This window comes from Rhinatrema bivittatum, chromosome 2, assembly GCF_901001135.1.
Source record: "Rhinatrema bivittatum chromosome 2, aRhiBiv1.1, whole genome shotgun sequence".
Lineage (NCBI taxonomy): Eukaryota > Metazoa > Chordata > Amphibia > Gymnophiona > Rhinatrematidae > Rhinatrema > Rhinatrema bivittatum.
The window spans coordinates 184,965,405-185,037,493 of NC_042616.1; positions in this window are offsets into that span (position 1 = coordinate 184,965,405).

Genomic DNA, 72,089 nt, shown 5'->3' on the forward strand with positions numbered 1-72,089 from the left:
GAGGATTTAGGGATGTTGGTGGTCGGTTTTTTCTTTATGGATAGTTCGGTTTCTATCATCGAGTGATCTGACCAGGGGATGGGGGTACAGGAAGGAAGAGAAGTGGGCGAGATTGGATAATTTGTGAATATTAAGTCTAGCGTGTGTCCTGCTTTGTGCATGGGTTTGTTAATAATTTGTTTGAAGCCCATGGCCAGGAAGGAAGAGAGGAGGGCTTCGCAGTTGGCGGAGGGAGATGGGGAGTCAACATGAATGTTGAAGTCTCCTAGCAGGATCGCTGGTGAGTTGGTATTGATATGTTTAGCTACAAGTTCTATGAGAGGCGATGGGTCAGAGTCTAGGCGCCCAGGCGGGGCGTAGATGAGACAGATTTGGAGCTGGGTGGATTTGAATAGTCCGATTTCAAGTTTGGTCGAAGTTTTAATTGCGTGCTGGGCTTTTTTGCGGCTAGCAGTAATCCTCCCCCTCTTGTTTTAGTTTTGGGGATAGAGAAAAAGTCATATAGTTGTGACAGTAATTGGTTGATTAGGGGTGTATCCATGTTTTTCAACCATGTTTCAGTGATAGCACACAGGTCCGGTTGGGTGCCCAGTAGGTAGTCATTGAGCAAGTGAGATTTTTTAGACAGGGATTGGGAGTTGAGGAGGGTTAGAGTGATTAAAGATAGGCCTAGGAATTGGGTTAGAGGGGAAATCATGATGGGGATCAGAGATCTCTTAGAACGTTGTAGCTTGAATAAGGGTGAATTAACTCTGTTGAGGGATGAGTGTGGGATAATAGGGATAGGGAAGGTTTGTATCATGTTGATTGTTGTAAGAGTTGGGATGATAGTTAGAGCCAGCGGGGGGTTGGTTGGGGGAAGGTAGAGGTGAGAGGATGGACTACCGATGATATGAAGTTGGGGCAGGCAGGAATGGATGCTGGAGTGGCTGGAATGGATGCTGGGGTTGCTGGACAAGAGCTGGATAGGCTGGATGATTGCTGGAGTGGCTGGAATGAGAGCTGGAGAGGCTGGACGAGAGCTGGAGAGGCTGGATGAATGCTGGAGTGGCTGGAATGAGAGCTGGAGAGTCTGGAATGAATGCTGGAGTGGCTGGAATGAGAGCTGGAGATGCTGGATGAGAGCTGGAGAGGCTGGATGAATGCTGGAGTGGCTGGAATGAGAGCTGGAGAGGCTGGACGAGAGATGGAGAGGCTGGATGAATGCTGGAGTGGCTGGAATGAGAGCTGGAGAGGCTGGAATGAATGCTGGAGTGGCTGGAATGAGAGCTGGAGAGGCTAGAATGAATGCTGGAGTGGCTGGAATGAGAGCTGGAGATGCTGGATGAGAGCTGGAGAGGCTGGATGAATGCTGGAGTGGCTGGAATGAGAGCTGGAGATGCTGGATGAGAGCTGGAGAGGCTGGATGAATGCTGGAGAGGCTGGAATGAGAGCTGGAGAGGCTGGACGAGAGCTGGAGAGGCTGGATGAATGCTGGAGTGGCTGGAATGAGAGCTGGAGATGCTGGATGAGAGCTGGAGAGGCTGGATGAATGCTGGAGTGGCTGGAATGAGAGCTGGAGATGCTGGATGAGAGCTGGAGAGGCTGGATGAATGCTGGAGTGGCTGGAATGAGAGCTGGAGAGGCTGAATGAGAGCTGGAGAGGCTGGACGAGAGCTGGAGAGGCTGGATGAATTCTGGAGTGGCTGGACGAGAGCTGGAGAGGCTGGATGAATGCTGGAGTGGCTGGAATGAGAGCTGGAGATGCTGGATGAGAGCTGGAGAGGCTGGATGAATGCTGTAGTGGCTGGAATGAGAGCTGGAGAGGCTGGACGAGAGCTGGAGAGGCTGGATGAATGCTGGAGTGGCTGGAATGAGAGCTGGAGAGGCTGGAATGAATGCTGGAGTGGCAGAATGCAAGCTGGAGATGCTGGACGAGAGCTGGAGAGGCTGGATGAATGCTGGAGTGGCTGGAATGAGAGCTGGAGAGGCTGGAATGAATGCTGGAGTGGCTGGAATGAGAGCTAGAGAGGCTGGATGAGAGCTGGAGAGGCTGGATGAATGCTGGAGTGGCTGGAATGAGAGCTGGAGATGCTGGATGAATGCTGGAGTGGCTGGAATGAGAGCTGGAGATGCTGGACGAGAGCTGGAGAGGCTGGATGAATGCTGGAGTGGCTGGAATGAGAGCTGGAGAGGCTGGAGTGGATGCTGGAGTGGCTGGAATGAGAGCTGGAGAGGCTGGACGAGAGCTGGAGAGGCTGGATGAATGCTGGAATGGCTGGAATGGATGCTGGAATGGCTGGGCAAGTGTTTGAGGAGAGCTGTTGAAGGAGCGCTTAGGTTAAGAGTGGGTGGAATACCGGTCAAAGTTAGCGTGGGTGGCTTCTGCTTCAAAGATCTGGTGCGCACTAAGGGGCAGGGTTTCTATTATAGCATTGGAAAGCTCATACCGCTGCAATCCCCGGGGAACATTGTCTGAGCAGTTGCACTAATAAATTTCAGGTTACACAAGTTATGGCAAAGAAGAGAATAGACATATTTTTCTAGCCCATGTAACACTCTCAGCAAAAGGTCCATCTTATTTAACAGTACCAGTACTGTTGACCTACATTGCAGGATATATGTGTACATCACACTTGCTTTAAAGAGTCAAAAAGGGTGGAGAGAGGGAGAAAAAAATTCTGTATCTTGCTGCCGCATTGCCTGGTCCTCAAAGAGGTATACGATTTGAAGTTAGTAGCATATAATTAGGTGTTTTTTGTGTTTCAACTGTGCTACTTGCTACCTTCTAGGAGAGCACCCTAGTCCTTGTGTTTGAGGGCATAGATGTCCAATTAACATTTGACCTTTCTGGTATTTTCATGGTCTTGTAGACTAGTGTCATATCTCCCCTCAGTGTTTCCGAGCTAGGCCCTGGATCTTTGGATTTTATTAGTAGGAGAGCCATTCCATTTTGGTCTACCTTCTCTATGCCTTCGCCAGTGTAACTATATGTCTTCTGAAATGCAGTGATCAAAACTGCATACGGAGCTCAGAGTTTGTCTTGACATGGAGCGAGGCAGATGCATTGTGGTATTCCCCTCTATGTTCACCATTTCCTTCCTGGTGATCCTTAGCATCCTGTTTGCTTCTGATCGCCATGGTTCTGAGGGCCAATGGTTGTAATGTGTTGACCTTTATGGTGCCTAGATCTTTTCCAGGGTGTTAACTCCTAGTTTGGAACTTGATGTTGTTTGACTACAGCGAGGGTTGTTTATCTTGGCATGCATCGGTTTGCACTTATACAAATTGGATTTTCATTTCCTGTGGATGCCCAGTCTTCCATATTATTCCTGTTTGCTGTTCTAGGTGCATTGATCAGCCTACAGTTCATACCCTGTGAGTCATCCTTTGCTCTTCATTTAGCAGGTCATTTATGACAGCCAGGGATTCATCACCTTCAATGATTTCCCCTTAGTGGGTGGCACATATGTCCCTTGGCTTTAGGGGTCTAAAAATGTGGGCAGCTTTGGTTCTGAAAGTTAATTATTGTATCTGGGACATTGTTTCTTTAGGTGCCCATAGAATTCATTTTTATGGTGCCCAGATGGGAACGTATGAGTATGCAATTGATTGATGGCAGTGTCTCCTGCTAGCCAATGCCCTGATCAATATTCCTTTGGAGTCCTTATGATATAATTTACAAACATAACATTACCTGCTTGGCAATGCTTACTTAAGCAGCCCCCCCCCCCCCCCCACCACCACCACCAGAATGACCTTGAATGGGCAGGAGATCTGCAAGAAAAGGTTCCCACAGTGGATCCAGCATTGGCTCGACAGTGGCTTTGCTTCTTTTGACAGCGCAATTAGGCCATATTGTTAGAGCTGCCCAGTTATGTTGCTGCACCCAGATACCATTTTTGTCTGTTTCAGCATTACTTTGGTGGTGGGGTTCCTATTGCAGCACCATGGGAGAGAGCACATTTCATGTTCTTGGCTTGGAGCAAGATCTTTCGCCATCTAAGCTGTGGTTAGGAATATTCTTACATATTATCATTTTAGTCCATTTTCCTCTGAAATATCCCCCCCTTTTGCTTTAACATCCTCTATAATGCATTTCATTATGTTCAGACAATATTGGGTTTGATCCCATGCTGCTGGATTTCTTTTATTGTTTTAGCTTTTCCCACATTGGGTGGCTCCATGATTCCTATGGCAATCCCATTTATCTTCACAGGACTGCAAAATGCCACCCCACTGCAACTATATTTACAGGTTAGCAATCTGCATTTCCTTGAACAATTATTGCTTATTGTCTTGGTTTCCAAATTAGCGTTCAATCATTATTGGACTACTGGGTTGGATAGCTCAGGGGCTGCACCGTTCTTCTTGCTCATGAGTGGTGCTACAGCTACAGACCTTGGTTGCCAGACATGGCAGTACTTAATGTTCATCTAGGAGTATTCCTGGATGGTGGAGCATTGATGCTATCTTCGGGTTAATCACCTTGTTCTGGCAGGTGAGTGGTAGTGTGAATTGTGCACACCCCTGTTCTACTCATTAATATAGGTATGTGGTAGAGGTCACCAAAAAGCCACCATGTAATATGATGAGCACATAATATCCCTGAAGTTACTGATAGAATGGCAAGTCCTCATGGCATTTCCAACATTGCCTTTATGACACCTATTATTTCCTTACTGCAAGGTCTGCAGACCCTGATATAATTTGAGCAGACATTTTCTTGTCAGTTTGGGCATTTCATACCTTCTTACCCTCTTTATTTATGTTAATTTACATTTCTTATGGCAAGGACTCCAGACCGAGCACTAACCAAGCTCTAGGCAATTTAGCACTATCCATCTATGAGATTAGAGGACCCCCGGCAGTTGGGGTCATTCAGGATTACCATATTCCCATTTGTTTAGTACTGCATACAGTGCATCGCATGGCTCGACAGGCACATGAAAAAAAGTGGAGGATGGTCTCGTAATGCAGGAAGCAACAAAACTAGGGTGAGACCAATCATTGTATAAAAAGATCTTCATTAAGCCCAAAATTCAATAAAATACTCTTGCCCAACTTTGACCGAGTTTTACCTGAATTAAAGGCTGGGCTAGTTTTACCTGAATTAAAGGCTAGTTGTATAGAATATTTTTGCAACCAGTCACCACACATGGTTTAATCACTCTATGGTAAGGGCGATTATGTGCAACCAACCATGCTTCAGTACAATATAAAATGTCTGATCCTTTTGGTACTTACACTTGTCCCGGGGCTTTCATAAATAAAATTTAAGTATTGTGTCCTATATATATCACTTTTAAAAGATGAGTGCTCTTGACCAAGCATGACATAGTTGGGCAAGAGTATTTTATTCAATTTTTTTGCTTAATAAAAGACCTTTTTATACAATGATTGGTCTCACCCTAGTTTTGTTGCTTTTGACAGGCACATGGCAATATTCAGAAAATCCAGAATGGAGGCAATCACATATGTTGGTGACAATATTGTCAGGTATTCTCTTGTGGAGTTTAGAAGGATGGTGCTATCTCTGGAGCAGTATGCATTTCAGGTAAGATATTGCACAAAAGCATCAAGAGTTGTTAGAGTCTATGCGGTATCAGTGGGTTGTAAGTTATGGTGTGGATGACAATTTGCAATATCCTCCTGTGGATTCTGGAGGGATCATGCTATCTCCAGAGTAGTAGGCATTTCAGGTAAGATATTGAAAAAGAGCATTAAGAGATGTTAAAGCACTAGGCAGCATAAATAGTTGTAAGATATGGCCACAGCTGGGTTGGTGGGGCACCCTGAGCCAGTGAGGTGTCACTACCATGGGCTAGTAGTGGGGGTTGACCATAACCCGGAGTGCACGCGGCTTGTGCAATTCTTGAAGGCTAGTGGGCTAGAGAATACCAAGGAGCAAGGACTTCCTGCTGCTATGTTGCATCGGTAGGTGACAGCGAGATGAGTTGACTGTCAAGTCTTCGGCTTTGACAGCGGGAATTGGCCTGCGCATCTCCCAAAAATTGAGTTGGCATGCTTAATGAATGACACCGGCTCTTTTTCGGAGCAAGACTTCAGTGCACTACTAGAACTTAATCGGTAATCAGGATTAAATGCTTGATAACCTGAGGGGCAAGGCTTCGACGGCCCTATGTCCCCCAGTGGTGCTACATTGCTGTAGCAAGATACTACAGAGCCCTTGTGAAACTGGAACATGGTTTCGATGGTCCTGCATCCACAATGGTGCTACACTGCAGTAGCAAGATCCTATGGAGCATTTAGAGAACTGAAATTCAGCAAGTGAGGGTGTGGTCATCCCTGGGGATTAAGAATATTTTAGTAATCAATGTTTTGTAAATTGAATTAATGTTAAGAATTGTTTTGTAATAAAACAGTAGTATTCTTTGACCTAGGCTGCGGCATATCCATCCAATAAAGATCTTCTTTTGAATAATGAACTGACAGTGGTTTCTTGCAAATATGAGAGCAGGTGCAAGGGTGGGAGTTAATTATAGATAGGCAAGATGAGGCAGTTGCACTTGAAACGGTTGTACTCTTTTGGAGTTCTGCCTCCCAAAAGCATAATACAGTACTTTTTTACATTGAAACTTAGCTGTCAAGCCGGTGCCATCTTTAAAAATGGTGCGGGCCATCCAGTGCTCCTACCATGTGACAGGGGCCGGCCAATGGCACGGATACCCTGTCACATGGTAAGGGCAAAGGGCCATCGGCGCCATTTAATTAGTGGCAGCCGACGGCCCAGGAGTGGGAGATCGCTCCCGGGACCCCCACTGGACCACCATGTACCTGTAAAATGTTTTTGGGGGGGTTGGGAGGGTGGGGGAAGCAAAGGGATTAGTTTTAAAGAGTCGGGGTGGGTTATGGGGTTATTTTTGTGTGCCGATTTTCCCGCCCTCCCCCAAAATGATAAGAGAACCCCCACGATCAATATCGTGGGGTTTTCCTATTGTTTCGGGGGAGCCCCCGATTTCTGACGATTTTGAAAATATCGACGATTCACATCCCTACTGCAGACCTCAATATGTATATCTTAGATGTGGTGCGGCCCTCTCACCTTTCTAAGCAACTCCCAGGCTCCAGCTCTCCGTCGCTTGCGGCAGTGGGCCGCCGGCTCCGATCTCGGGCTCCCATCAGTGTGTCCAGCCCTGCTCCATTTCCTGGGACTTCTAGCCAGGATGCCTCCATCCGTCGGGCCTCTCTGCAGGGATCGCGGAAAGACGCCGCAAGCAGCGCCACACCCCTCCCTAGGCGCGCGCACCCATCAGTAAACCTTTTAAACGGCCCACAGTGGGAACCTGGCTGCAGACCCGGATGCTGATGTCAGATCCTTCAATGTATAAATACTCAGGCCTCGCACTGAAGTGTTGCCTTTGCAACAGGTCTCCTTGGTTCCCTGTTTGGTTCTGAGTACTCGTTGCCTCCGGGCTTCCTTGATCCGTGTTCCAGTTTGTCTCCACATTCCTGATTCCTCGTTTGTCTCATCTGTCCTTTGATTGACCTCCTGGTGCCAACCTCTGCTATGTCCAACCTTGTCTGCCTTTCTCCAAGCCTGACCTCTGCTACGTCCGACCTTGCCTGCCTTCTCCGTGCCCTGACCATTGCTATGGATGACCACCCTATAGACTTCTTTTGTGTCCAGAATTCTATGTTGCTTGCTATACCTTCCCATTGCCGTCAGCTCTCATTTGAGTTCGACAGTGATGCCTCTGTCCCTATCCTCTGGACTTGGACTCCTAAGGCTCCGGCCTTTCTTTGCTCAAGTACCTTCAGTCAATCCTCGTTCCATGGTGCTTCGGTTCCTGTATTGGGACCAGTATAGGATTGAACTACGCCACCTGCTGGCTGCTGTCTCTGGGCTGAACTATCTGCCTTTGTCGACCAATCTTGAGGCCCACCTAAGTCCTGCTCCGGCACCCAAAGGCTCAACTCGAGGGGAAGGAGGGCTGGTATAGGTGAAGCTCCAGTGGCCTCTAGCTTCATCCCACTCCACCTGCTGTTGGTGGGGACTCATATGCCCTTGCTGCGGGTTGCGTCGACCCCACCTCAGTCCAAGAATCCACCCCCAGTGCAACACTAGAAGAGAGGAAAGATGGGGAGATATGATACATAAAAAAATAACACACATAGGCTCTAACACAGACACAAACACACAGGGGTAGATTTTAAAAGGTTGCACTCAGGCGTACATGTGCGCACACTACCCGGCGCGTACACATGTTCGCACGATTTTATAACATGCGCTCACCTGGGGCTGAAGTAAGTGGTTGCGCATGCCAGCTGACTGCTGGCGCGCGATCCCAAGCACAGTGGCAAATGGGCAAATGACTGCCCAAACCCCACCCCTTCCCTGCCCATTTTTGCAAGCCCCGGGACTTATACTCGTCCCGGGGCTTTATGCGCATCGCCGGGCCTTTTTAAAATATGCCCGGCGCGCGTCACCTTTTTAAAATCCAGCCCAGAGGTTCTCATATAGACACACAGAGATGCTCTCACACAGACACATACCTAAGAACATAAGGACATAAGAACATGCCATACTGGGTCAGACCAAGGGTCCATAAAGCCCAGCATCCTGTTTCCAACAGTGGCCAATACAGGCCATAAGAACCTGGCAAATACCCCAAAACTAAGTCTATTCCATGTTATTGTTGCTAGAAGTAGCAGTGGCTATTTTCTAAGTCAACTTAATAAATAGCAGGTAATGGACTTCTCCTCCAAGAACTTATTCAATCCTTTTTTAAACACAGCTACATTAACTGCACTAACCACAACCTCTGGCAACAAATTCCAGTGTTTAATTGTGCGTTGAGTGAAAAAGAACTTTCTCCAATTAGTTTTAAATGTGCCACATCTAACTTCATAGAGTGCCCCCTAGTCATTCTATTATCTGAAAGAGTAAATAACCGATTCACATCTACCCGTTCTAGACCTCTCATGATTTTAAACACCTCTATCAAATCCCCCCCTCAGCCGTCTTTTCTCCAAGCTGAATAGTCCTAACCTCTTTAGTCTTTCCTCATAGGGGAGCTGTTCCATTCCCTCTATCATTTTGGTCGCCCTTCTCTGTACTTTCTCCATTGCAACTATATCTTTTTTGAGATGCGACGACCAGAATAGTACACAGTATTCAAGGTGTGGTCTCACCATGGAGTGATACAGAAGTATTATGACATTTTCCGTTTTATTCACCATTCCCTTTCTAATAATTCCCAACATTCTGTTTGCTTTTTAGACTGCCGCAGCACACTGAACAGACGATTTCAATGTGTTATCCATCATGACGCTCTGATCTCTTTCTTGGGTGGTAGCTCCTAATATGGAACCCAACATTGTGTAACTATAGCATGGGTTATTTTTCCCTATATGCATCACCTTGCACTTATCCACATTAAATTTCATTTGCCATTTGGATGTCCAATTTTCCAGTCTCAGAAGGTCCTCCTGTAATTCATCACAATCTGCTTGTGATTTAACTACTCTGAACAATTTTGTATCATCTGCAAATTGATTACCTCACTCGTCATATTTCTTTCCAGATCATTTATAAATATATTGAAAAGTAAGGGTCCCAATACAGATCCCTGAGGCACTCCACAGCCCACTCCCTTCCACTGAGAATATTGCCCATTTAATCCTACTCTCTGTTTCCTGTCTTTTAGCCAGTTTGCAATCCACAAAAGGACATTGCCACCTATCCCATGACTCTTTACTTTTCCTAGAAGCCTTTAATGAGGAACTTTGTCAAACGCCTTCTGAAAATCCAAATATACCACATCTACCAGTTCACCTTTATCCACATGTTTATTAACTCCTTCAAAAAAGTGAAGCAGATTTGTGAGGCAAGACTTGCCTTGGGTAAAGCCTTGCTGACTTTGTTCCATTAAACCATGTCTTTCTGTATGTAATGATTTTGCTATTTTAGAACACTTTCCACTATTTTTCCTGGCACTGAAGTCAGGCTAACCAGTCTGTAGTTTCCCGGATCACCCCTGGAGCCCTTTTTAAATACTGGGGTTACAAGCTTATACATATAGGGGCTCCTACTGTCATCAGGCCATGGTGGGATGTGCTCCACCACGGTACAATGACCTTCCTGCTTGGGGGGAGGAGCAGAAGTTGTGAGCACATGTATGCGGGCACACAAAAATAAAAATATAGGCCTCTCCTTCAGCCGCCGGCAGCCACTCTCCTTCTTCAGATGCCGACGCCTATGGCCTCTCTCCTTCCTCACTGCCGGCGGGTTAAGCTCTGCCAGTGGTCTCCTTCTTCAGCTGCCGGTGGCCTTTCTCTTTCTTCAGCAGCCGATGGCCTCTCTCCTTCTTCAGCCACCAGCGGCCTCTCTCCTTTCTCGGCACTGCAGTGGCAGAGCCAGTACTGATTTTTTGGGTGGGCACAAGTTTAACATGGGCGGGCTATAAGCATGCAGGTCTGATACCTACTAGTGTATTCTTATTTATAAATAATGCCATATACCGCACCCTACAATGGCTTTCTAAGTAGTTTGCAACAGCCATTATGCCTCATGAGAGAAACTTAAAAACGTTTTACCTCAAGTATTTCAAGCACTTACCAGAATTAAAAATTCCTTATTAATCTGTATTTTATATTTATTGCAGTTTATAAATGAACAAGTATATCATGTAAAAGTCAAAGAAAACAAACAAACAGATCCAATCAATTATGTAATAAAACAAAAATGTGGTTCTTTAATGAATCCACTTTGCAGAAAGTCAGAAATCATCATAACTACAATAAAATATCATTAATCAGAATAGATGCAGAGCAGAGCTAGGACAATTCATATTACAGCTAACATGAAAAAAAAAATTCAAATTCTGGTGTCTCCTCAGCAAAATATATCCCTCCACTGCTATTTTGTGAAGTAACACAAACTCCTACAAAGAAGGAAAACATCTAGAACCTTGCCATATAATCACAGCACTGACTCTTAGGATTCAAATAACAGCAACCTTATGAAAAAGCAGCAATGCAAACACTATGCCAGGCCTTAGAACATTAATATATTACCTACTGAAATAACAGATCAAACTGGACTACTACAGAGAAACTACACACAAGCAGAAATACAAACACACACACAGGCAAAACAGAGACTGACTCTTACCTAATTTATACATAAGAGATTACAAATTAGAAACAGAAACATGCAGACAAAACCAAAACAGAAAGCCTGAGAAACTAGTCTCTGAACAGGGGAATAAGAAGAAAGAGCAAAATACAAAAATATAAGTAATGCACATTCCCAAAAATGGCATATTCAAATTGCTAAATCTCAAAATATATACAAGCTCACATTCTCTACACACATACACACAAGTTCTCACTATACATGCTCTATCATACAGACACACACAAGCTCTCACTCTCTGACCCCCTCCCAGGTTCCCATTCTTATGCACACACAGATGCATACCCAGGCTCCAATTCTCACCCACATACACAAATCCAAGCTCCTATTCTAACCCCCCCCCCCCCTACTCACACACACAGGCACCGATTCTCACCCATGTATACACAATCTAGCTCCCATTCTCACCCACTTAAACACATTCAAGCTTCCATTCTCACTCACACATACACATATTCAAGCTTCCATTGTCACCCATATACATACATTCAAACTCCCATTCTCACCCACACACACACAGGGCCTTTTCATTAGGCACAGCCAAATTCCTACTTCTGTCGCCATGGGGATGGGATCCCGCGACCGCCTTACAGCTTCGACCGTCCTCTTCGCCATCATGGGGATGGGATCCCGCAATGACCTTGCTTTCTCTGAGGCCCTTTCTGTTCGACATTGTGGGGTGGGATCCTGTGATGGCATTGCCCCAACTGGCCTCTTCTTCAGCCACCAGCAAACTTTCTCCTTCAGCTGCCAGTGATCTCCTTCTTCAGCCACTGGTGGGTTGAGCTCCGCCAGCGGCCTGCAGCCTCTTCTGCTGCCACCGGCCTGCTGCCCCCCTCCCGGGTGTGCCACCCCATGCAAATGCACGGTATGTACACCCGATCATGCCTGGTCTGTCTTCACCAACATATCCAGCCTACTGTGCTCTCAATGGTTGGGTATGGCCTCCCCACACAGTGCTTTTCATTGGCATATTTGGATGGCTCTATCGTTACTTGAAGGGTCTGGGTCACTCTGTCTCAATTTATATAGCACCCTCCACATATAAAAGAAAAATAAAACTTCCTCTGAAGGTCAGATCAAGCTGAGTCCTGCTGTGTCCCCAACATCTTTCAAAAAATGGAAAAGCATGGGTGGTCACTAAAACCAGCTCAGCAGGCTGGGTATGAATTGGGTATCCCTGACCTACAGCATTCCATAGGAATGAAATTGAGCATAATATACGGACCACATGGTCCTTATCTGTCACTTTTCTTTCTTTGAATTAAGACATTTTGGCATCTCTTGCTTTTAATTTCCATTACTTTCAAAAGTATGTGAAAGCAGTTTCTATTAGGCTGTAATGACAGCTTTTGTAATAGAACTGTAGCTTGTCTGAGTATTCAGTCATCAGATATCTGTAAGTTTCCTAAATACTAAACATTCATTTTGTCGGACTCTTTGATAATACACTTTTATTGAAAACGGTCACGTGCTCTGCATTTCCAGTTGCTATTAGAAACTATTAAAATATTATTTTAATTCATATTGTTTCTTTTATGTATCTGTGTAAATCAATTTACATCTTTGCTTTATATCTATTTTCAGTGTTCTGGCAGGCAGCTTCACTAAGTTAAAGGCTGCTGAATATGAAGTGTGATTGGCCATTTGTAACTAGGAGTTTTCTAATTATGTATGTCCTTCAATCTTTCATCTGTTGATAAGCTCCAACTGCTTTTGGAAACGTTAAAATGCCTTCATGAATTAATGAGGCAGAAACCCATACCAAAGCAATGGTAACTGCAGATATTTAAATGCAATTTACAAAGGACACACATTTTTGCATTTATAGAATCCAAATGAGAAATGAGAACTGTGATATTGATGGAGTTTTAAGTTTATAGGAACACATGTACCAATGAGTAACTAAATAACCACTTTACCAGACAATAATTTGCAGTAACATCTTTATTTTTAACATTTTTCTTCTCAAGTCATTTACCCATGGGCATCAGGAACACTGTCCCTATTTTCTTTTACTAGTTGTCTGAGGAATGTTCCCTGAAGGGAATGAGGGCAGCAACCAGAATGCTTCAGTTAACTTCCAACAGATTCAGATCTCTCATCAGGACCATCTCTCAAATGCATGCTATTTTTTGGATAGCTAAATTCTCATTATAATCTTTTCCAAGTGCTGGAAGTAGGTAGCACAGAATAATTCAACTTCCAGCACTATGTTCATCCTGAAGGGAAAATTCCTTTCATATTCTTAATTTTGTTATTTATTTTATTTAACCTTTCCTTTTAAGGTTATTATTCAAAAAGGATTTTGTCCATATGGGAAAAATAATATCTTCTCCTATCCTACCCAAGCTGGTTCTTGCAAACAGAACGTTCCAAAGCCATCCATCAAGCTAGGAGAGAGCATAGTACAAAATTTCACCTTTTTGACACTTTCCTCACTCCAAATGACATCAAATATTCACCAAGGTGTACTGTGCTGTTCGTACGTCTCATTTTACATGCAAAACTGACCCCTAACCCTAAACCAACATCTCACCTTGACCTATTAGATGGCCCTTCCAGAGAGAAATAAATAGGTACACACAGTGAGGCCTTCCCCAGAGGCTCTCTCTCGCTCTATTCCACTCCTCTCCTCTCCTCTACCCCCTCTCCAACCCCAAGCCCAGAATTGGCCAAAATGCAATTCCAAAAATGTATCACAAATTTCATTATGGTGATTTCGGGCATATTGCACAGCTTATTGCCAGGAAAAAAGGTGTAATAATTTCCTGCCTTAAAACTATGTGATAGCATTCATTAAATATTAGATAAATTTATATAGTAACATAGTAATGACAGCAGAAAAGGTCCATATGGTTCATCCAGTTTCGACCCCCATGTTTCTCTCAATAGGAATAACAGCTTCTCTGTGTAGTTACTCCTAAGCCTAATGATAAGGATAATAATATTAACAATCATTCAAAACTAAGGAACTGCAAACCCATAAATTACTGCTAGCAACATTTTTACTGGGTGAGGAACCTTCTTGATAATTCAGACTACGCTGCTTGATGTTCTTTGCTAAGGGACTTGGACATAGAAGATGTCTTATGCTTTTTCTCTTATGTCTTCTTGATAACTCAGACAATGCTGCTTGACATTCTTTGCTTTGGCATTCGGCCCTAGAAGCAGTCCTGTGCTTTTTTCCTTAGGTCTGCATGTCAGAACCCCAGACCGTAAAAGACAGGGCCCATGTTGTCTGTTGTCATATCCAGCCCCTTTCCCCACCACCCCCCACCCGCCTCCATCAAAGTGGGGAGTGATGTTTCAGTTGCAACAGATATCTGAAAGTCTGTATCATAACTTTCCTGCATCTCCTCTCTTCCAAGGAATACATATTTAGATCCTTCAGCCTCTCCTCATATGTCTTCTGATATGGCCCCCACTCTTTTTTGGTCACCTTTCTCTGGATTTCCTTCATCCAGTCTCTATCCTTTATGAGATACGGGCTCCAGAACTGAACACAGTACTCCAGGTGAGGCCTCACCAAGAACCTGTACAAGTACATTATTACCTCCTTTTTCCTGCTTATTATTCCTCTCTCGATGCAGCTCATTATAATATTCATCTGGCTTTAGATATTGACTTGTTACATTGCTATGCCGCCTTCAGATTAGCAGACAGTATTACCTCAAGGACTCTCTCTCTCTTGGTCAATGCACATCAGTTTTTTACTTCCCATCATATACAGCTCTTTTAGATTACCACACCCCAGATGCATGACACTGCACTTCTTGGCATTAAATTACATCTGCCAAATCTTTGACCACTCTTCAAGCTTTCTTAAATCACTTTCTATTTTCTCTACTCTTTCATGCATGTCCATTCTGTTTCAGATCTTAGTATTATCTGTAAATAGATAAACTTTACCTTCTATCCCTTCCTCAATGTCACTCACAAAGATATTAAATAGAAATGGTCCCAAATTCTTTCCCTGTGGCACTCCGCTTAACATGGTTCGCTCTTCAGAGTAAGTTCCATGTACCATTGCATGCTGTCTTCTATCAGTCAACCAGTTTGTAATCCATGCCACCACCTTGGTGCTCACTGCGAATTTTCTGATTTTATTCTCAAGTCTCCTATGCAGGACTTTAACAAAAGCTTTGCTAAAATCGAAGTAGATCACATTGAGTGCTTTCTTGATCCAATTCTCTAATCACCAGAATAAAAAAAAATCAATGAGGTTAGTCTGATAGGACCTTCCCATGGTGAATCCATGCTGGCTCAGATCCAGCAAGCCACATGATTGTAGATAGTTCATTATCCTTTCCTTCAGCAGATTCTCCATTACTTTTCCTACCTCCGAGGTAAGGCTAACCGGCCTGTAGTTTCTAGCCTCCTCTCTGCTTCCACCATTGTGAAGAAGGACCACAACCAAACTTCTCCAATATCATGGCACCATTCCCATTTCCAGGGATCTATTCAATAGGTTTTTCAGCAGACAACCAGCATATTTCTGATTCCCTCAGTATCCTGGGTTGTTTCTCATCTCACCACATGGTCTTGTCCACTTACATTTTACTTAGCTCGTCCTATATATTGTCTTCTGTAAATGGAGTTTTGTCTACCCTGTCTCCATCTACGGTGTTGTCAACCAGCAATGGTCCTTCTCAAAGGTCTTCTTTTGTGAACACCAAACTATCAGGGTCATTCATCAAAATGCGTTATGGTATTAATGCCATAACGCATGCAATAATATGATTATTACATGGCGTGAATGCAAATTATTTGAAGGGGTGGGGTTGGGGAGGGTTTTGGGCAGGATAAATTAAAATGAGAGGCAATATTGCACCGTGCAATAGCATGCATTATACTATTTCACATTTTTAACACTATAAATAACTACACCTTTTTTTCTGGCTTTAAGCTGTGCAATATGCCTATAACAAAATAGCTGTAACACAATTTGCATTAGACTGCAAATTGAATGAGAGAAAGAGAGAGAGACTTCATAATTTTCAACTATTTATATGCCTATAGGAGATCCAGCTAACAGCTCGAGGTGAGATGTTGATGGAAGTTTAGGGTTTAGGGGCAAATTTTCCGAGGAGAGTGAGATATACAAACTGCACAGTTCATCTCAGTGAAGATTTGATGTCATTTGGAGTGAGGAAAGTCTCATAAAGATGAGATTTCTACTATGTTATCTCACCCTAGTTTTATAGTAACCTGTTAAAAAGTCCATCAAGATAACATTAAAACTTGGCCCATAATTTGTTATAGTTATTGTAACTTATGTCTCAGATTGTTGTACAGATTCATTTCAAATAGGAGAGGGACCAGATAGAAATAGCTTTAGGACTGAATTTTCAAAAGCATATGTGCATCAAACACAGGCTTTTTGAAAATTATCCTGGGGGTTGTATGTGTAAAAGTATAGGAAAAACCAATTTCATGCATGTTTTTATGTGCACTTGAAAGAGGTATTCTCAGGGGCAGAGTTTGGTAGGAATAACCATTTATGTGTGTACTTAATAAAATAAAAAATACAAGCATAAATGTACTCATAAAAATGTACACCTGATCCCATTCAGGCATTAATGTGCATAAATATGTCACACAAGTATTTGCATGTACCTGCTAATTTTAAAGCATACTTGAGCATTTAAGTCAGCTTTGAAAATTATGGATGAAATCTAAGGGGTAGATTTTCAAACCGCGCAATTTGGCGTACTTTTGCTGGCGCATCAGGCGCAAGCAAAAGTACGTGGGATTTTAGTAGATACGCGCGTAGCCGCTAAAATCCTGGATCGGCGCGCGCAAGGCTATCAATTCCGTATAGCCGGCGCGCGCCGAGCCGCGCAACCTACCCCCATTCCCTCCGAGGCCGCTCCGAAATCGGAGCGGCCTCAGAGGGAACTTTCTTTTGCCCTCCCCTCACCTTCCCCTCCCTTCCCCTACCTAACCCACCCGCCCGGCCCTGTCTAAACCCCCCCCCCCTTACCTTTGTCGGGGGATTTACGCCTCCCGGAGGGAGACGTAAATCCCCGCGTGCCAGCGGGCCGCTAGCGCGCCGGGACGCGACCTGGGGGCGGGTCCGGAGGGTGCGGCCATGCCCCTGGACCGCCCTGGGCCATAGCCACGCCCCCGGGCTCGCCCCTGGAACGCTCCCGACACGCCCCGAAAACGCCGTGCGGTTCGGGCCTGCCCCCCGACACGCCCCCTTCAGAAAACCCCGGGACTTACGCGAGTCCCGGGGCTCTGCGCGCGCCGGTAGGCCTATGTAAAATAGGCTCACCAGCGCGCAGGCCCTGCTCGCCTAAATCCGCCCGGATTTGGGCGGATTTAGGCGAGCAGGGCTCTTAAAATCCGCCCCTAAGTGTACAAAGTACACGCAGACTTCACCCTAAACGCTATGGGGCAGATCTTAAAACCTGTGCGCGGGTGTAGATTTGTTCGCGCAACCTGGCGCAAACAAATCTATGCCCATTTTATAACATGCGCACGCAGCTGCGCGCATGTTATAAAATCCAGGGATGGCGCGCGGAAGGGGATGCACAATTGTTCAACTTGCACGCCAAGCTGTGCAGCCTTCCTCCATTCTCTCTGCCTCCTCCCACCTTCCCCTCCCTTCCCCTACCTAACCCGCCCCCAAGCCCTACCTAAATCCCACCTTACCTTTGTTGGAGAAGTTGCGCCTGCCTCCTGGCAGGCATAGCTTACGCGCAGCAGCCGATGACTGTCCCACGATCCCGGGCACAGTGGCAAATGGCTGCTGTGCCTGGAGGCTGTGGCCACATCCCTGCCCCACCCTCGGACCGCCCAGGGTCACCCCCGCCCTGCCCCTTTTTGCAAGCCCCGGGACATACACGCATGCCGGGGCTTGCGCACGCCACCAAGCCTATGCAAGATAGGCTCGGCAAACACAGGGGCAGGTGTTCGGGGTTATGCGCTTATGTTACGCATGTAACCCTTTGAAAATCTGCCCCTATATTATTAAATTGAGTTCCCTATATACAAATGCTTAGAGCAAATGCTTGCTGGCAAAGACAGACCTGACATAATTGCACATTCATAAAATTAATAATTATTATGTAGATTCTCTGTCAAATCTCTACTAACTTTCCTGGAGCTGTGCTAAAGTTTGCATACTTTATTTGATTTGGGCTTGATTCACTCTTGCTCAAGACTTATAAACAATGATGGTCAAAAATGATTTGTTATGTTAGTCAAAAAAAATACTCATATCCTATATTGAAAAAAAAGAAATATTGCCAAAGGCCTGGAATTTCTTAAAGAAGTCAGATAAATCTGATTTATTCAGGGTTTTAGACAGACTCTTGCATCTTGTTCATTATTTTCTGTTTCTATGATCTCTGGCATATATTAAATTATCTAGCTCATTACAAAATGCATGAGTCTAATTAACACTTATTTTGCTGACAGAAAAACATTTGTAATGCCATCATAACATACTGACATGGTGTCTAGGTCTCCTACACATCTGAAACACAGAAATATGAAAATCAGTAACCCCAGAACCATTCTGAACCTCTGAAATGACCTGTGTAGTACTGCCATTACACTGCCATTTCATTTCATTATGTTTTCTGTTCTTTCATGGACCACCTGCAGCTGTCAGAACTAGGAAGCTAGCTAGTGCTTTGCTAAGATAAGAAACAGAGAATGACCTTCATTATTGATGTATTTTAGCTTGGCAAAGTTTCCAGAGTTTGTGTCTTAATTAGCACCAAACTCTAGATAAATGATCATGCCGTTTGACTTTTACAGATAGGAGAGACATATGCCTATTGCATTTAGTATTTCACATATTTAGTCATTAGGAATTTTAGATGCTCAATGCCTATGTTATTTTGACATATCTTTACTTACATATTAGTTAGTAATCTGTAATCAGGTGCTCTTCTGTCAATTAGATAGATTGATGAAGCAATATCAAAGCACCCAGGTAGCTTGACAAAGCACATCTGATGTAAAGATCAAAGTACCTTTTATAGCTAAATACTCATGATCATGTAACCTGACTTATACATGTCTCAGAGATAGTTTAACTTGACTTATATTGAAATAGAATTAGTACAAGGCATAAATGGTAACAAGAAAAATAGTATATATACAGTGAAGTCCAGATTGCGAGGCTGATGTTCTATCCAGAGTATGGTATGCCCAAGACCCTGGCAGACTTAACTCATATTTGGTAAGAAACCATTTTGATTTTTCCTGTATCTATTATATAACTTGATCAATGAAATACTTTCCTCATGTAAAATAAAAATCATATTCTTGTTTTAAGAATATATCTGAGTAACTGAGTGGCTCTGATCTCATAAATAATTAACTGAGCTCAAAATGATACATCAACTCTAAGGAGCACTGATGTGTTAAACTTATGTGACATGGAGTTCTAAGGAAAAGAGGGTAATCTTTAAGGAACCCCTTACTAATGTCATTCTTACTTAGATTTTCCTAACAGAGCAGACCCGAGACAATACAAAGCATTAAGAACTGTAATTATAGAAACCAAATATCACCAACAATCCCCAAATCATATATATTTTTTTTAAATTACAATTTGTGTGAGAAATTTAGGGTTCTCATATGTTGTTATTTCTACCCAGTGAATGCTGGCAGATTGAAAGTGATTAGCCATAGTGGAAGTATACTTTTCTCTTACTTTCTTTAGACTGCTAATATGCATTTGTATATTCTATCTTTCAGAGTGACCAAGATCCAGCCAATATACTGCTCCTTTTCTGGGGTAGGAGCTGGTCACCCTCCCTCCTTATTATGTCTGGGTAGAGTTAATCCCTGACTCAGGTCAACCCTGACAGGCTGATCCAGTTATGATTTTGCATATTTTATCTATGAAAATCTAATCATGACTTTCCTAGAGAAATTGAAATTACAAGCTGAAAGATACAATAGGGCAAAATCATAACTGAATTAGACTAACAGATTTGATGTGAGTTAAGTGGCAAACCTACCAGGGCAATTCCAGACATAAAGTATCCAAATGATGTGGCAGAGGACACTGTAGGATGGTATTATGAGAACTGATTTCTGTGGTGGGTAGTCTTTCCCCAATCTCTGAGCTTTTGTCTTTGCATGCCTCCTGTTCTCTTGCATACTTCCTTTTGTGTGTGGCTTCAACTTTCATATGCACTCTTTGTCTCTGTTTTGTATGTGAGTGTACTACAATTCAGTCTCATATGCACTGCGTGATAGTTGCTAATGTATCTATCTTTTATGCTTTGTTACTTTTTTTTTTTGGGGGGGGGAGGGGGATTCTGTTTGATCAGGCATGGCCTCCATAATGGAATATTATTGGCCTCATATATATGTTATTGATTTTGACTATAAAATCTCTAAGCATCAGTTGTTTTGGTGGGTTCATTTTTCAGTTTGTGTTTTTTGTTTTTTTTTTTACTGTAATTAGGTTCATTTACCAAAAAGAAAAAAAGATTAAATGTCAAAAATATTCCAAACCTAAAACAAATAAATCCAAATCAGTTAAAAAAACAAAACAAAAAACCAATAACAGGCCACTCATGGCCCTGGAAATCCCCACCCACCCAGCAAAACATGAACTTGGGGCCTATGTGACTCACTCCCAGCTAAAATAAACTAATTTGCCCCAACCAAAGTCTGCTGGGGTGCAGCCCCGAACCTGTCTGGGGAAGGTCCCAGGCTAGCCTGGAGCCAGCTCATGGTCTGCACAGGACTTCACCCCCCCCCCCCCCCCCCATTTCAATGTAATAGGGCCAGGAAGGTCTTACCCCAACACCCACATACCCCTTTCAGAATCCTGAGTGAGAAAGAACTGGAGCAATGCCCACTTTATTCTGCCCATGTTCCAGACCTTTAATAATGGTACTGTATATCTGAAAGAAAGTGCTGAAGTGATGTCACGTCAACACCTTCTTTCAATGTGCATGATACTATTATGATGCTCGCCATAATGGAAAAAGGATTCCAAGGAGATGACACTTTGCTGCCATCCTCCAGGTGAATGGTGCAGGTTTTAAAGAAATAGAATCTGTGCAGGAGTGAATGGGCATAGATGTTATTCTTTTTTCACTAAAGATCTTGGAAGAAGATAAGTGGGGTTCAGGATGGGAGCTCCCCAATCCCAGCACATTGAAACAGGGGGTACTTGATCGTGCTGCAATTAGACCCTTGCCTCATCCAGGGCAGGCTCCAAGCTGGCCACGGGCAGGCCCTGCACAATCCCCAACCAGTCCCTAGGATAGTCTTGGCCAGACCAGATCACTGGTTGTTTTTAAACCCCTTATGCGTACCAAAGCTGGGGGATATGCGAGTGACTCGGCCCAGGCACGTGCCATGCAGATTTTTAAAAAAACCGCGTGCATGCATACATATCTCCTGGTCCATGCATAACATTTTTTTTTTTTCACAAAAATGGGCAGTGGCATGGACGTGATCTGGACAGGACATGGGTGGGCCAGATCTGCACCATGATTTGGGTACTTGCACCTAGATTGGCCACTATTGGAAACAGGTTGATGGGCTGGATGGACCCTTGGTCTGACCCAATATGGCAACTTCTTATGCTCTTATTTAAGTGCACAAGTGTACTCCAGGGTCCCCTACTGAGTAACTTTACTTCGGCTATGGACAGTGTGTAAGTCATAGAAACATATAGAAACATAGAAACATAGAAATGACGGCAGAAGAAGACCAAATGGCCCATCCAGTCTGCCCAGCAAGCTTCCCTCATTTTTTCTCTCATACTTATCTGTTTCTCTTAGCTCTTGGTTCTAATTCCCTTCCACCCCCGCCATTAATGTAGAGAGCGGTGATGGAGCTGCATCCAAGTGAAATATCTAGCTTGATTAGTTAGAGGTAGTAGGGGTAGTAACCGCCGCAATAAGCAAGCTACACCCATGCTTATTTGTTTTTACCCAGATTATGTTATACAGCCCTTATTGGTTGTTTATCTTCTCCCCTGCCGTTGTAGCAGGGAGCTATGCTGGATATGCGTGATGTATCAGTTTTTTTCTTCTCCCCTGCCGTTGAAGCAGAGAGCTATGCTGGATATGCATCGAAAGTGAAGTATCAGGCACATTTGGTTTGGGGTAGTAACCGCCGTAACAAGCCAGCTACTCCCCGCTTTGTGAGTGTGAATCCTTTTTTCTTCTCCCCTGCCGTTGAAGTTATGCTGGATATGCGTGAAGTATCAGTTTTTCTTTTCCCCTGCCGTTGAAGCAGAGAGCTATGCTGGATATGCATCGAAAGTGAAGTATCAGGCACATTTGGTTTGGGGTAGTAACTGCCGTAATAAGCCAGCTACTCCCCGCTTTGTGAGTGTGAATCCTTTTTTCTTCTCCCCTGCCGTTGAAGTTATGCTGGATATGCGTGAAGTATCAGTTTTTCTTCTCCCCTGCCGTTTAAGCAGAGAGCTCTGCTGGATGTGTGAAGTAACAGTTTTTCTTCTCCCCTGCTGTTGAAGCAGAGAACTATGCTGGATATGCATTGAAAGTGAAGTATAAGAATGGAGTGATCAAGCTAGTTGAAAGGCATCAGGAATAGAGGAAGGTGGAGGTAGTAATTTGGATATTTGGTTTGGGGTAGTAACCGCCGTAACAAGCCAGCTACTCCCGTCTTTGTGAGTGCAAATCCTTTTTTCCACATTTCCTCTTGCTGTTGAAGCTTAGAGTGATGTTGGAGTCACAGTAACCATGTGTATGTTTATTGAATAAGGGTATTGTCTCCAGGCAGTAGCCATCATTCTGGTGAGTCACCTACTCTTCATTGGCGGCCTCTTGACTTTATGGATCCACAGTGTTTATCCCACGCCCCTTTGAAGTCCTTCACAGTTCTGGTCTTCACCACTTCCTCCGGAAGGGCATTCCAGGCATCCACCACCCTCTCCGTGAAGAAATACTTCCTGACATTGGTTCTGAATCTTCCTCCCTGGAGCTTCAAATCATGACCCCTGGTTCTGCTGATTTTTTTCTTATGGTAAAGGTTTGTCGTTGCCTTTGGATCATTAAAACCTTTCAAGTATCTGAAAGTCTGTATCATATCACCTCTGCTCCTCCTTTCCTCCAGGGTGTACATATTTAGATTCTTCAATCTCTCCTCGTACGTCATGCGATGAAGATCCTCCACCTTCCTGGTTGCCCTTCTCTGTACCGCTTCCATCTTGTCTTTGTCTTTTTGTAGATACGGTCTCCAGAACTGAACACAGTACTCCAGGTGAGGCCTCACCAAGGACCTGTACAAGGGAATAATCACTTCCCTTTTCTTACTCGATATTCCTCTCTCTATGCAGCCCAGCATTCTTCTGGCTTTTGCTATCGCCTTGTCGCATTGTTTCGCAGACTTCATATCATTAGACACTATCACCCCAAGGTCCCTCTCCTGCTCTGTGCACGTCAGCCTTTCCCCCCCCATCGAATACAGTTCATTCGGATTTCCGCTCCCCATATGCATGACTTTGCACTTCTTGGCATTGAATCTCAGCTGCCATATCTTCGACCACTCTTCCAGTTTCCTTAGATCCCGTCTCATTCTCTCCACTCCTTCCGGCGTGTCCACTCTGTTGCAGATCTTAGTGTCATCCACAAAAAGACAAACCTTACCTTCTATCCCGTCTGCAATGTCGCTCACAAAGATATTGAACAGGACCGGTCCCAACACCAATCCTTGCGGTACACCACTTAAAACCGCTCTCTCTTCAGAGAAGGTTCCGTTTACCATCACACATTGTCTTCTGTCCGTCAACCAATTTGCAATCCAGGTCACCACCTTGTCATGTAACAAAAAATAGTAGGCTAGTCAGCGGGGTTGAAAGGGTTGGGGCTAATAGGGTAAAAGGGAGGCAAGTTAGCTAGGGGGTTTAGGAAGTCCTCTCCTTTACTGGGGTGAACTGGGAATGAACTGGGGAAACAGGTATTCCTGCTGGTGTGCATATCCACTAAAATTCCCCCCACTTATATGCTTGAGTTGCCATTTACACACAAATGTGTGCATCAATATAAAATCATGCACACATGTACGTGTGTATAGACAATTTTCTAACATGCACGCATATGTTATCAATTCGCGCATCCATGGGGGTCTAAAATTTACTTCTTGGTATTTTGGCCCAGGAGTGTGGGTTGAAAGGACTTGAGGAGGCATAGCCATGTAAGCCTAGGTCCCCAGATTTACATTATGCTGGTAAGGAGGGGGTTTCCAGGGTCATTGAAGGCCCATTTAAAAAAAAATGCATGAGTACGAAAATACCCACATTTTTCAGGTATTTTCAGAGGAAATAATTTTGATTTGGAATGAAATGAAAATGTCCTAATTTTTTCATTCTTTTCATAAAAATAGAGATGTGAATTGGGTGTTGGAATGGCACGAGCCATTCATTGCTCCTACCATGTGATAGGGGCTGGCCAATGGTACTGATAGCCCCTGTCACATGGTAAGGGCAAAGGGCCATTGTGCCAATTTGATTAGTGGCAGCTGACGGGCTGAGAGCGGGAGATCGCTCCCGGGACCCCCACTGGACCACCAGGTACTTTAGGAAAGTTTGGGGGGGGGGGGTCAGGAGGTGGAGGATTGTAAATAGTTAGATCTAAAAGGTCGGGGTGGGTTCTGTGTGCCCTTTCTTACCCCCCTCAAACAATAAGAAAACCACACAAAAAGTTTGTGGGGGTTTCCTATTGTTTTCGGGGACCCCCGATACTTGACGGATTAGAAAATATCATACGATATTTTCATACGTCAAAAAAACGATGCACATTCCTACATAAAAATGCACATCTCTATCTAAGAGAGTTATTTATCAAATTGCATAAGGGAATTATCATGTGCTATAGGGCCCTATTGCCCACAATAACACATGCGATAAATACTAGGGATGTGAATCGTTTTTTGACGATTTAAAAAAATCGTCCGATATTTTTTAAATCGTCTAAAATCGATACAGTGCGCAATACAATAGAAATTTTCACGATTTATCGTGAAAAATCGTTACTCCCGTTAGTGGATACTAACGGGAGTAACGATTTTTCACGATATTTGGGGGGAGGGCGGGAAAACCGGCACACCAAAACAACCCCTAAACGCACCCCGACCCTATACAACTAATCCCTTACCTTCCCCCACCCCCGAACCCCCCCAAAACATTTTACAAGTACCTGGTGGTCCAGTGGGGGCGTGGGGACGATCTCCCGCTCTCAGGCCATTGGCGCCATTTTGGCTGCCACTCAAAAATAGCGCCGATGGCCCGATTAAAAAAAACCCCATCCGACCCTTTAAAGATGACCCCTTAGCTTCTCCCACCCTCCCGATCCCCCCAAAACATTTTTAAATTACCTGGTGGTCTAGTGGTGGTCCCGGGAGGCCATCTTTAAAGATGACCGGCGCCTTCATAAAGATGGCCGCCGCCATCTTTAAAGATGATGCCAGCCATCCAGTGCTCCTTCCATGTGACAGGGGGCCGGCCAATGGCACAGATACCCTGTCACATGGTAAGGGCAAAGGGCCATCGGAGCCATCTTTATGAGTGGCAGCCGACGGCCCGAGAACAGGAGATCGCTCCCGGGACCACCACTAGACCACCAGGTAATTTAAAAATGTTTTGGGGCGATCGGGAGGGTGGGAGAAGCTAAAGGGTCATCTTTAAAGGGTCAGGTGGGTTTTTTTTAATCGGGCCATCGGCGCCATTTTTGAGTGGCAGTCAAAATGGCGCCGATGGCTTGAGAGCGGGAGATCGGTCCCCACGCCCCCACTGGACCACCAGGTACTCGTAAAAAGTTTTGGGGGGTTCGGGGGGGTGGTGGAAGGTAAGGGGTCAATTTTAAATGGTCGGGCCTCACTAAAAAAAAAATTAACGATATGAATCGGAACCGATTCCGATTCACATCTCCAGAGATCAGATTTTTTTCTCCCTCCAGCCGAACCCGATCGTCTTAAGACGATCGGGCACACGATTCACATCTCTAATAAATACTGCATCACTAATGCACAGGAATGCAGGTTTTAACACCAGAAATAACTACACCTTTTTCCTGTGCATTGTGCCTGCGTTAGCTGAAAACGTTTTTATCACAAATTGCAGTTTGGAAGAGAGAGAGAGAGAGAGAAAGAAAGCCTCTGTGGAGGCTAATTTATATTTGAACTTTTTATGCCACTGAAAGAGGGGGCACTAGTAACTCGGAGTGAGGTTTGTGGTTTGAGTTGGGTTTTGGGGGCAGTTTTACATGCATTGTCAAACGAACAGCACAGTTACCATCAGTGAAAATTTAATGTGATTTGGAGTGATGAAAGGTGAAAGAAGAGTAGATTTGTACCATGACCTCTCTACCTAGAATTATTCACTGATGGTAACTATGCTGTTTGTATGTATGACTGTGCATATGAAACTGCCCCCCAAAATCCAACACCCCCACAAACCTCACTCTGAATTACTAGTGCGTCTTACAGTGGTTATAAATAGTTAACTTTTTTGTGAGTCTCTCTCTCTCTCTCTCTCTCTCTCTCTCTCTCTCTCTCTCTCTCTCTCTCTCTCTCTCTCTTCTCTCTCTCCTCTCTCTCTCTCTCTCTCTCTCTCTCTCTCTCTCTCTCTCTCTCTCTCTCTCTATATATATATATATATATATATATATATATATATATATATATATATATATATATATATCAATTCTAGCAGCAGCCCAAAATGACAATTGAAATAAAAGCCTGTCCAGTCAGTAATGCAGTGTGTGATGGACTTTTCAGCTTGCGATGTGCAAATAATGCACACTGTGGTAAAATACCTATGCAATGCAGTACCAGGAAAATTAGCCTAACCATGCCCCGTTTTTTAATCGCAGGTGCTATTTCTGCTACATACATAGCAAAATGATGAATCTAGGTAAGAGATACCTAGATTTTTAAGGGTATATTTTCAATAAGATACATATATGACTGATCTTTTTTGGAGCCAAAATAGGAAGCAGTGTCATCGCATCCAAATTTAATGAGAATTTTAACTACAATGAAAAAATGTTAATATCCCCCTGATGTATATCTTTGACATTGAAACATGGACTCATGTCAGGGTTATAATGATCCCAAACTCTAACAACCCCACAACTATTAAATATATATAGGAGGGAAGGTGGAGGTTTCATATATTAACTCAAGCATGCCCTAATGCCCTTGGTTGCTTATTGTTTGTCAAACAATTTATAATCATCAATGCACCACCTACCTGCCCTTTATTTTTTGTGCACTATGGGCTGGATTTTAAAACGGTCTTACACGCACTGGGCCTATTTTAAAAAGGTCCGGTGACGCACGTAAAGCCCCGGGACATGCGTAAGTCCTGCTGCTTGCCTAAAGGGTTGGGGCGGGGGCAGGGCATGGGCAGTCCAGGGTGGGGCATGGGCGGGGTCAGCGGCTCCTGGCATAGCAGCCATTTGCGGCTGTGCCGAGGATCGCGCGCCAGCAGTTGGCCAGCATGTACAACTTGTGCCTGCCCAGAGGCAGGCACAAAAGGTAAGATAGCAATTTTTTTTGAGGGGGGAGTTTAGAGTAGGGTTGGGGGAGAAAGGTTAGGGGAAGGGATGGGAAGGTTAGGTTAGCGGGAAGGGAGGGAACAGAGGAAAGCAGTGTGGCTCGGCATGCGCAAGGTGCACAATTGTGCACCCCCTTGCGCGCGTTGATCCCGGATTTAATAACCTGCACGCGCAAGTTTGACAAACAATAAGCAACCAAGGTCATTGGGGCTTGCTTGAGTTAATATATGAAACCTCCACCTTCCCTCCTATATATATTTAATAGTTTTGGGGTTGTTAGAGTTTGGCGACTTGGGTAAAAGTTTGACCCTACTAATAGCAGTGATTATATTGGAAGGGTTACAATGATGGCAAATGGGGCTATATAAATGAATACCTCAAGACAAGTAACAATTTTATGTGCAATAAAGAAAAAAAACAAAGAAAATATACAAATAGGACTGGACCTATGATTATAGATAAGTCTAAGAAAGCACATGCATGCTGGTAGAGCCTATTATGTGGTCTAAAATATAAGGGATATCTCTTGTTAGAGATTACTTTGTCAGAGATAATATTGGTTGAAAAAGCTGTATTATATCTCACTAACCTGAGGCTTACTTGTGTACATACATATCCATTGGATTTCTGACATCTTGTATAATCTAACTTTAAGTTATCCATGTAGATGGCTTTTGAATATGGACCTCAATATAATCACAAAAAAACATAAAAACAAGATATACTTATGCACCTACAGACATTGTTGCTAGTTTTCAAAGGAAACATATCCTGTGAAAGTTGTCTCAATGTGGATATAAAGTGGCAATATACTTTGCATATGGGCAGCAGAATGAGGGCAAAACATGCATGTCTTTGAAAATTCAATTTTTATGCCTTCTTCAACCCAAATAAAGTCTTGGAAACACTTCTTTTTAATTTGTCTAAAAATACACATGTTGTGAAAACATGTGTTTACTTTTAGCTGCTCTGAGAGAGAGAAATCTCACCCTTAGAAATCTAGACAGGAAATTGCTTAGCCAGCAAAATCCCTTTGTTGTGAGCAATGAGGAATGGCCTCACGCATTGGGATCGGCCAGGTACCTCCTAGTAACCTGGATTAGCCATTGTCAGAAACAAAATGCTAAACTGCATGGATTTTTGGTCTGATCCACCTTAGCAAATTTTAAGTTCTTTTGATCTTAATTGCCCTCAATAAATACAGGAGACTGAGCAGCTGCTAGCAGTGTGTTCTGCCAGTACATAACTTTTAGTGGAAACAGCTAAGACACTTCCGTGGGATATGAAAAAGGAAATGCAATTAAAATTTAACACAGTTTTAGTTAACACATTAATGATCAAGTTTGTCAGAATTACTGTTAATACTGATTCCCTTATTTTTATTTTCCAGCATTTCTACATGACCTATGATAGTATGCTTGCCCAGATGTGTTCTAATTAGCCATACCGAACAGTTTCCAATTTCATGAAGCTAATGCTGTCTATCCGGCTCTTCACTGGCCATCATGTATCATTGTTCATCGAATGACAGCAGTCAGGTTATTAAAGGTGTAAGTATTAAATTAACAACAGTCGTAAGCATTGTAGCTGTACTTCATATCTCAGCGGAGTCAATGAAGTGGATGACACTGAATCCATGCTGATGTGCTGCAATGACAGATGGGCGTCATTTAACACAATACATCAGTGGGCAACCCACGTACTACAGCTGTCCTCCACTAAATGAATTAGATCAGGGTAATTAATCTAAGGCAGCAAGTATTTAAAAAGTGGGCCCTATGCAGAATAAGAAAGTAATAACATCTCATCTTCCTTCTACAAAAGAAAAGATTCTAGATACCCATTATAGCTTAAAACGTAAGATATTTTAATTCATTTAAAAAAATGAATTCAGCTTTAAGAAAAGGAATAAATATACCATTGTTTTTTATTTTTCATGGCCATGGTGGATAGTAGTTTTTGTGTAATGAAACTCAGCTGATTGTGCTGTACATTTAATAGTGTCATGCTCATAAATTTTATTTCATCTCATACTGAAGTGTACTGTGTTGTAGAATCATTGCTGCATAATCTTCAGAATGAACCTATCAAAAAAAAAAGCAACACTTTGGAACATGTATAAGCAAATATAAAATGTTAAATCTAAGGTGATTATATTTGAAATTTTCTAGCATTGAACTTATATTTTTCTATGATTTGCAATGGAATAAGATGATTATTACAGAATATTTTGTTGTTAAAATTAAACATACTTTATGAGGGTAATTTCCAAAGCTATGTACATGTGTAAAATATGTTTATACATGTAAACGACTTGTTATTAAACTGCCCTGGCCTTGTACACATAAAAATATGCATGTAACCTGATATGCATATTTATTTATTTTTGTTTGATTTATTTTACATTTTTGTGCAGAAAAGAGAGAAGTTCCTTGGGGCAGACCTGAGACAGAATTTGGATTTAAGCTGGTACTTAGATATTAGAAAGTATACATGTAAATTCACACATACAAGATATGCCTTGCCAAGACAGGTGTTTTTGTTCATGCTATTTTGCATAATTTTCAAAGTGAATTTATGTGCTTTCAACCTAGCTGATGTTACCCAAGTAGAGAGTCCACATTTTGTTTATACTATCTGGCATATCTAATGTGTTGCAGATCTTAGTATTATTTACAAAAATACAAATAGTTTCTACTAACTCCTAAGAACATAAGAACATAAGAAAATGCCATACTGGGTCAGACCAAGGGTCCATCAAGCCCAGCATCCTGTTTCCAACAGTGGCCAATCCAGGCCATAAGAACCTGGCAAGTACCCAAAAACTAAGTCTATTCCATGTAACCATTGCTAATGGCAATGGCTATTCTCTAAGTGAACTTAATAGCAGGTAATGGACTTCTCCTCCAAGAACTTATCCAATCCTTTTTTAAACACAGCTATACTAACTGTATTAACCACATCCTCTGGCAACAAATTCCAGAGTTTAATTGTGCGTTGAGTAAAAAAGAACTTTTTCCGATTAGTTTTAAATGTGCCCCATGCTAACTTCATGGAGTGCCCCCTAGTCTTTCTACTATCCGAAAGAGTAAATAACCAATTCACATCTACCCGTTCTAGACCTCTCATGATTTTAAACACCTCTATCATATCCCCCCTCAGTCGTCTCTTCTCCAAGCTGAAAAGTCCTAACCTCTTTAGTCTTTCCTCATAGGGGAGCTGTTCCATTCCCCTTATCATTTTGGTAGCCCTTCTCTGTTCCTTCTCTATTGCAATTATATCTTTTTTGAGATGCGGCGACCAGAATTGTACACAGTATTCAAGGTGCGGTCTCACCATGGAGCGATACAGAGGCATTATGACATTTTCCGTTTTATTCACCATTCCTTTTCTAATAATTCCCAACATTCTGTTTGCTTTTTTGACTGCCGCAGCACACTGTACTGACGATTTCAATGTGTTATCCACTATGACACCTAGATCTCTTTCTTGGGTTGTAGCACCTAATATGGAACCCAACATTGTGTAATTATAGCATGGGTTATTTTTCCCTATATGCATCACCTTGCACTTATCCACATTAAATTTCATCTGCCATTTGGATGCCCAATTTTCCAGTCTCACAAGGTCTTCCTGCAATTTATCCCAATCTGCTTGTGATTTAACTACTCTGAACAATTTTGTGTCATCTGCAAATTTGATTATCTCACTTGTCGTATTTCTTTCCAGATCATTTATAAATATATTGAACAGTAAGGGTCCCAATACAGATCCCTGAGGCACTCCACTGTCCACTCCCTTCCACTGAGAAAATTGCCCATTTAATCCTACTCTCTGTTTCCTGTCTTTTAGCCAGTTTGCAATCCATGAAAGGACATCGCCATCTATCCCATGACTTTTTTACTTTTCCTCTGCTATTTTCAGTTAGGAAAATATTAAACCTAATCAGTCACAGGACTCCACCGATAACTTCTCTTTCTTTAGCATCAAATCTTTCTTATTCTGTTACCTACTACTAAACCAGTTTCTAACCTTGGGGCCCACCCTACAACCACTAAATTTATTTGTGAGATTCCTATGTGTGACAGTGTCACGAGCTTTACTAAAATCCAAATATAACACTTCTGGTGCTTGCTCCTGGTCTGTTTCTTTGGTCACACATGAACATCCATGTTTTATATAGTTCCTACAAAAGACATTCATCTGAGTATTCTCTCCCCCCCCCCCCCCCCCCCCCACCCATGAGCTCATGGTTCCAGTCTCATGTGCCAGACAGCCTGAAGGATAATTTTTCCTTGTTTGTGCAGGAGTTTCCTAGCTCCTTCTTCCCAATATCTGGGGATGAAAGAATAGAAACTTTTAAAACTGTTTTGGGGCTACATATACCACCACATACAGTTCTAGTCTTTAATTAGCTGGGCTGAAGCTGTCATTCAGTCACTGATTGACTGGGCCAAGCCTATTACTCAGCTGCTGATTGGCTGGGTTAGAGTATTGGCCAATTTTTCTCCCTAGAGAATCCAAAGATTTATTGCACTGTTTATAGTCTGAAAGTAAGAAACAGAAAAAAAGGACAGTGTGGTTGCCCAATTTGGCACAACTCAGGTTGTAAATCCTATAGCAAAGGATATTCAATTCTACTTATCACAGACTGCCTTTAAAAATCTCATATACCATAATTAACAGCAGGTATCTTATATCTAGGTTCTCTCTCTCTCTCTCTCAGTAGTTGTGGATAGGAATTACAACAATTGTGGCACTTATCATTAAGATGTTTTCATACTATGTGGTAATACCTGTGCTAAGACAGTGCACTTTGCAATAAATAAGCTATTACCATAAAACATGCCCCTCTTCATATTGCAGGTGATAGTTTGATGAATCTAGCCCTGAGTTGGCTTCCTGTTCCACACTGAATTCTCCCTTACGGTGCATTTGTACTGTATAGAGAACCTTCTTGATTCTCCGATTGCGTTCGCGAGAGGACAACTTCCCCCGTCCCACTTCTATGGGTTCTTCCATGGGGCCCCGGGGGGGTTTCAGACACACCCTTGGATGGAGGTGAGGACCTTCTCACCACCTTAACTGTCGGAAGGCGAAACCTTATTCGGCGATCCACTCGGTTCGCCAACTCTATTACCGCATCAAGGTTGTCATGGAGTTCTCTCGCGGCTAGCTCATTCTGAAGGCGTGAGGCTAGCACTACCAGTAAATTCCATGCAGGCAGTCTTCCCTCCAATTCAGTTCTGCGGCCAGGGTGCGGAATTCGATTGCATACTCGGCCACCGTCCGAGTGCCCTGTCGCAGACGGAGCAGTTCCGAAACTGCCGTGGTTTTGCGAGTGGGTTCGTCGAACATCTGTCAGAAGGCAGACAGGAACTGACTCAAGTTCCTGAAAACAGGATCCCCTCTCTCAAACAGATGAGAGGCCCAAATCAGGGGCTTCCCGTCAAGCAAGGACATAATATAGCTGGTTTTGACCAGGTCGCTGGGGAACTGTGCCGGAAGCAAAGCAAAACAGCCTGGCACTGGCTGAGGAATCTTCGACACAACTTCGCATCTCCGGTGTATCGGGAGGGAGCCGGGATTTGGGTTGGAGTTACAAGCCCCAGGTCACCTCTGGAGATCTGGGTGGTGTGCGGCTGAGTAGCGCAGGCTCCTTGAGCCCCAGGCAGAGATGGCAGTGTAGGATTCATAGGCCCTAGTGCCTCAAGGCGTTGGGTTAGACTCTGCATGGAGGAAACCAGGGCGGCCGGGGTTTTCTGCTGCTCCGCCAGGCGCTGGGCCATTCCCAGAATGGCCTGGCGGACGGATGCCTCTGCCGGGTCCATGGACTTGTCAATCTGTTATGCTCAGACTTGTGGACCCTTGGCCGATGGAGGATGGTATACCTTTCGGGGGGTCCATAGGTTCTCTCGTCGGGTGGCGAGGCAGAGCAGGCGACAGGACCAGCTGACCCTTGGCACTGGAGAATGAGGCAAGCGTGGAGGCAATGAAGACACGGGATGAGACGCTTTGTCTTCACCACTGGAAATCTGTGGTCCCCCCAGGAGGAGCCCGTAGGGACCCAGACCGCTGGGACTTAGGTGGACCTTTGAGAGGTCAGGTGACGGTGCAAGGGCTGACTGGAGCTTCACCCTGGAAGCCCGCAGTCTCCCCGGGAGGAGCCCGTAGGGACCTGGGCTGCTGGGACTTAAGCCGGCCCTTGGAGACGGTAGTCTTGAAGGAGTCCTAGGTCAGGTGACAGAGAGTCGTCGCTCACCAGTCCGAAGTCGTACGCCAGAGAATCACCACTTGCCAATCTGAAGTCAGGAACCAGAGAATCACCGTAAGCCAATCCGAAGTCAGGAACCAGAGAATCCCCGAAGGCCAATCCGAAGTCAGGAACCAGGAACGTCAAGATGGAACAGGAACAAGATCCAAGGCTTAAAGACTCACCGAAGCAAGCAGACTGGACAGCGCTGGTGGACGTTGCCAAGTCACTGCATGAGCAGAGGAAGCTGCCTTTTATACTTCCTCTGCTCTGCCTGATAGAGAACAGGTGAAGCCATTTAAAGGGATTAGGTCCCTTTAAATCAGTGGAGGAGGCGCGGCCTGTCGCCTAAGGATGTCAGCTACCATCTTGAATCTCCCCCGCGGAGGGGAGATGCCGCTAGATGCAGTGAGGGGGGAAGCAGGACGGCTTCCCCTGCAGCGAGCAGGATTGGAGGCCGTGCGTGCGCGGCGGCCCGAATCGGAGCCCTCCCCCAGGGCTCCTGTGGCGAGAGAGCACCACGAATCAGGTAGGGCGCCGCAGTCGTGGAGCGCCATGGCCACGGGACACAACATGGGGGAGTTGTGCACTCATTTCCCCTCTCCTTTCCCCCACTTCCCACTGCCCTTCTCCTTCCCTCCACTCTTTGCCCCTCTCTTTCTCATTCTTCCACTTCCCTCCTCTACCAGCCCCTTCTTCTCCCTTTCCCTCTCCCTCTCCCTCCCCCTCCCCCTTCCCCTCCCACTGACCCATCCCCTCTCCTTCCCACTGCTTCCACTTTCACTCTCCCATTGCTTCCCTCCCTCCCCCTTTCACTGTCTCCCCTCCCCACGCTCTCACTACTTCCCCCTTTTACTCTCCTGCACCTACTCTAGCCTGCGCCTTTCCTAGTCTCCTCCCACCCGGGCTCTGCCATCATCATCATCATCATCATCATCGATTGCTGGAGCCTGGGAACATCCAGCAGCCATTCTGCTGCCTGCAGTGTTTCTCATTCTGTGCTGCACTGGTGGGACCCGAGAAACCTCATCAGCTCTTGTTCTGTCTGTCAGTCTTTTTTCTTTGTTGTTGTTGTTGTTGCCCTTTCCTTTTGCTGAGGTAGCTGGGAAATGCCCACCAGCTGTTATGCTGCCTGTGCAGCTGCTTTCCTTTGACTGGGGGAGTCCAGGAACCCCACCAGCTTTTCCTTTGCCTGCACACTGCCACTACTGTCATTGGCCCTGAGTTTTAGTTTCGGAGTTACTTCCTCACTACCTGCAGCCCCTCTCTCTGCTCTAATTGAGGTCATTGCATTGGGCATGCGCAGACACGACACAATGATTACCCAGAACCCTAGTAATCTTAGAATACGAAGAGATAATTAATATGAAAACTACCTTTAATAAGTTTTGATGCATAGAATCATTAAAATCATACAATCATGCTAATGAAAATAACAGCTCATTTTTATTTCATTTTATTTTGAACCCTCACTGCTGTGGTGATAAACCCCCCCCCCACACAAAACTCTAGGTCTGAGTCATGGTCCCTCCTCTTGCCCAACAAACCCATTTAAGTAAAGGCACTCTGGCCCACAGGACCTTCCTGACCTCCCACCAACCCCAGCAATTATTCCCTCACAGGTCCATGGGTCTTCATAGGGCAAGAGCCTTCCACAGTTGCAACTGACCAGTTGCTCTGCCTTTTTAAAATGGCTGCTGGTTAAATCAAGATCACTTCCATTATGCTGTATTGACTGGGTGAGGACTGGTTCACAACACTGCTGAGTCTACCACTGTGGGGTCCTGCAGTAGAGTGACAAAGATAGTGAAAGAAGTGGGTAGCCCACGGAGAAGCTCCTGTCACTCTAGCAAGCGGGCCGATACAGTACAGTGAGCTCCGGTGGAGCGCACTGTTAGCCTGGGTTTGGTCACGTGTTTTTGACGCGCTAGCTTTACCCCTTATACAGTAAGGGGTAATAGTGCATCGAAAACGTGCGGCCAACCCCCCCGAAACTAATAGCGCCCGCAACTTGCAAATGCATGTTGATGAGCCTATTAGTTATTCCTGCAAGATCCAGAAAGCAAAATGTGCAGCGAAGCCGCACATTTTAATTTCAAAAATTAACGCCTGCCCAAAGGCTGGCGTTAATTTCTACGGGGAAGTGTACAGAAAAGCAGAAAAAACTGTTTTTCTGTAAACCCTCCAACTTAATATCATAGAGATATTGTCGGAGGCCCCAAAAATTTTTAAAAAATAAATAAATAATTTAAAATCGGCCTGCGGGTCGGAAGATGGACGCTCAATTATGCCGGCGTCCGTTTTATGAACCCATGGCTGTCAGCGGGTTTGAGAACCGAAGCCGGCAAAATTGAGCGTCGGCTGTCAAACCCGCTGACAGCTGCAGCTCCTGTCAAAAAGGAGGCGCTAGGGATGCGCTAGTGTCCCTAGTGCCTCTTTTTACCACAGGCCCTAATTTTATAGGCCACCCTCCTGAATCACGTGCCCAAGAGAGTGGCCTGTGCGCGTGCTGGGAGAACTGGCATTCGACGGCTCTCCCTCGCGTTTTTCTGTATCGGCCTGAAGGTGAGGGAAAAATGCCAATATCACTAGTGCCACATTAAAACTGGTCTGGGATGGAAACCAAACCCAAGTCCAGAGGTTCCAGCATCAAGGAAAATAAAGTGTAACACTTTTTCAGCATGAACAATTCTGAGGGTAGGCTTAAGCTGGTTCAAGGACATCCACTCGAGTTGCGGTGAATGAGTGACAGTCAGCCATTGGTAACAGAAAAAAAAAAAGAAGCTGCTATGAGAAGTGGCTGCAGCCCTGGGATAGTTTAAAATTGAGAATTTTTAAAGAAATTAATTAAAATGTCATAGAGAAATGACAGAAAGCAGAGAGTATGGAGCTGTCAGTGGTCCTGAATTAGATTTTAAATGAATGAATGGGAATGAGTCTGAATAAAAAAAAAATAATTTGTAAAATAAAATTAAAAGTAATCTCCCTTTTTGAGGCTAAATTCATCTGGAGGTAAGGGTTGAAAGAGATATTGAGTGAAAATTAGGTTTTAAAAATAAGAATATAAGAACATAAGAAATTGCCATACTGGGTCAGACCAAGGGTACATCAAGTCCAGCATCCTGTTTCCAAGAGAGGCCAAACCAGGCCACAAGAACCTGGTAATTACTAGGGATGTGAATCGTTTTAGGACGATTAAAATTATCGTCCGATAATTTTAATATCGTCTTAAACCGTTATGGAACACAATACAATACAGATTCTAACGATTTATCGTTATAAATCGTTAGAATCGTGAGCCGGCACACTAAAACCCCCTAAAAACCCACCCCCGACCCTTTAAATTAAATCCCCCACCCTCCCGAACCCCCCCCCCCCAATAACTTAAATAACCTGCGGGTCCAGCGGCGGTCCGGAACGGCAGCGGTCCGGAACGGGCTCCTGCTCCTGAATCTTGTCGTCTTCAGCCGGCGCCATTTTCCAAAATGGCGCCGAAAAATGGCGGCGGCCATAGACGAAAAAGATTGGACGGCAGGAGGTCCTTCCGGACACCCGCTGGACTTTTGGCAAGTCTCGTGGGGGTCAGGAGGCCCCCCACAAGCTGGCCAAAAGTTCCTGGAGGTCCAGCGGGGGTCAGGGAGCGATTTCCCGCCGCGAATCGTTTTCGTACGGAAAATGCGCCGGCAGGAGATCGACTGCAGGAGGTCGTTCAGCGAGGGTTCCGGCGCCTCGCTGAACGACCTCCTGCAGTCGATCTCCTGCCGGCGCCATTTTCCGTACGAAAACGATTCGCGGCGGGAAATCGCTCCCTGACCCCCGCTGGACCTCAAAGGAACTTTTGGCCAGCTTGTGGGGGGCCTCCTGACCCCCACGAGACTTGCCAAAAGTCCAGCGGGGGTCCGGAAGGACCTCCTGCCGTCCAATCTTTTTCGTCTATGGCCGCCGCCATTTTTTGGCGCCATTTTGGAAAATGGCGCCGGCTGAAGACGACAAGATTCAGGAGCAGGAGCCCGTTCCGGACCGCCGCTGGACCCGCAGGTTATTTAAGTTATTTGGGGGGGGGGTTCGGGAGGGTGGGGGATTTAATTTAAAGGGTCGGGGGTGGGTTTTAGGGGGTTTTAATGTGCCGGTTTTTCGATTTTTCGATTTTTAACGATTTTTAACGATTTTTCACGATATTTTACCCCCCCAAACGGCAACAATATGATTCCCTCCCCCTCCCAGCCGAAATCGATCGTTAAGACGATCGAGGACACGATTCACATCCCTAGTAATTACCCAAACACTAAGAAGATCCCATGCTACTGATGCTATTAATAGCAGTAGCTATTCCCTAACAGGTCTATCCTGTAAAGTGCGGCCGCGTTTACCCTGCTCCTAAGCCGCTTTTTACTCCGGCCCCGTTAGCCCTTCCTGCGATCCCGAATCCCCCTTAACCTACTCCTACCGCGGCCTAAATTCCCCGGGCAACCCCTTCCGCCCGCGGCATGTATATTGCATGCAAACGAGCGAATTAGCTCGATATTGCATGCAAACGAGCGAATTAGCTATTCCCTAGCATCCCGTAACCCGCGCCCCGACTATCGCTATCTTTCCCTGCCGTTTTGTTGCGCGTTTAACCTGCAAACTTACCGCCTACCCTGACCCAGGCGGTAGAGGCATGGGTAAGGGTAGGTGGAAAGCTTTCCCCCAGCCCCCGCTCACCTGCCCCCGCCGCGATCATGGGTGCCGGTCTCCGTGGCAGCCCCAGTTCTCTCCCCTGCTCCCGAAGCCAAAAAAAAAAAAGCGAAAAAAACGTTGCAGCCCCCCTCCGATGTCCGGACTGGGGCTGCCACGGAGACTGCAACGGCAAAGCAAAAAAAACGGCGAAGCAAAAAAAAACCAAAAGCAATTTTGGTTTTTTTTCCCAAAACCGACTTTTCGCTTTTTTTTTGCTTCACCGCTGTCAGTGTCCCCCCTCCTCTCGGAGCAGGGCGCGAAAAGCAGCCTTGCTCCGGGAGGAGGGGGGACACTGACAGCGGCGAAGCAAAAAAAAACAAAAGCAATTTTGGTTTTTTTTTTTCAAAAGCGACAATTTTGTTTTTTTTCCAAAAGCGACTTACTTTTGGGATCTGTCAAGATCCCAAAAGTAAGTCGCTTTTGGACGCCTGCCAACTTACTTTTCTGAAGCCATCAGCAGGAACACATTGCAATCATAGCTCCTCCCGAAGAAGATGGCCGCCTGCACGGGGAAAGCGTGCAATTGGCCGCTGAAGACGTGACATCACGATGTTTGGCGTCACGGGATGTGACGCCACGTCTTGAGCGGCCAATTGTACGCTTCCCCCCGTGCAGGCGGCCATCTTTGTCTTCGTCGGGAGGAGCTACGATCGCAATGTGTTCCTGCTGATGGCTTCAGAAAAGTAAGTTGGCAGGCGTCCAAAAGCGACTTACTTTTGGGATCTTGACAGATCCCAAAAGTAAGTCGCTTTTAGAAAAAAAACAAAATTGTCGCTTTTGAAAAAAAAACCCCAAAATTGCTTTTGGTTTTTTTTTCTTCGCCGTTGTGCTTCGCCGTTGCAGCTCCATGGCAGCCCCAGTCCTGACATCGGAGGGGGCTGCAACGTTTTTTTCGCTTTTTTTTTTGGCTTCGGGAGCAGGGGAGAGGACTGGGGCTGCCACGGAGACCGGCACCCATGATCGCGGCCGGGGCTTTTTTCGTTTTATTTTTTTTGGCTTCGCCGATGTCAGTGTCTATTCTACCCTCCTCCCGGAGCAAGGCTGCTTTTCGCGCTCTGCTCCGGGAGGAGGGGAGAACAGACACTGACATCGGCGAAGCAACTTCCTGGTATCTGTCATTTCAAATGACATTTGAAATGACAGATACCAGCATGGCGTGAAGCCTTAGGCCCGCGCACCCAGGATACTGTATAGGCGCTCTATCCAGTAAAATGGGTTGCGCGGGCCTAACGCTTCACGGGCACTTATTAGCCACGGCTTACATTTGCATGAAATTAGAGTTCAGGATCGAGCGGTAGGTGAGCTGCACTGTGCGGGCGGTAACCGCGGGTGCCGTAGGCACTAACGAAGCTCTTCCTACCGCTCGGTACTGGATAGGCCTGTCAGTAAACTTGATTAATAGCCGTTAATGGTCTTCTCCTTCAAGAACTTATCCAAACCTTTTTTGAACCCAGCTACACTAACTGCACCAACCACATCCTCTGGCAACAAATTCCAGAGCTTTATTGTGTGTTCAGTGAAAAAGAATTTTCTCCGATTAGTCTTAAATGTGCTACTTGCTAACTTCATGGAATGCCCCCTAGTCCTTCTATTGTTCGAAAGTGTAAATAACCGAGTCACATCTACTCATTCAAGACCTCTCATGATCTTAAAGACCTCTATCATATTCCCCCTCAGCTGTCTCTTCTCCAAGCTTAACAGCCCTATCCTCTTCAGCCTTTCCTCATAGGGGAGCTGTTCTATCCCGTTTATCATTTTGGTTACCCTTCTCTGAACCTTCTCCATCGCAACTATATCTTTTTTGAGATGCAGCGACCAGGGAGCAATCTCCCGCTCTCGGGCCGTCGGCTGCCACTAATCAAAATGGCACCGATGGCCTTTGCCCTTACCATGTTAGGCTGTCACATGTCACATGTTAGGCTGTCACCATGTTAGGCTGTCACATGGTAAGGGCAAAGGCCATCGGCGCCATTTTGATTAGTGGCAGCTGACAGCCCAAGAGCGGGAGATTGCTCCCGGGACCCCCACTGGACCACCAGGTGCCTATAAAATGTTTTTGGGGGGGTTGGGAGGGTGGGGAAGCAAAGGGATTAGTTTTAAAGGGTTGGGGTGGGTTTTTTGTTTATCGGCTCGGGCGCAGCCAATAAACAAAACCGTGATCAGGCCCGATGAAAAAAAACCCACATGTGAATCGGAACCAGAATCCGAACCGATTCTGGTTCTGATTCACATCTCTATTATTAACCCCTTCAAAAAAAAATGAACCAGATTTGTTAGGCAAGACTTCCCTTGGGTAAATCCATGCTGACTGAGTTCCATTAAATCATGTCTTTCTATATGCTCTACGATTTTGATCTTGAAAATAGTTTCCACTATTTTTCCCGGCACTGAAGCAGATTCCACTATTTTTCCCAGCACTGAAGCAGAATCATAGGAAAAATAACTTGTAAAAAACATATATAAAATCTCTTATAGAGAATAGTGAAGATTGCCTCTGCATTTGTTCCTGCTCTTGCCTGTTTCTAGTCTTGTTCCAGGATCCTTCTGTTCCAGTTCCATTCCTGACTTGTTCCTGCATCCATGTTCCTGAGTCCTGCCTGTTCCTGTGTTCGTCTATCTGTCTACGCAGGAAGTACCCTTGGACTGACTTTCTGGTACTGACCTCGGCTTGCTCCTGACCTGCCTGCCTGCCTGCTGCCTGCCTATGACCTCTGCTAGTTCCTGACCTACCTGACCTACGTCTGAGGGAGAATCACCTGTATACAAAGCTAGAAAAATGCTTGTTTGAGTGGAACCGTTTACCTTTTTTGGGATACATCTTCTCTGATCATGGATTCTCGATGGACCCAGAGAAGATAGTACCCTGCTCGTTTTACTCTAATAAGCTTTCTCCCATGGATCCAATAGGCCTCCGGGTATTACAACGCTTCCTAGGATTCACTAATTATTACCAGAGCTTCTTTGCAAACTAAACTCTGATAGTTGCCCCACTTACTGCTATGATGAGGAAGGGGGTCAACACCTGAGTTTGGACGCCTAAAGCAATTGCTGCCCTTCAAAGAATTAAAGAAGGCTTCAGCTCCTGTCTCTTCCACCCCGATCCCAGACATCCATTTATTGTGGAGGTCGATGCCTCAGCGGTCGGCGCCGGTGCCATCCTGAGTCAACATTCTCCTACAGGCAAGCTAGTAACCTGCTCGTTTTACTTTCATAAGTTTTCTCCCACGGAGCAACGTTACACCGTCGGCGACCGTGAACTTCTTGCGGTCAAATTGGCGCTTCAGGAGTGGCACCCCTGGTTGGAAGGGGTGCAACATAAGTTTACCATCTTCACGGACCACAAGAACTTCAAACATCTCAAATTCTGAATCCCCGTCAGGCCCAGTGGGCTTTGTTCTTTGAGAGGTTTAACTTCAACCTTTTTTTCCATCCTGGTTCTAAGAACTTGTGCGCTGATGCGCTCTCCAGATCCTTTGAGCCAGAGGATGTTCCAGAGGTCCCCAGCTTCATCAGTGACCCTGCTTGTATTTCTCTGGCTGCGACTACCACAGTCCCAGTTGGGAAAACCATCGTTCCTCGCCAGTTATGTGAGTATGTTTTAAGGTGAGCTCACGATTCCAAACTGGCAGGCCACCCTGGTCATTCTCAGACCTTGGAGATGCTGAGAAGGCATTATTGGTGCCTACTATGACACAAGACTCCTGAAACTACGTGGACTCATGTCCCACTTGTGCTCAGCAAAAACCGCCTTTGGGGAAGCCTTGGGGCTTGCTTCAGCCTCTCCCAGCTCCTACTGAGCTGTGGTCCAGCATTTCTACATATTTTATCATGGATCTGCCTGCTTTCAAGAATAACTCAGTGATATGGGTTGTGATCGACTGCTTCTCAAAAATGGGACACTTTATCCCTCTGCCGGGTCTTCCTTCAGCCCCAGAAGTTGCCAGACTTTTTCTAAAGAATATCCTTCGTCTTCACGGACTCCCCATGGAGATTGTATCTGACCGGGGACCACAATTTGCCACCAAGTATTGGTGTTCCTTGTGCCAAAAGTTCAATATTACCCTGAATTATATGTCGGCCTACCATCCTCAGGCTAATGGGCAGGCTGAGAGGACCAATCGGACCTTGAAGACATTTCTACATTCCTACGTTAATGATCAGCAAGACAATTGGTCATAGCTCCACCCCTGGGCCGAGCTGTCGCACAACACTCATGTTGCAGCAGCTACCGACACATCTCCATTTGCAATAGTCTTCAGATGGCAGCCCCGACTGCCTCTTCCTCTATCTTTGATGGTTCCGTCTCCTGCGGCTCAATCCATGGCTGAAACCATTCGCCACATGTGGACCCAAGTAAAGGAGTGACTGGCGCAAGCTGCAGAATGCGCCAAATGCACCTCTGATCTTCATAGAAGACCTGCTCCACTCTTTCATCCAGGCTAGAAAGTAAGGTTGAGTGCTCGACACATTTGCCTAAGGCTATCTTCTCATCGTCTGGCTCCCAAATACATAGGACCATTTCCAGTAATCAGAAGAGTGGGAGCTGTTTCGTATCAACTCCAGATACCTCGCTCATTGGGTATCCACAACACGTTTCATGTGTCACTGTTGAAGCCATTGGTTTTCTCCTGGCCTTCTCGAAAAGACCCTCCTGCTCCTCGTGTCTCTGCAGAACCAGACATGTCTCTCCAGGTAAGAGAGATCCTCAATGCCCGGCGACGCCGAAGCAAGTGGGAATATCTCTTAGCCTTGGCGGGCTATGGGGCCAAGGAGAATTCATGGGAACCATCCCAAAAACATCCTCGATAAGGATCTTCTGAAGACCTTCCATAGAATGCACCCTGAGAAACCACAGCCATGTAGGGGGAGGCCTAGAAGGGAGGGGGCACCATTACGTGCCCCTTCCACGGCCATCCTGCATACGGGACCGCTCATCTGCATAGTTCCTCAGTGGGTCCCGGGATGACCTCCCTCGCCATAGTTGCTAGCCCAGCTAGGCCTCGGCATCCCACAGCGGTGGTTACCAGGCCTTTCTCTGAGCACCAGGCTTCATGCTGAGGTTCGGCGTCTTCTGCCATGCTAGCCACGTCCCTACACGCATGCACACGGACCACATGTACACATGTAGGGCCAAGGGCGGGTCTTGGTTCCGCGGTGCACCCTGATTGATCTAACAATATAAGGAAGTTCCTGCCTCCACTTCCTTGCCTTGGCAATCGGGTCAGCTTGTATGCTGGATTGTCTCTGCACTTGTTCCTGCTTGTTCCTAGACTCATTCCAGGATCCTTCTGTTCTAGTTCTGTTCCTGAATTGTTCCTGCATCCATGTTCCTGAGTCCGCCTGTTCCTGTGTTTGTCTGTCTGTCTACCCTGGTAGTACTCTCAGACTAACTTTCTGGTACTGACCTCAGCTTGCTCCTGACCTGCCTGCCTGCTGCCTGTCTACGACCTCTGCTAGTTCCTGACCTACCTGCCTGCTTGCCACCTGTCTACGACCTCAGCTAGTTCCTGACTTGCCTGTCTGTCTGCCGCCTGCCTCAAGACCTCAGCTTGCTCTAGACCTGCTCGCCTGTCTGCTGCATGCCTCAAGACCTCAGCCTGCTCCTGAGACCGCACCTTGAAACCTGTATACAATTCTGGTCGCAGCATCTCAAAAAAAATATAATTGCGATGGAGAAGGTACAGAGAAGGGTGACCAAAATGATAAAGGGAATGGAACAGCACCCCTATGAGGAAAGACTAAAGAGGTTAGGACGTTTCAGCTTGGAGAAGAGACGGCTCAGGGGGGATATGATAGAGGTGTTTAAAATCATGAGAGATCTAGAAAGGGTAGATGTGAATTGGTTTTTTTACTCTTTCAGATAATAGAAAGACTAGGAGGCACTCCATTAAGTTAGCATGTGGCACATTTAAAACCAATCGTAGAAAGTTCTTTTTCACTCAACGCACAATTAGACTCTGGAATTTGTTGCCAGAAGATGTGGTTAGTGCAGTTAGTATAGCTGTGTTTAAAAAAGGATTGGATAAGTTCTTGGAGGAGAAGTCCATTACCTGCTATTAATTAAGTTGACTTAGATAATAACCACTGCTATTACTAGCAACGGTAACATGGAATAGACTTAGTTTTTGGGATCTTCTTAGTGTTTGGGTAATTGCCAGGTTCTTGTGGCCTGGTTTGGCCTCTGTTGGAAACAGGATGCTGGGCTTGATGGACCCTTGGTCTGACCCAGCATGGCAATATTTTATGTTCTTATGCAAAGAAATGTTTGAGTGTTTGTGAAGAACTTGAAGGTTTCCAAGCTAGGCCAGAGATTACCAGTGCTGCATTTTACCCTAAGAGCATTAGGGATGTGAATCAGGTGCCCGATTGTTCCCGCTTTCGGGATCATCTGACAGCGGGAAAAAATCATTTTCCCGTGTTTCCCCGGTTTTTTTTTTTTTTTGTGAAAAATCGTTTATCAGGTTAGTTCACGCTAACGGGAGTTATCGCGCACTAACTCCCCATTAGTACACGCTAACTCATGTTAGTGTGCACTAACAAAAATAGCAAAAAATAACAAAAAGTAACAAAAATAAACTTTTTTTGTTAGTGTGCGCTAACTCCTGTTAGCGCGCACTAACCTGAAAAACGATTTTTATGAAAAATCGGGGGTAAAATTGATCATTTCTTTCTTTTAACCGATTTCTTACGAATTTAGAAATATTGTATGATATTTCAATTCATTAGAAAAATGATTCATATCTGGGTGAGGATTTTGGTAAGCTGAAATCAATGACAGAGTCATGCAGAGCAGTATGCCCATTTTTGGTGCTGATAGAAACAGGGTTTATATAGACTATATGAATATGGGTAGAGAAGAACTTAGCTCCAGCCCCAGCCCGCCAAGCCCGAGGCTGGTCCAACTACCATCTGTTGGGTAGGTGCAACCACCAGGCCTTCTTCTTTAGGTTCTCGATCTATGGGAAGGAATAGGATAAAAAATGTGAGCGTGCACTATAATTGTAACAGGGACATCCATAATGGTATCCTAATGATGTCAGAAGTAGGTAGCTTTGGCTCTTTGCATTCCATTACTGTACATGGAAGTGATGCAATGCCATCTGCATAAAAATATACCTGCACAGGCAGCCTGCATGAAGGGCCCTAATAGCCTAGGTCACTATTATGGTAGTTGTGCAGTGATGGCAGTGTGAATATCTGTTTACATAGAGAGGACAACTTTCTGGAGTACAAAGAACCATGCAACATGCCCTAATGCTATAATAAATATTAATGTCAGAATTGTCCAAAATATAGCACCTGAATAAATATGTTTACCCGTATAATGTTATATTTATGAATAGACAAATATGCTTTTTAATATTATATACCAGTATACGGGCAAACTTATTTTCTCAGGTGCTATATTTTTGACAAATCTGGAATCTTTGTAACCCCCTATGTACTACATACATGCACCTAGAGCTCCCCATGTACCACTTACCCACTCCCAGCCCCTACTGGCCACCCCCCACATGCACCTCTTACTTTCCACCAGCCCCTACTGTCCACCCCCATGCACCACTTACCCTCATGTGGATGGGAGGCTCCTTGGTTGAATGCTTTCCACAGCCCCTCCCAGGCCTGCCTGCTTCTGTGATGATTGCACCTCACACTAGGACATGGAAATAGTTGATTTTCATTGGCTGACACCAGGGACGCCAAGACGGTGACTTCTCTGGTGGTAAGATTTGGCTGGCACGCAGCTGGAAGCAGCTTGACACTGCAAGCCTGAGAAGAACAGGAAGTTCCATTATCACTGAAGTATGCATGCATGACTGTGTGCGCACCTATGTGCATACATATTTGCATATGTTCATGCGTATGTACATGAACAATCGGCCGTGTCTATATGTGTGCATTTTACAAAGTTTGCGCACAGACGTGCACACGTTGCAAAATGCCCTTTTGTGCATGCATGCCCATTGCACACATTTCTAAGTTGCTGTCCCTTTGCGCAATTGTATTCGCGAATGGCGAAAACATCGCGGCACGCGACGTTTTCCCGCTGCATGAAAAAAGCCTCATTTGCATGGGAAACGCCCCTTAATGCGTTACCAATGCGATATTGGTAAATGAGGCCCTGTGATTGCTCACAAATGAATTGTATCATGAATGATTCCTTTTGGTAGGTAGGTCTGAAGATGTGTAGACTGAAAGTTGTGTAGATTCATAGAAGATTTAGGTTTGAGAAGGGTAATGTGTGTTATAGTTGTTCTGTCTGTTAAGTGTTTCTTCCATGTTATTTAACTGACAGAGTAAATGGGTAGTACATACTGCATATAGTTTATCATGTAATAAACAACTTATCATACAATAGCTCATTCAAAGACATACTAAAAATACATTCAGATATATAGTAAAAGTTATATCCATGTTGAACTGTCACAGAAAATGGCATAAAACAAAAGGGCAATGCGAAAACAATATTCACTTTTCTTAGGGAAATGTGATTGGGAGATAACATATTTTGATTGTGGGAGGTCTAGTCCAATTATTTTTTTTCCCCATAGTGGATAATCTATTTTATTAAGGTGGGAGAGGGATGGTGAGAAGGAGTAGATAAAACTCACATAATTTTCTGCTGCACTGCTTTCTCCCTGTTGCTCTGTTAACGTTATAATCTTGCCCTGCTGGTTTACATTAACTATTGGTGCAACCACATGAGAAGATGGTGAAAAACAGCTTAAAAAGCTTCAGCAGAGCAAACGAGAGGAAATTGCCCATTTAAATCATGTAGTATACTCAAAAAACTCTCAACAACAGCTATGTCACAAATGTGGTATCATTACTGTGGACTGTGGTAGCAAGAAAATATGTTTTTGAAGGGAGATGAGAAAGTGGTTCAGTATGGAGATGAGGACTTGAAAGCAGGAAGGAAGAGAATCACCTTAATAGAGTATGGAAAGCAGCAGTATAAAAAGACGTTTGACTCAAACATGCATTTTACTGAATGTAATCAGATTAATTTTATTACATATATTAAAAAATATAAAAATTAAAAAATACATTACCAGTTGGCATTAACTCTCCTTCTTCAGCCAAAGGCATTAAAGCCTTAAAATGGCTCATTAACTATCCTGTCCAGGGAATATGTTTTGCCCATTGCAAACATCACAAAACATTGAAAAACATCACCATCCTCTCAAGTATCTTCAAATATTTATTTCTGAGAAAGTTACTGGTAGTTCACAGTACTATGACAAATTATCAGGTAGTTTCTCAAGTGCAGGAAAAAGGGTTCTTTTGATTTTAAGTACTAAAAAAAGACATCGCTTTAATTTAAAAAAGACATTTTAAATACTAAAAAATACATTACATTGCATGCTGTTTTATCTATGAATGTTTATGTGTAAACCATTAAGAGTTTGTGAACTTCACTTGGAATGACATTTAAACATTTAAATAAATAAAATAATAAATAAAAAAAACCAAATATTTATTTTATTTGCATTTTTTCTGGATAGTTTGGTGTACAAAACTTGTGTCAACAATAAAACTTTACCACTTTGTAGATTATATTGCATTCTATGCCCTAGACCATATGTATTTATTTTCCATGTGCCACCTTGGTCTTTCTTTATATAGAAAGGTGGTATAGAAATTGTAAATGATAATGATGATGATGATGATAAAGCAGTCATTCTCAAAATAGTCCATGATTACCCGATCTCTACACTCCCCCACATGCAGTTGGGTTTTCAGGATATTTCTAATGAATATCATGAGATATATTTGCATGCATTGCCTCTACTGCATGTAAATATACCTTATCTATATTCATTAGTGAAATCCTTAAAATCTGACTGGCTGGGCAAGGTTTGAGGAACAATTTGACCACCTCTGCTTGGAGATAACAGTGTCTTATGCTACATATATATTTTGCATAAGTGTCATAGTCTGCAGTATAATTTCAAATGCCATATTCTAATATTATCTGTATTCTTTTGTCTTCTACATCTGAATAAATGTTTCTGTTTCATGACCATGAATTAACATTTTAATAGGTATAGTTTGAATGGTCCATGATTAAAAGCACATTTTACTATATAACAAGTTTTATTAAGAATATGTCTTTTTATAGCTTTCTCTGAGTTGTTGATATTCACATATTGCTTGCTTGTTGGATGTCTTTATGTCTGTAAAGATAAAATCTGTTTATGTAGGCTCTGTGGCAAATGGAATGCAATCTTTGGCTATCTAATTATTTAGCTTTATATTTTCCTCCCAGGTTTTCAAAAGTATAAGATGCAAATTAAAGTGTCCTGTTTCTCTTTTTTCATATTTCTCCCAGACCAGAGATTGATATCTTTAAGTAGATCAAAGTCAACTTTCAAATGTATTCCAAATTGTCATTGATGATTTGCAGACTATCCTGTATCTTATACTCAGAACAAAAATAAAATCTGTAATGACATGAACATGGTAAATATGGTTCTTCTCTTAGACTAAGTAGAAAGTAGATTATGTGTGTTTTAGACTTCAAAGACTTCTTCTCCTGGTAAGCTTTCTTTAATATCTCAAAGAAAGGATACACTATTTCTATAAATCTAATAAAAGGTACTTCAGTGACAACAGAAAAACATTTTTTTCTAGATAACAGAGTAATGTTACATGTATGTGAAAAACAATGTAAAAAAAAACCCTCAGCATTAAGTAATATAGTAGATTTAATAATATCAAGCTTCAATAATATATAGAATCCAGTGTCCAAAATGCATTAGTTTTCTGCCATTAGCAATGACTATTTGGTAATGAACTAAGACAAAGGGTTATTTTCAAGGAAGGGCACATAGAGCAATGTAAACATATGCATTAAGTAAACCATGGGTGTTATTTACTAAAGGTTCCTCCCATTTTGTGTGTATGGAAAACAATGCTTAGTAAAGAGGATTCTATATTTGTCAGTGATTTACAGCAAATCAGTTAACATTTAGGGGCCATTTCACTAAAGTCCAGGTGATTAATAAGAGATACGCAAAAAAGGCGCAAAAAATAATGTGTATGCCAAAGCAAGGCTGTTTACTCAGGAGTCACAAAAAGTATGCATACAGTTTTATTCCCCTGTAAATATTTTGCTTGTAATGTAAACAATTCACTCATTATAATATTAAATGCATGGTATGAGCTTGCACATTTGCTGATGCACATCTGTGTAATATCTGAAGCCTGCACATGATGTAAGTCACCAAGGGCTAGATTCATCAAACTATCACATGCGATAGAAAGAGGGGTATGTTTTATGGTAATAGCCTATTTATCGCAATGTGCGCTATCTTAGCACTTCGCATAGGTATTACCGCAGAGTGCAATAACTTTTTCGCACTTTGCGGTAATACCACAATTGTTGCAATTCCTACCTACAACCACTGGGGGGGGGGGAGAAAGAGAGAGTGAGAGAGAGAGCAAGAGCCTAGCTATAAGGCCCTTCTAGTAGTTAGGTATTTAAACCTCTATAGGAGACCCATGTTGAGAGTCCAACAAGCTAGGCTGAGAGAACATTGTACAAATCTCATCTTTGTGTGAGTTTCCTCACTTCGAAGGTCATCAAATCTTCACAAGAGTGTACTGTTCTGTTTGTATGTCTCACTCTGCATGTCAAAGTGGTCCCTAACCCCTACACTACTTCCTAAACCTCACCTCAAATTACTAGGTGGGTCTCCTATAGAGGCTAACTACTAGAAGGTCCTTAATGCTAGGCTCACGCTCATCTCTCTTTCTCTTTCTCTTTCTCTTTCTCTTTCTCTTTCTCTTTCTCTTTCTCTCTCTCCCTCTCCCTCTCTCTCTTTCTCTCTCTCTCCCCCTCCCCCTCCCCCGCTTAAAATACCCAAAATGCTGTTTGCAAAAAGATCACAAAGTGAGATATAGCCATACCGCAGAGCTTAACACCAGTGAAAAAGAGGTGTAGTTATTTCCACCGTTAAAACTGTGCAATATGGCTTTGCAAACTGCAAACCTAGCCCACTTTGACAGAAATCCCACCCCCAAAAATCCTCCCCCTTTTCCAAATTAGCATCACAGCATGCGAAAACGCCTTAACATGTGCAAAAAGGTCATAACGTGAGTTGGAAAATAACCCCCAAAGATAGGTACACAGAAGTGATATAAAAGATAGTGATGTTTGCCTTCAATGTCAGAGATGTATGAAAGAATGACACATCTAGACCCTAGAATCATGGAAACCAATTTTCAGAATGATTGTGGGTATTATACTCAACACAAACTGTCCTTTCCTACCCACAGGGATGTAGTTTATTCAATGTTGGAGGTGCTATAGCACTCACTATACCCAGAGAGCTAGCATCTATGCCTAAAGTGGAGATATATTTCCATCTGAAAAAAACATTATTAGGGATACACAGAGGAAAATAATTCATTTCAGTTCTTTCTTGCATTTTGAAGGGCACCTCCATTTGTTTTATTAGTTTCAAATATTAAAAGAAAAATTGTTTGCTCATTAAAAGGGTCATTCATCAAAGTGCGTTAAGGTCCGAATGTGCATGAAATGAGGTCTAACACACATTGGGTGCATGATAAATAGCGCACTGCAAGCTACCATGCAAATTTTAAATTTAATATGCATGTGGGAGGAGTTAATGCAAATTAAGGTGTCCTAGCATATTGTGCGATAGAATAATGCACGCTAACGTGGAATTTAACGTTAAAAACAACTACACCTTTTTATTTTGCGGTACCAGGGGAAAAAACATTTTATTGCGCATTTGCAGCTGTTTTTGTGGATTGCAACTTTTATTGCACATTCAGACCATGAGGTAGAAGTTTTTCTGCTAGGACATGTGTGGAACTTCTGATGTACTGCTTTAGGGTTTGATGACTGCAATGAATAAGTAGTCTTAGCTTGGTTGTGAGGGGATGCCATACATTTTATGGAATCCCCAGATGCAGTTTATTAGTTTGGAAGATGTGACCTAGATTCAGCTAATGCTATACTGGTCATATTGGGGTAGATTTTCAAAAACCGCGAATAGGCGTACTTTTGTTGGCGCTCCAGGCGCCAACAAAAGTACGCTGGATTTCAGTAGATACGCGCGTATCCGCGCGTATCCGCTGAAATCCGGGATCGGCGCGCGCAAGGCTATCGATTTCGTATAGCCGGCGCGCGCCGAGCCGCGCAGCCTACCCCTGTTCCCTCTGAGGCCGCTTCGAAATTGGAGCGGCCTCGGAGGGAACTTTCTTTTGCCCTCCCCTCACCTTCCCCTCCCTTCCCCTACCTAACCCACCCGCCCGGCCCTGTCTAAACCCCCCCCTTACCTTTGTTGGGGGATTTACGCCTCCCGGAGGGAGATGTAAATCCCCGCGCGCCAGCGGGCCGCTAGCACGCCGGGACGCGATCTGGGGGCGGGTCCGGAGGGCGTGGCCACGCCCCCGGGCCCGCCCCCGGAACGCTCCCGACACGCCCCGAAAACGCTGCGCGGTTCGGGCCCGCCCCCCGACACGCCCCCTCCGAAAACCCCGGGACTTACGCGAGTCCCGGGGCTCTGCGCGCGCCGGTAGGCCTATGTAAAATAGGCTTACCGGCGCGCAGGGCCCTGCTCGCCTAAATCCGCCCGGATTTGGGCGGATTTAGGCGAGCAGGGCTCTTAAAATCCGCCCCATAGTGTTCTAGAAAAAGGTGGCATGCACTTAGGCTACAGAAAAAGGCTTTTAAGGCTGAGGCTAAGCTATAGGCTAGCTTCTACTGTCTTACTGCATGCTGTGCTTTGACAGCAAGATCTCAAAGTGACTGTAGTGTGATTGATGCTCCCATTCTGTCTTTGCTGCAGAAGATTTGGGATATGGTGCTTCTCACTCCCGTTGCTATTCCCAACATATTGGCAGAGGTGAGGTACAGTGAGGCCTTATGATCTACCCACTGTGTCATAGAACACACCTTTGGAGTTCTCATAAGTAGATTTTGCTGTTTGGAGAAAATGGGTGGAACTTTAATGAATGCCCCACCCAAAGTAGGAGATATAGTGCTGCTCTTCTGAGTGTTACATAATCTTGCTTTTCGCCATGGGATACCAATGGAGATACTACTGGATCTACCCCTGGATCCTCCATGTACACACGCACAAGCCAAGGACACCCATGTTGAGTGGCAGTCAGCTTCGGCAAAATCTCATATGATGCTACTTTGTTAGGCCTCAACTACTCCTTCCCCTTTCCATGGAAGGGAGGGCAGTAGAGTGTTTGCAGCTGTTCTCCTCTCTATTATTTTTCTTTCACTCACTTCTCTGTCTGGGGCAGTGTGTAACAGAAACCACATATACCTATTTAGGCTTCATCTGAACAATGGAGCAGTAGACTCACTATACCTGATAGATTGTAGTCAAACTAAAGATAACACCAAATGCATGTGGCTGGCCTAATGTTTTCTGACTGATAGTAAGTCTAAAAGAGGCATGTGTCATAAGAGAGTTCATGTACAAATGCCAACACAGTGTATGTAGTTTGGTGTAGCTTGCCACATTTGGTTTGGCGGGCCTTCCCCTAGGACTCTGTCATAGCCCTCACATGTAGGTGAGATAGTGGCATAGGTGTGATAGGACTCCAGCTGGTCTTGAACATGGAAAGCAACAGCTCTAGAAATTCTATAGATCAGAAGTGATACAGAAGCACTGGATGGCCTGCACCACTTTTAAAGATGGTGCCGGCCATCCATTACTCCTACCATGTGACAGGGGCCGGCCAATGGCACGGATACCCTGTCACATGGTAAGGGCAAAGGGCCATCGGTGCCATTTTGATTAGTGGCAGCCGACGGCCCAAGAGCGGGAGATCGCTCCCGGGACTCCCACTGGACCACCAGGTACTTGTAAAAAGTTTTGGGGGGGTTTGGGAGGGTGGGGGAAGCTAAGGGATCAGTTTTAAAGGGTCAGAGTGGGTTTAGGGATTGTTTTGGTGTGCCTTTTTCCCACCCTCCCCCAAAATGATAAGAGAACCCCACGAACACTTTCGTGGGGTTTTCCTATCGGTTTCGGGGAGCCCCCGATTTCTGACGACTTTGAAAATATCGTACGATATTTTCAATCGTCATAAGCACGATTCACATCTCTAGTATCAGTTACCGTCCTTATGCTATCTGTGGTTACCCTTAAAGCACATAGGCTGAGGACACCTGGGGCAAAGAGCTTGCAGAATGATCCGTTTCTTCAAAATCTGTTAGGAAGCGCTAGGAGAGCGGTTTCGCTTTCCAGGGGATTGTGTGTCCCTGTGCCACGGCTCGACCTCAGAGGTACTCTGAAGAGGTGCCGATACCAGAGCAATTTTATTAGTTTATTTTTCCTTAAAAAGAGAGAAAGACTCGTTCTTTATAAAATATTTTCTAAATAAAGATCATAATTTTTGTGGACAAAAGATACAAGTCTTTCCAGAATCCAGATATCTCCCGAGCCTCACAGGTACGAAGGAAACAATTCTTGTTTTTGAAGAAGCAGGCTCTGGATATAGGGGCCAACTTCTTCTTAAAGTTCCCTTGTAAATGTCAAATAATGTATCAAAATAACAAATTTGTTTTTCTGGACCCAGCACACTTGGAACATTTTCTTAGGGATAAATCCTAAATTGGTAATAAGGGAAATGGTTGTAAAAGAAAGTAAGACGCACTATGAGACAATAGTTTCTCCTCTCCTCCTAGACATGGACTGAAACAGATTGTAAAATTATGGAAGAAATAATTCTTAAGAAATTGCCTGTATGCTTGTTTTATATCATTCTCTTTGTAAATGTTATAATTCAATAAATATAAAATTTATACAGGAAGCGCTAGGAGAGTGGTTTCGCTTTCCAGGGGATTGTGTGTCCTTGTGCCACGGCTCGACCTCAGAGGTACTCCGAAGAGGTGCCGAGGCAGGCGAAGCCTGCCCGAGCATGGGCTGAACAGGAGTGAGGCTGCACTGAAGACAGATGACTGAAGATACTGACCCTCCTCCGGACCTGCAAGCTTCGGGAAGACCAGCAACACAATGGTGGTCTTTATGAACAGTCACCGTTCCAAGACCTTTCGGACCTGCCGCTGGGAATGGCAAGAAGCGGCAGGCCGGATGGAGGCCAGAGCAACAAAGACCGGAACATGGAGATTCAGACGAAGACTCAGGAACAAGGTACTTGGATGCACAGACGAGACGCAGGAACAATGCACAGACAAGACTCAGGAACAAGGTACTCAGAGAAATGTTCAAGGTATTCAGAAGACTCAAGCTAGGTTCAAGGTATTCAGGAGAGTCAAGCAAAGTTCAAGGTATTCAGGAGAGTCAAGTAAAGTACCGGGTTGAGACTGCGGCGCAGCGCGCCCTACACAGCCTACCCGCGGGGCTGGTCATGTACCACGCTGGACTCGAAGAGCCTCTAGACGAGATGTGGAATAAAGAAAGGAACATCTCAGAAACTGTAGAGGCCTGCACTGGGGCACGCTCTACACAGCTGCCAGTGGCTGGTCGCGGACCACGCTGGGACGGCACAGGTACTAGCAGACTCTTTGGCATGGAAGGAGCAAACACAAGGAATCCGAAGGCGAGCAAAGTTCAAGACACAGGTCCAAGATAGGACTTGGCTTCAAGCAAGGATTCGGGACCAAGACACGACTGAGCTTCAAACAAGGGATTCCCTCCAGAGGCTTGAGCTGCGGTAGTGAAGAAGGCATTGCACCACAAGGCGCCCTACACGGCCCACCCATGGGACTGGTTTTGGACCATGACGTGGCACACCAGGAAGGGTGGCAACAAGGAACCAGGGTTTCAGGACAACTGGACTGTATCATGGACATCAGGATCAGGAGACAGACATCAGAACTGGATCACGGACATCAGGAACAGGAGACAGACATCAGGACCAGATCACAAAATTTAGGACAAGACATGGAGCTCAAATAGGAAACAGAGAACACAGGACCTTGAAGAAGAGCTGGAACAGAGAAGACTCTGGAGCAAAGACAGGAACATCCAGTAGCATCTAACTCCTTGCGAAGGCAAACCTGGAATGAACGCTGGGCCCTTTTGTAGGGCTGCAGAGGACAATGTCCGGGGAGGAGCTAGCAGAGGACCACACCTGGCTCGACCTTTAAAGGCAGAAGAGAGGTGCGCGCCTGCGCCTAAGGAGAGCTGGGAGAAGAGAGGACAGGCTGTTGGTGTCCCCAGCCACGTGGAGGGCCCAGTATGAACAAGGCAGGCAGCGAGAGCAGCCCTGCAGTGGAGCTGGAGGAAGGCAGGCTGCAGGAGCGGCTTCCAGCCATGAAGAAAGCAAGCAGGGAGCGCAGGAGGGCTGCAGGCACCGGCAGGGATGGCTTCCCTGCCGACTGAGGACCCCAGAAGCGGCAAGGACGGCTCCCTGCCGTCTGAGGACCCCAGGAAGGAGCTGGAACGGCTGCAGCGATCCCAGCCGTGAGGGAGAGCTCCCGGCGGCTCGGCCCTGCCTCGCAGGGTATTATTTATTATTTATTTATTTATGAGTTTTTATATACTGTCATTAAGTTATTTACCATCATAACGGTTTACAATAGTGCACCAATATCCAAGTGAATATGGATCATAATTTACATAGGTGGTGCCAGTACTATTCAGTAACAAACAATATGGTCTAATATAATTTACTATAAGGATTATGCATATGAAGAAAATCAATTGGGGGATTGTCTGTTTTATAGCGATGTATCCTATGTTTGACTACAGTTAAAATTAGTGGTGAGCTAATTTTCAGTAGTAACTGGATTTTGTGAGCTTGTTGCTACATGTCCGCTTATTCTTGTTTACCTGCTTGCATCACTCTCTTTGTTGAAGGCTAGTTTGAAGAGCCAGGTTTTGAGTTGTGTTTTGAATTATTTATGGTTGCTCTGAAGTCTAAGTTCAAGGGGCATGGAGTTCCATAAAATGGGACCGGCCAGAGACAATGCACGTTCCCTGACTTGGGTAAGTCTTGCTGTTTTCACGGATGGAATAGTTAAAAGTGCTCTGTTTGCTGATCTTAGATTTCTGTGTGGAACGTGGACTCGAAGTGCTGTGTTCAGCCATTCTGCTTTTTCATCTTGGATAAGTTTGTGTATTGTGCAGAGTGCTTTGAACTGAATTCTTTTTTCAATGGGTAGCCAATGTAGCATGGCGAGAGTATCTGTGATGTGATCCCTTTTACTTTTCCCAGTGAGAATTCTAGCTGCGGCGTTTTGTAAAATTTGCAGGGGTCTTACAGTAGTATAGGGTAGGCCGAGTAATAAAGCATTACAGTAGTCAGTGCTTGCAAATATCAGTGATTGGAGCACTGTACGAAAGTAGGGTAGGAGGCAGCCAGGGAGGAGCCCGGCGACGGCGGCATGCCTGCCGCGAAGAAGGCTACGCTAGTGGCCTGACTAGCCATGGCAAGGTAGGGTACCTGCCCGCGAGGAGCGCGGGCAGGTTCACAGCACTAATTATGATCTGTTAGATAGGTATGATGTGAACCAGCTGATGGTGGTGTCGCATAGTCCAATTTCTTTTAGTCTGTCTTAGAATGTCTTATATGTCATATAATATGTCATATAATGTCTTATATGGCTAAAATGTATCATAATATTTATGACTGTCATAAATCTAATATGAAAGACACTCAGTGAATAATCCACAAATTTCTAAACATTTTTTTTCCAAATTCTGAGAGATCATGGACAAACATGTCTTTGTTCTCCACCTACTAGAGAGAAAATGCAGACTGCTTGTTGCACATGCTCAGACTTTATAGTGAGAGTGGGTCAGCATCATTTGACCCAGAGAGCAGCTATAGGCTATTTAAAAATAAGCTGCACCCTAATTTGTCCTATCTGTGTTTCCTTGCCAATGTACAGGGTCTGGTTACAAAGAAAACCGGGCACTGTATTGTCCGGTCTGCTACTGGTACTGTGCCTAACCCAGCATTCAGAAGAAGAGGGGATGATCAGCAGACTCCAACCCATCCCATGAAAGTGGCCAAAGGAGGAAGACACCTGTCACTTAAGCATTCCTGCCAATCATTTCACTCCCCTTGGATGAAGGGCAGATGCATCAGCCAATCAGCCATGATGCCATGCAGCCAATGGCAAGAGGTGCAGACCTGGACTGGGAATTAGTGTCTGACTATCTGTGAGATTAATGGAGATAGCAGGGTATAAAGTTGCAGGGTAAATTGATGCTGTGGCGGACTTGTATTCAGTCTCTGACTTGTTACCGGGTGCAAGTGAATTTTGTATGGGGAGGCCAGGACTAAATGAGACAGAGAGTGAGCATGTGCCTGTCTCTGTATGAAAGAGAAAGGGAAGGAGAGAGAGAGAATGTGTGTATTTAAGAGCATGAATAACAGGAGTTGGAGGGTACTTAATATGAATTCAGGTTTAAGGGCATTTGGAGCAAATTATGCAAATGAGGGGGCCTCCTTCCCCTCAAGTGTCCAATCCAGGTCTGTGAAAACGTTAGCCACCCTAGTGAGCACACACACAGCCAAGTGGTGGTTGCTGTAGTTATCTCCACCTATTTATTTACACACAGCACAGCCATAGACTTGAATGTGCCATAGAATTGGATGGGAAACATTTACAAATGAGACAAACATTTTTGTTTCATTTGTGGGACCCAACTCATTTCAGAAGTTAACAAATGGAGCAAATATGGACTCATTTGTTGCATTTTACCCATTCATTTCAAATGGATGCACAGCCCTAAAATATATTAAGAATGGTGTATTTTGCAACAAGTACTGAATATGCTATCGTTTTTCTTCCATGCCTTCATTTATTTAATCCATTTTATTATTTTCTTGTTTTTCTTATGAACCCAGTTTTCAGTAGTCGGCATAAGTCACCAAATGCATGTAAGTGTGTCTGAGGAGATTTATGTTAGTACTTCATAAACTGTGTGGTGAGAACTGCACGGTTTATCAAATACCATGTATTTCTGCCCTGAATGTACACATGTATGTTTCATATGCATGCAGATTTATAATGTAGGAAAATGCATACTTTCTCTACCCATTTTATAGAATTATGTACAGACAGGAAAAGTTTAAAAGGAATGCATGTGCACCCATAATTGCATGTACTTGCGCGTGAGTGAAGAGATGATGCCATTTTAAATAGTACTCACAAGTACGCGTGTATCATTTAAAGTATCCATTCCGTGGATATTTTGGCTAGGAATTCAGTGGCTTTTGCATGCATATGCAGGAGGATTTTAAAACATGCTCGCGCAAGGGAAAAAACAGTTTTTAAAGGTAGTTTACTCAGTTCATATCGCGGTCTTCAAGACCCCTTTGGTTCTTCAACCTGCAAGCCCCCACTTGACCCCAAATTCTCACGCTATGCCAAATGTCTTAAAAATCAAGATCTCCAGACTTGCTCCTCATCATGGGTAACAAGCTGATGCAGGCCATGGTCAGCTTTTTAAAAATGCAGACTTACGCGCATAAGCTCTGGAATGCCCATGCCATGTCCCTTTTCTGTCCCCTTCTTCTAGACTGGTGCATGGATACATATGCTCATGCTCCATGTCTTTTATAAAATGTGCGTTGCTCATGCAAGCCTCGTATATGCACGTATGTGGCCTTTTTTGAGCATGCAATGCTTTTAAAATCGACCCGATAGATGTTAAGTGCATAGCAATTATAGCATGTACATGTAATAATCTAGGGTAAAACATGGAAGCATGTATTTCATAAAGAATGTGGGTACTATTTTTCCAAAATTACTTGTGCAAGTACACTTGTGTGTACACTTCATATCATGAGTTCACTGACACCTTCACCAGTTCACCTGGACCTCTACCAGTTCACCTTGAACTCTCCCCCACCCCTTAACCCAGACTTCCCATCGAAAACCTGCAAACAAAAGAGAAATGCAATTTCAATTTTGTGACTTAGGAAGAGATTCATCAAGCCGCATTAGGGCTATAATGCACGTTAAACAGAATATATTATTTATAACTAAGTGGATATTTTCTACATATTTTAACAGACCTATCCTCTCACTGTTTCTATTCTGATTACTACAGCAATGGTTCTAAGACTGGGAACCATCCACCAGGGCTCCTTTTGGAACCCCGTATCATGGATTATCAATTAGATCACCTGGTGTTACCTTTTACAATGATCACAAATCTACTGCATGCCCCAGTTCCAGCCCCAGGCCCAGCTCTGTGAACACAACAGTACCTACACAGCATCCCCAGAATGCAGAAGGCCTGATCTTAGACAATCTTAGGCCTAATTGTCTGCTTATAGCCTCATTAACTAACTTTCTTTTTTTTCTTTTTCTTTTTTAATGATTGTCTTAGTTTATGAAATGGGAAAAAACCCACAACATAGTGTGGAACGATGAGCAAACACACCATAAATCAACCAGTCCAAGGACCTTATTTTCCAAGGCTAAGCCTGCGATAGCTAGCGAAGGTAGTGCACGCCTGAGCTACCTACATCGGGGCGGAGTCGGCCCCGGAAGAGGAGGAGTCGGGGCATCACCGGGGCCGACTCTGCGAGGATGGCGCGGACAGCGAAAAGTTAAGGGCCTTTTCGCTGCCTATTTCGCACCCAATAACTACACCTTCTATGGTGTAGTTATTGGGCGCGATGCCGGCAGCGATCGCATCGTGGAGGTACGATCGCTGCCAGCTAGCGCAGGACCGCCCCCCCCATTTCGCCCCCCCCCCGCCCCTCATTACCGCAGTTTTCTAAAGTACTGCAGGCCTGCGATACTTTAGAAAATGAGGCCCCAAGTGTGTTGCAAAATAGGCTACAATGGTCCATGTTGAGAAACCCAGAACAAGCAATTTAAAAATAGTTCAATAATTCCAAGATACCAAACTTTATTGAGATATCAGTCCCCCAACACATTAGGGCTGCATCGGGGTGGGACGAATTACATATAATAACATGAAATGCCACAAATCTTTTGTTCTGTATGATTATTTTATTAGATTGTAAGCTCTATTTATCAGGGACTGTCTTTTTTTGTGTGTTGTTTGTTCTGTGCTGCATATGTTGCATAGCGCTATAGAAATGTTAAGTAGTAATAGTAGTAATAGTATTGTGTGTAAATGCTGTATATCATGCGATATAACCCTATTGAAAAGATATCAGGCTGAAATTAGGCCTGATTCTTTCTCCTATTACAACAGCTGCTTTGCACGGTATTTGCATGCATGAATTTTTCAAATCCATGCAAAGCAGCACATGCATAGGTAATCAAATGTAAATAAAATAACACAACTGACTTAGAAATTTGTCAGGACATGGTATTGTATCTACACCTTTTAGAAAAATAATAATCTTAAGCGGGAGCATTGAGACCCACATTAGATTTAATGGGCCATGTGTCCAAAACATTATCACTTACAAAGGCAAAAATAATGAACCGGGGTCTTCTTAGATCTGCCCCCTCCCCCCAACCCAGCCACCCTGTAGCAACCAATTGAGGCAGCCAGATCAAAAAAATGGAAAAAATAAAAATAAAGGTACCATGTGCTGATACAGCCTCACCACCCTCTGCCACCCAGCTCCTTAGTTGTTGCATCCTCATCCTAAATAAAATACCCCACAAGCCCCCCTTTTTTCTGTCAAATAAAGTTGGTCATGTCTCCCTATGTACCTCCCCATCTACATCATCTTTTCAAAATAAAAGTAAGCTGGTAGGCCCTCTCCCTCTTCCTTTCCAGCCCCCAACCTTAAATGTGAAATAAATCATTGGTGGGGTCATGGGTAGCCAAATAGCCCCCCCCCCCCTCCCCAGACCCCAAATCATTGAAATATACAAATCTGGGCAAGTCAAGAGCCCAGGGTGACCCTAGCCCTGGGCCCACTAAACACCATAAATCAAAATGGCTCAACCCAAGGTTATGCCTCACTCTCAACAGGAATTGAGAGGAATCAGGGGGGGAAGGAGGAGGAGTCGGGAGAGCCAGAAGGGTGGTGAGGACTGGCCAGATGTTCATCTATGGGTGGGGGAGTAAATTTAATTTTTTAAATCAATAACAGGGTTGTAGGATCTTGGCCATGTAAACAAATTTTAGAGGGCTTTGGGGAGCAGGGGATGCCCAGCTGACTGGGCCTTATCTATAATTTGAAGAGGGGGAGCAAGAGAATCGGGCCACAGGCTATAATTTCTATCTATAATTTAGCTGAATAAGGGACTGAATATCCCAATACTTGGCATTTAGATAGATAACTATAAGCTATCCGTCCAAATGGCCTTTGAACATTGACCTCCATGAGTTTAATCTAGGCCAGAGCTTGCACTTCTCCTATGTACGTATATGAGAAGACCTGGATAGAGATGCACATTGTTGTAGGGGAGCCAATTTCTTCCTTGTGCAAAGACACCCATAATCAGGGAGGGCTTAAAAAACCTGGTCTGCAATTTAAACAGCAGAGTTGTTGCTGTAATAGATGCTTTGCCTAAGGCAGCTTGAGACTATTGTAAACCTTTCTACTTTCTTAGTCAGTTTGTGTTTCTGTTTAGTGTTGTTGTCTGGAAGTTATGCTTTTTTTTCCTGTTCATGTTGCTAGTAAGGATTAATAAATGCACTTTTTTCCATTCCTGTGCTGCTGCTAAGAAGTTATATTTTGCTTTAGCTTAACAATCTCACAAACAAGTGGAACTGTTTTCTAGTGTGACTGAGTCAGACTTTCCTTACATCTGCCTCAGGCTTACACATATGGAGCCAGGGGCAGATTGGCCTATTGGGGATCGGGCATTCCCCGGTGGGCTGATCACTCCAGTCATGTGGTCTGCCGTGCATGGCTGTGACAGAGCCGCGCTCGGCAGACCACTTGATGTGTCCTGGGCTGGCCTGGGCGGCAAATACCCGGGCCAGTCCGACATCATGAATCTGCCACTGAATGGAGCTCAGAAGGGGGATCTGAGATCTTATCTTCTAGGGAGTGAAAGAAGGCACTAGAGTAGAAAAGCAGTTTTCTTTCCTTTTGGGAGTGACCTCCATTGCATTGCTTACAGAATGGAATCAAGATGGATAAATAGTTTGTGAACTAGCAGCAGTTCCAAGCCTAACAAAAAAATAACAGGAAACAATTTCAGCTTTAGTTGCTGGAGCAGTTACCTCAGATTTGCATACTGGAGACCCTTCCAGGAAAAGAGGTTCAGCTTAGAAAGCAGGGTCCCAGAGATGACTTAGAAACATACCTGCTAAATTTTGAGAGAGTCACAGCAGCTTCATGGTTGCAAAGAATCATTGGGTTTTGTGCCTTGCATGCTTCATGATAAGGGTAGTGACCTGGGTTATTCAATGTTACAGGAACACTGTAAATTATTAATCCAAAATTTGCATCTCTCTTGTTTGTATATTACAAAGCCTGAACAGAGATGTACATGGTTGCCAAAGAGCCAAGTTATCCCAGCTGTAAACACTCTCATAATTGAGGAGCTTAAGAAGCTTTGCCTGCAGTCTAAGGAGAGAGAGACAATGTTGACCTCCTACACTGCAACAAACATTCTGCCTCAGAGAGCTTGACATTGCTGTAAACCATTCTGCCTTCTTAGTTCATTTCTATTTCTGTTTGGTTTTTGCTGTCAAGAAACTTTACTTTTGTTCATGTTTATGTCACTACTAAGGAGCTGGATTTTTATTTCTTCCTATGTTGCTGCTGGGGATGTGCAGGCAAAATATTTGATTACCTGGATTGTGCTGTCTCATCTTGTGCCTACACCATCTTGCACAGGAGAGTGTCCTGTTTGACCTGGATTGTACCTTTCCATCTGCTGCCTGGCATGAGTTGGTTCTTCATGTGGCTGGATCGGTGGCCCGATCCCCTATGACATCATCAGTGCAGGGCCTGTTTAAACTCCACAGTGACACCAGTGTTCTTGTATTTGAGTCCCTAGATTATGCTGCCTCAACATATGCCCACATCACCTTGCACTGGACAATATCCTTCCTACTACTACTACTACTTTACATTTCTATAGTGCAACATGATATATGAGTACAGTACACAAAAAAGACAGTCCCTTCTCAATACAGTCTAATAAAAGAAACAAATTGGACAAAAGACTTAGGGTATTTCACAAAGTAAGACAATGGTTAAAAAAAATGGAAAAGAAAGTTAATTAGGATAAAAGCAGACAATCAGGCCTAAGATTTAAAAGCAGTCTCTAAAAGGTGGGTCTTTAGATGGAACTTAAACATGGCAAGAGAGGGAGCATAATGTACCAGTTCAAACAGACTCTTCCAAGCACAGAGTGCAGCCAGGTAGAAATCACAGAGTTGGGAATTGGCAGTAGAGGAGAAGGGCACAGATAGAAGTGACTTGTCTGATGAGCAGAGTACATGAGAAGAGGTGTAGAAAGAGATAAGAGAGGAGAGGTATTGAGGTACTGCAGACTGAGGCATTTGTGAGTGAGAAAGAGGAGCTTGAATTGTATGCAGGAGCAGATAGGGAACCAATGCAGAAGAGGGGTTATGTGAGTGTAGCGACTTTGGTGAAAGATAAGTCGCATAGCTGAATTTAGGATGGATTGTAGTAGAGAGAGATGGCTTGCTGGGAGACCTGTGAGGAGCAGGTTGCAATAGTCTAAGTGGGAGGAAATGAGAGAGTTGATAAGGGTTCTGATAGTGTGTTCAGAAAGGAAGAGATGGATTTTGGCGATGTTACTGAGAAAGAAATGATGCATTTTAGCAGAATTTTGGATATGCATAGAGAAGGAGAGAGATGAGTTGAAGATCACTCCTAGGTTACAGGCTGAGGGGACCAAGAGGGTGACTGTGTCATTCACAAATATAGAGAAAGGAGGAAGAGGAGAGGTGAGCTTGAGGGGAAATATAAGGAGCTCTGTCTTGTGCAGGTTGAGAATAAGGTGGCGGTGTGAGATCCAGGCAGCAATGTCAGACAAGCAGGCCGAGATCCGGGACTGGATTTCTGGTGAAATTTATGGTATAGAAAGGTAAATCTGGAATTCATCAGCATAAAAATAGTATTAAAAGTGATGAGAGAAAAGTGATGTACCAAGTGAATTAGTATATAGGGAGAAAATAAGAAGGCTCAGTATAGAACCCTGACACATACCAACTGATATAGTGGATTGGCAGTAGAGAAGGAACCTCCAGAGGAAATGCTAAAAGGGTGATGGGAGAGGTAAGATGAGAACCAAGGCAAGACAGAGTCCTGAAACCCAAGTGAGGACAGAGTATCAAGGAGTAGGTGATGATCAACTGTTTCAAAAACAGCACATAGGTCAAGGAGGATAAGGACAGAGAAAAGACCTTTGGTTTAAGCCATAAACTGGTCATTGGAAACTTTGGCAAGGGCTGTTTCAGTTGAATGTAGAGGGTGAAAACCAGACTTGAATGGATGAAGAATGGCTTGAGAAGTAAGAAAATAAAGACAGTGGCTGTGAATGGCATGTTCAAGTAGTTTGGAGGCAAAAGGGAGAAAGGAGATTGGATGATAATTGTCAAGACAGGTAGGATACAGTGAGGGTTTTTTTAAGAGGTTGGTATGATTACAGCATGTTTGAAGGCAGCAGGAACAGTAGTAGTAGAGAGTGATAGATTGAGGATGTGACAGATGGAAGGGATGACTACAGTAGAGATAGAACTGAGGAATTGGATGGGGACAGGGTAAAAGGAACAAGTAGTAAGTTTAAAGAAGAGAGAAGACGAGCAGTTTCTTCCACTGTGACTTCAGGAAAGGAGAGAATGGTAGAGACTAGAGGAAGAGTAGAAGAAAGAAGGGGGGAAGAGGCAGGTAAAGGTGACCAGGTTGAGAACTCAAGAACAATTTTGTGAATCTTGTGAAGTAATTATTCATAGTCTGGGCAGATAGTGAAGGGGAGGAGGCTGGTGAAGGAAGTTTAAGGAGGGAATTAATTGTGGCAAAGAGACAGCGAGGATTAGATATAAAAGAGTTTGTTGTATGGACATAATAGTCTTGTTTGGTAAGTGCAATAGCAGTCTGAAAGGTGGTCAGCATGAATTTGAAATGATTGAAGGCTGCTTGGGTGGGGGATTTTAACCAGAGACATTCTGCAGGTCTAAGAGGCTTCTTCCTGCAGCAGGACTGGTGGCCCTGCCCCCTATGACATCATCAGTGTGGAACCTGTTTAAACCCCGCAGTAACACGAGAGGTGCCTTGCACTGGAGGGGTGCTCCTTTGTCACGCTCCTTCATGCACCCTGAGAAAGCCTTGAGTACATCCTGACTAACAGGCCGATACAGTAAAAATCGCGGGAGAGCTGGCGCGCGCACAGGCCACTCTCCTGTGCACGCATTTCAGTAAATTAATTTATTTAAATTAGGGCCCGCGGTAAAAAGAGATGCTAGGGACACTAGCGCGTCCCTAGCACCTCTTTTTTTTGACAGGAGCGGCTACTGTCAGCGGGTTTGACAGCCGACGCTCAATTTTGTCGGCGTCGGTTCAAAAACCCGCTGACAGCCACGGGTTCGTAAACCGGACGCCGGCAAAATTGAGCGTCTGGTTTTCAACCCGCGAGCTGCGGGCTGATTTCAATTTTTTTTTTTTAACTTTTTTTAACTTTCGGGACCTCAGACTTAATAACGCCATGATATTAAATTGGAGGGTGCACAGAAAAGCAGTTTTTACTGCTTTTCTGTGCACTTTCCTGGTGCAGAGAGAAATTAATGCCTACCTTTGGTTAGGCTCTAATTTCTGAAAGTAAAATGTGCGGCTTGGCTGTACATTTTACTTTCTGAATCTCACGGGGATAACTAATAGGGCCATCAACATGCATTTGCATGTTGCGGGCGCTATTAGTTTCGGGGGGGTTGGACGCGCGTTTTCGGCGTACTATTACCCCTTACTGAATAAGGGGTAAAGCTAGTGCATCAAAAATGCGCGTCCAAATGCGGGTTAACAGTGCGCTCCACCGGAGCGCACTGTACTGTATCGGCCCATGACTGATCAAGGACATATATCCTTCCCTTGTGTTATTACTCTTGTTTGAATCATCAGTCTTGGTTATTACAGGCTGTGGTCATTATGGTGACTTCTCTTCTTCAAAGAAAACCTGCCTTCGTCACTTGCACCATTTACTACCCATGAGTGTCATATCTATTTCTACTAAACTTACAATGTCTGCCTTTGCTTTTATGCTTTGAATGTTTAGGCTGTAAGAAAGAAGGCCCCAGATTTATGATCTTTTGTACTTGAACCAACCCAATTGTCTTTGTTTAGTAGAGACCTGGCTGCCTGACACTGACACTGTCCTTATGAATTAACTTGTTCTCTGTAATTACAGTTTTTTTGCAATCTAGACCTTCCAAACGGGGTGACAGCCTTATGATAATTATTCAAAATAACTTCAATCCCTAGCTGTTAAAACTAGACACAATTTTACCATATGAAATAATGGTTGTCATATCTACCATAATCAACCTATAGTTGGTATATTGACCTCCGGTCTTTGATTGAAACACTATCTTCTTTAGCTTTAGATTTGTAATCTACTATAGCAATTGGCAACTTTAATTTGAACTTTGACCAGGATCCCTTACCTTTAACTGGTAATATTCTGCTCACCACCAAGTCCAGCCTAGGATGGGATCAATTTATTCACTCAACCACCAACAGGCCTATACCTAGTTTTTATATCACCCAAAATTATGACCAAGTTGTCCCTTGACTTCTCAATTCAGGCAACTCCTTGGTCTGACCACTATCTCATTTCATGTCATTATCATCTTCGGCAACGTCATCCACCTAAAGATTATGGTCAGTCAATATCTATGTTTCTATCTCCTATCCTGTCTAGAATCCTTTAACCAGCAAACAATTGACCAAGTAGTTGATTCTTGGCACTCTACTATTCTGGAAGTATCTGGAAAGATTGCTTCATTTCAAATTATTAAAATCAAGCATTTCAAATATGCTGAATGATTTACACCTACCCTTAAAACTTGTAAGCATGAATTGTAAAGACTCAAACATAGATGGCATAAACAGTCATCTCCCTCAAACAGAGAGTCCTACTTAAATAATTTAATATCTTACAGAAACCATGTCAATCATGCCAAAAAAACTACTTTTCAAAGAAAATTTGGACATCCATTAATAAAACTACCAAGTAAAAGTTCTTACTTCCTCAACAATAAGTAGCCATTCTATCACCAAAGCCACCAAAATTTGTAGTAATCAATTTTTGAACTACTTTCAAGCACAATTTGAAAACATCAATTCCAATTTTAGCCATGGGAGTACTATTACTAATAACAGTCATCCCATTGATTATCTATCTTGGTCCTCTTTCCATCCTACCTCAGAAAACATTACTTCTCAACTACTTATGAAAATGAACAATTCTGCATGTCCCCTCAACCCATGCTTAACTGCATTATGAAAAACTTTAAGAGAAGAGATCACAAAACCAGTCACTGATATCATCAATGTTCCCATATCCTCAGTTTCTTTACCCTTATCCCTCAAGCATGCTTCTGCACGCTCAATTCTTAAAAAACATAATGCTGATGCAGAGACTATTTCTAAATACCATCCAATCTCCCTCTTATACTTTTTTGCCAAGATAACCTCCTCATCGATCAATTTCAGTTTGGTTTCAGAAAAGGTTTCAGTACAGAACCTTTGCTAATATCCACCACTGACACTATATTAAGAGGTTTTGATAAAGGAGTTATTTACATTATGGTCTTGCTATATATCTCTGCTGCATTTTTCATGCTGGATCATGAATTCTTATTACAGCAGCTGAAACCATTAGGCATCGCTGGCTTAGGGGCTGATGCAATTATAACCCGCAGTCAGACGCAGGTTAAATAGGCGCTAATCCACCTCTTAATGCAATAGGGGGATTAGCGCCTATTTAATGCGTGTCTGACCCGGAGTGAATGGGATAGGCTCATCACATGCAAATGCATGTGAATGAGGCTATTACTCATTCACTCCAATGCAAAAAAATAAATGTGTGTCTCAGAAACACACATTTTCTGTACTTCTTTTAAAAGTTTAAAAAAAACAAACCTCAGCTGGCCGCATTGAAGACCGACACCAAGTTTATCGGCGTCGGTGTTCATAACCAGCAGACTGCTGGTAACCACGGGGTCGCATTAGCAAGGAGGCACTAAGGTCGCCTCCTTGCTAACATGACCTCTAATTGCATGTCAAGAAAGCAGGAACTGACTTTTCAGCACCTGCTTTCTGCACTCTTTTTTGCATCAAGATAGAGTGGTTCTCCTCATTTTTGGCAGATTGCTCACAGCAGGTGCGCCTGACAGCTAGCATACCATAAGATTTGGCATTGATAAAAACATATTTGTTTAAATTATATTACTTTTCATAGTTTTTCTTATGTTTTTACTTTTTGTTTTATCTGATTTTATGGTTGTTTTAATTTGCAATTTTAGTTTTTACAATATTGTTAATTTTATTTGAAGTCAATTTTATTTGAGTTTATATGTTTATTGTCCCTGTCTTTTATTATGTTAATTTTATTATGTTTGTTTTTTAACTTTGTAATCATATTCTTTTCCATGAATTATGTGTGCTTTTATATGTCAACTTCCTCGCCCACTTATGTACAGTGCAGTTTATAAATATTATAAATAAATAAATAAAACATTTTTGGTTCAGCTCATTACATTTGTTTTCCCCCTGTGATTTGGCTGAATTTCATTTTGAGAGCATTCATTCTTTTTTTTTTATTTCAGAAAATAGCACACCATATACAAATTGTGCTATTTGAAAATAGTGCATACTGTTTATCAAAATGAAAAATACAAACATTTAGGGTTTTTTCTAAATGTTATGTTTGGTGGTTTGTGGGCTGCCCCTGCAAACCGCTGCACTCACCTCCCTAGCTGGGCCATCCTGAAAGGCTTCCATTGTGGCCTGATGCCACATCTCTCTGCGGCAACACGCCATGTTTCAATGAGGAGAGAAGCCGCCAGCTCTTCATGCAGCAGAATGCCATCGGATCCATCCAGCCGCACCACTCTTTAAAGGACCCGCTGATGGCCTAACATTCCAGAACCATAAAGAGCTCTCCCCGGCCTTCTCTCCCTACCTCAGCAGCAGGTCTAGCTACTCCTTAGTAGTGCATGTTGATTCCTGGTGTTCAGTCTTCACCCAGCTTGTCTTCCATCCTCAGCCAGCTGCCTTCAGTCCTCGCCCAACTTGTCTTCATTCTTTGTTCAGCTTGTCTTCAATCTTTGCCCAGCTTGTCTTTAGTCCTTGTCCAGATTGTCTTCAGTCTTCACCACATTTGTTCTTGCCCTTGCCTGCCTGCCCAGCCTATCCATCCCTCTTCTTCTCCTTTGAACAGATACCTGGTTTCGCCCTTGGCCTGACCCCCACCTGCCTATGACTGTTATCTATTCTAAACTTCAGATATGCCTAACTGCCTCCTGCCTCTAACCATTTCCTGATCCTCAGATACACCTGACTGCCTCCTGCCTCTGACCATTTCCTGGATTCCATATACGTTCAACCGCTGCCTCCTATGACTCTGGTTAACTATGAATCTTCACTTCTGCCAACAGCATAGACCCCACCTAAGTCCTGCTGGCCCCAGCACCCAAGGGCTCAACCTGAGGGGAATGTGGGCTGGTATAAGTGAAGGTCATGACTGGTCTCTGCTTCTCCTTGGTCTGCCTGCTGACAGTGAGAACCATCATGGCTCAGCTCTGAAGGTAGCATCAATCTTGCCCCGGCCCATGGGTACACAGACACAGTACTAAAGCCTTTTTGATTAATTTTGAGTGTAACAAAACAAAACAAAAAAGGCCATATTTGGTTTGGGATGCGCATTTGTTTTAAACAAATGCACATCCCTTGTTACTTCTATTAGCCGTAAAACTATATGTGGCTGAGTCAGACTGCCTTTGCACCCTCTCCAGAATTGCATTAGAGATTTTTCTGCAATTGTTTTTTTCCAGAAACTAAGAGGTCAATATTCAAAAGCCATTTAAATGGATAAATGAAAAGTTATCCATCTACTTGACTAGCCACTATATTTAAAGCCGTATGCAGCTAAATTCTAGCCTCATAAGACGGGGGTATTCCAGGACGGGTGAGAGGAGTTTCCAGGTAGGCCAGAGTTAGCCACATAAGTTATATTTAGGACTTTGGGCTATCTTAAAGTTAGCCAGATAAGTATATCTTTAAGATAGCCAGGAGTATTCACTGGCTTAGCCATGCCACTGAATATCCCTGTTAATTTTAGCTGCATAGCTATATCTGGCTAAGTTAATTAGCCACTTCCATCTGAATATTAATCTCCGTTATCTTTCATGTTTAAATCGTTTTATTACATTTTCAACAATAAAATCATACAGAAAAAAATACTGTGTGACTCCACACATTGAGCAATATTACATTTGTATGAGATTATACAGTATTCCATACAAATTTCACTTTTCCTCAAACCAACCCCCTCCTTCCTCTCCATTCCACCTCCCTCTTTGTCAAGCTCAAAATCTCAAGAAATGAGTGTCTTCAGAAAAGACTACAAAAAGAAAATCTATAAGTCACTTGTCCAGTTGGAAGTTATTCAGAATCGGACTCTGAGCCCTGTATGGTATTGTTGTGATATAGGGATGCCATACATCCAAATTCATTTTCTTCCTCCTTTGATACATATCTTTACATGACATTTGTTCCATAACTAAACAATTGTGTATCTGATTTCTCCAAAAGGGAATAGATAGAATCATTGGCTGTCTCCTAAAATGCAGAATAGAAATTCTTGCCAATAAAAGAATTTTCCAAATCCAAGTTCTCAGTGTGGGAAAGCAGTGTGAGGTGGAATTAAAGTCTCCAAACAATGCTGAAGAAGCATGAAGTATCAGTGTTTGGGATGTGATCTAATCCATATATGCATATATTCAGTTGTGCACCCCGGCTGTGTCCGCACCGCAGCCGGCCCTGCTCACCTCGCTATTCCTTCCACCAACTCCCTTTTGAAGCCGGTAGTCCTGTCCTGGCCTTCCAGAAGGCCTCCTGCACTTACACAACAAGCTGCTGAGCTCGAGAACACCTTGCAAGTAAAAGAGGTACTTGATGTCCGGTGCAGTAGAGGCCATTGGGAATACCTCCTGTTGTGGGAGGGCTTCGGACAGGAGGAAAACTCCTGGGAGCCCTCCCACCACATCTGTGATAAGGACCTCCTCACAGACTTCCATCGGGCTCACCCTGAAAAGCCCAGGCCAGTAAGGGGGAGGCCTAGAAGGGGGGGTACTGTTGTGCACCTCGGCCGCGACCGCACCACGGCCAGCCCTGCTCACCTCGCTATTCCTTCCACCAGCTCCGGGCACTCCTCCTCCACTGCTGCAGCCAGTTCACAGCATCCCCGGCTCCCTCGCTCACAGTCTCCCATGCAGGCCTCACAGCGGAGCACCCGTTGGTGCTCCGCGTCATCGGCATCCTCTGCCCCGCCCCTAGGCGTGTGCACGGCCGACCTTCAGCCCTTTAAAGAGCCAACAGCAGGAAACCCGCAGGGACGCCTCCC